General features: G+C 47.3%; 3 long non-coding RNA genes across 3 annotated transcripts; all 3 read right to left on the reverse strand.

Moving 5' to 3' along the window:
• Nucleotides 1-20689: 20689 nt before the first annotated feature.
• Nucleotides 20690-22278, reverse strand: LOC131517397 (uncharacterized). The gene is made up of 2 exons (XR_009264576.1): nt 21044-22278; nt 20690-20809 (listed from the first exon to the last, which is right to left on the reverse strand). It is a non-coding gene; the product is annotated as an uncharacterized LOC131517397 (long non-coding RNA).
• Nucleotides 22279-22318: 40 nt separating this feature from the next.
• Nucleotides 22319-30712, reverse strand: LOC131517398 (uncharacterized). Its single transcript, XR_009264577.1, has 3 exons — nt 29188-30712; nt 27002-27095; nt 22319-22925 (listed from the first exon to the last, which is right to left on the reverse strand). It is a non-coding gene; the product is annotated as an uncharacterized LOC131517398 (long non-coding RNA).
• A 17243-nt stretch (nt 30713-47955) lies between these two features.
• LOC131517399 (uncharacterized) lies at nt 47956-51900 on the reverse strand. The gene is made up of 3 exons (XR_009264578.1): nt 51547-51900; nt 51005-51214; nt 47956-49964 (listed from the first exon to the last, which is right to left on the reverse strand). It is a non-coding gene; the product is annotated as an uncharacterized LOC131517399 (long non-coding RNA).
• Between the last annotated feature and the right edge of the window lie 19780 nt (nt 51901-71680).

A 71680-nucleotide genomic window follows, 5' to 3' on the forward strand; every position in this document is an offset into this window, starting at 1 on the left:
TACCACCGCCTCCCCTCCCATTCAACTCTCTGCTTATTTCTGTCCAAATCCTTTTCATCCTCAAAATATACTTGAGGCTACACCCCCATGAAAGTTTCCCAATACCTTCTATTCATCGTTCCCTTGCTTTCTTACTTGTGTTAGTTATCACCTGGACCCCATATTTGGTGAAATGAATTATATTCATGGTAGTACTTTATATCATATGACATTATTATTCTTTCCTTGTTATATAAAGATCATAGGACTAGAAAATGTCTTAAAGACCACCTAGTCCAACCTTTGTTTTGTTTTGTTTTGTGTTTTCTGTTTTGTGTTTTAAGTTAAAACCAAGGGAGAGAAAGGTTTTATAACATAGCCAGGCTGAATCTGCTGGAATTACACTCGACCCTCTTGAACCAATCTGGGACTTGCCCACAATTCCCTGCTGCCTCTCTACATGAAAGTCTGTGTCACCTGTAGGATGGGGCAGTCATGAAAGACAATCACAGGATATACTCATCTACTGACAAATGGTGCCTCCCTGTTGACTGGCAGGACAGAGTCCAGAGCTCCAGCCCACCTCTGTATTCAAGTTCTTTTCTATCCACTTTACTAACCACCTGGAAAGGAGTGATTGTCAGAGGTCACCCAGATTCTCTCAGGCCAGCCCCAATTCCCTGCTGTCTCCCCTTTTCTCCAGACAGAACCAGCCTAATTCCTGCTCCACCATGGCCGGGGGCCAGCTCCTCCTGCTACCAATCCCCATAATCCCTTGCATTTTCATTTTTGGAAGCCCAGCTTCGCATCTTCTGACTTTCCCAGGGGCTGAGTAAGCAGCCAGGCAGTAACTGAGTGGAGGGTCTAGGTTGGAGCCCCACTTTCACAGAGGGTGGGAGCAAGCAGAAAACAGATCGGGGACAGAAGAGAGCAGGGAGTGGCTAGGGACAGGGTGACCTGCCCAAAACAAGGCCCCTAAACTCCAAGTAAATTCCCCGAGTCAAAATCCGCCAGAATAGGGCAGAGTAAACATTTTTCTTTTCTCCCTCCTGCTCTGGTTGCCCTGCTCCCTGCAAGGAAGAAAACTAGAATAATGAGCCACGTTGGAGACTGTCACCCGAGCAGCTCCGGAAGGACGTGGGCAGACGCCTGGCTGGGCGGCTGACTTTCTCTGTTTCTGGTTGAGATTTTATAAATATTCTGGGAGTTTGATCTGAGGCTGGTGGTAGGGAGGCGAGGGGAGCAGCAGAGGGGGTAGATAACTCAACCCATGGGGGTTCTTGGACCTCTCCCAGGCCTGCTTTTCATTAGCGTTGCCAAGGCAACTGCTCGTCCGCTGCAGACCCCATCACGCCTTGCAAGGCATCCATAGCACATTAGGCGTTTCCTTTAATGGTGAATCTGCTGCAATCAGTCCTCCTCCCAACCCCCATCCCTCAGACCCATCACCTCCTAGCCCGGAGAAGAGAAGATAATTAAGAGGGAGAAAAGCTATGATCCCCACTCTCTAAGGCTGGTGTGGAGGGACAGAGCCACAGTTGTCCCATTCCAAGGGCTGCCATTTGCATAGGACAGTTGGAGTTTGGGTGGTAACAAGCCCCTGGTAACCAGACCGCTGCAGCAGCCACTTCCAGCCCCTCCTCTGCTTGCCCCGGCTGACCCGACCTTTCCCCTCCACACACACCTTTATTCTTGACCAACACAAACATTTGCAGAGTTCTCAAGGAACGACCTCACCAGTCATCATGCTGAAAAGTTCCAGATGCCCGCTGGTGCACAAGCCCATATGTGTCTTTGGTTTTCACCAAGGTGTCCAGTGGATTCTAAAAGGGTGGTGTCAGGGGAGGTGGAAGCAGGCCAGAGGAGACAAGAAGACCCATGTTTGCAAGGCTGTGAGAGTGGGCAAGTGGACCGGAAGGGGTGACGGTTTTCCCTTGGAGAAAGGAAAGCCAGGTTGCGTGCCTGGGCGACCAGGTAGAGAATATGCACCCAGAGCCTATAACCCCACTGCTGCAGACACACCTCTCCTCTTCACTGACTACATGGAACTCCAGTGATCTGTTTAAAAATCGGCTCCCTCTGGCTGTGAGCTCCATGGGGCCACAGCTAGGGAATCTGGGTCTCCGTTCCCTGCAGCGTCAGCCAGGCACCTGCCCTAGGAGGCCCTCAGTAATGTCTGTCGAAAAACCAGAAAGAAGGAGTGTTGTGGGGGGGGGGGGGGGGGGGCCAAAGGGGCTGGGTTTCCTGGGTTATCTTTCGAGCCTGTCTTTGTGCTCCCGAGCAAACCTGAGCCAGAGCCTCTCCCAGCCCCTCCTTTCTGTGGAATGCAGGTCACCCCAGCCTTCCTGAAAGATCTGTACTCAGAACCCTTGAGCCAGCCCGGAGGTAGCTGCAACAAAAAAGCCAGAGAAGACCCCTCCCCCAACTACAAATGGAGCAGAACCAGGATCCCCAGTCATCTGGGCTCAGACAAAAACAGCTTCTGCCTTCTTGGTTTTTCTGCCTTTTCCCACCATGATTGGCCCTGGAGGAGCAAACCTGAGTTCCTCCACTGGTTTGAACAGGAAATTCCTGTCAGCTCGTGGGAGAGGCCAACCAAGGGGAGATTTCATCACATAGATTCTCCCCTCCCCACCCCCACCCTGAGATACAGAATCGTATCAAAGTCTTATCCCAGCCCTCTCGGGAACCCCGTCCCGACATCCGCTCCTGTGCCTCACTGAGGCAGTGCAGGCAGCCTTCCTTCCCCGCAGCTGGGGTGAGGTTCTTCTGCTCGGCCCGGTAATGGGGACGAGTGAAATGATTAACAGTAATTAGGTGCATAGCTTTAGCTGACTGGGTTGCACGGGTGGTTTTTCCATCTGCTCTAGTGGCGAAGCCCCATCGAGGCAGAGAAGTGGCCGCCCCAATGGCATGGATAGCGTGGGTTGAGAAAGGCCTTGGGGCATAGATCCTTGTTCCTCAAATGCGGTCCTGAGGCCTGCACATGGCCATCACCACGCGGAGGCTGACCTCAGACCTCTTCTTTAGCGGGGAATACGTTTGAACAAGACAACCAGGTAACTGGAGGCACACAGGAGGGCGAGAGGCACACTGGAGGGAAGAATATCCCTGTGCTTGCGTCTCTGACCTCGTGGATTTTAATTCCAGCTCTGTCACTCAGTAAGAGTGTGACGCTGGGCACACTGAGCACCCTCTCTGAGCTTTGGTTTCCTCACCTGTAAACCAGAGGCACCAGTAGGCTCCGACCTAGGAAATGTTAGCACAGGGTTGATTGCTCAGGGGACATTAATATCATTTGCTTCCCCAAATCAGCTACCCCAGAGATGAGGCTTCAGCCGGCTGTCTTGCTATTTCACTTATGTATCTTCCGGGAGGACTTATGGACCCCTGACCGTGAACCCCCAAACCAACAGCTGTAGCCTTTCATCTCCAGTTCCTCCCACCTCCCCCCACCCCATGTGAAAGGAGGACGGTGAGCTGCTCTCCGCCGCGGGATGAGGTGGGTGAAGGAACTGAGCGAATGCAGACAGGCAGGGCCAGGTCGTCAGGAGGGACTTGGAGGCAGAGGAGACGCACACAGCATCTGACTTCGGGAATGGCGTCTTACACATGGCACTTTGTTTCCCACAAGCAAGTAGAAGAGAACCTGGATTTCATTTCTTTTACCATCTCTGCATTTCCTTGAGAGACGATGGGGCTCTGTCCTTGTGGGGGAGCAGCCCTGACCGACTTCCCTTTGTTCTGTGTTGATGTGTTCTCCGGCCACAGTTCCCTCTGCTTCTCCAGGCTAAGGTGACAGAGCGCTGGGACGCACAAGCCACAGGGGCCTGTTGGGGCCGTGAGGTCTCCACCAAGCCTGGGCTCATTTTGCACAGCTGCTTTCCCAGCTGTACTTGGCCGATGCTACTTTTCAAATTCGTTTTGGTGGACTATGAGAGGGTGTTCCTTGAAATGTGCTCACTGGTTACCTGGTCGGCTGGGCGACTCATCTAACCTCGCTAAGCCTCAGTTTCCTCCTAGGATGGCAATTCTGAAGACAAGATACAAGTCTGTACCCATCCCAGGGACCCAGGGATGACGGGGTGGCTAGAGGATTAAGTGAGATGATGCTTATAGGGAACGTGGTACAGAGAGAGCTATATGGTCACTACATGTTAGCTGTCGTTCTTGTAGTTGTTGGAAGAGGTGAGACTTAGCTGGCCTAGGCGGAAAATCACAAATAAGAAAGTGGCCTCCTCATTTGCAAACAGCAAGCACAGCCTCCCCGTTCCTGTGCAGGTCACCAACTGCCCCTCTCCTCCCCCACCTTCATTTTTTCTTTTTTAGCTGTGGGAGTTGACACATGTAGCTCACTAGGTTACCCCAGTGAGTTTAAAGCTTTAAATAAATACATGCTCAAAACTGCTCCTGACCTGGGTATGCCTCTCTCTCCCCTCCCTCTTTCTTCCTCTCCTGGTGGAAGCCAGGCCCAGGCAGAGCCCTGGAGAAGGTATCTCCTCTGCGAGTATGCTGGTCCCAGGGGCCCTGCGTGGGGCGGACGAGGATCGTCCGGAGCCAGCACAGACTCTCCTCTTCCTGGGTTTGTAAGAAGCCTGACCAGGCCCGAGTCTTATGACTTCAACAGATGTTTCTGCTTAAGCAGCCCTGGCATCTTTATGGCCTGTTTTTTCCATTCTTGCTTCTCTTCCTCTGTCCCAGCAGCCCTGAACGCAATTTGGACTTCATTTTCTTTCTAATGGTTACAGGGATAGAAAGGACTTTTTTCCCCCCTTTTTCTTTAGCTCTTCAAATCACACACACACACACACACACACACACACACACACACTCACTCCAGATGCATTCAGATCTGTGCTCATGGTGTATATTTGTTAATGGCACTAACAGTTATTTCACTTCGTCCCATTTCAAAGCCTCCTTCCCTGCTTCCTCCCTCACCTCACGTTCATCTCCTGCTTGTTCCCACACAGGTCACCCCAGGACAACTGATTGGTGTGTCCTCCCAGATGCTGATTCTGAAAGCTCATGCCAGCCTCGGTCTCAGGCCCATTTCTCCAGTGGGCCTCGCTGTGTGTGTCAGGCTCTGTGGGCTGGGGAAGGTTTGGGCTAGGTGATAGAGTGAGAGTTAAGGCTCCCATGGCTATGTATCTCTTCAAACTGCCTCGGCCAGCCAGTCCATGAAGACCCAGGTGGGGCCAAGTTGACAGTTATTACAAAATGAAACCAGTCTTCCGCGGGTAGGTCACAAGCTTGAAACCAGCCTGGCCACTCCTCACATCAACACCTGTAATCCCACCCAGCCGGCCTGAATAGCGGGGTATTCACGTTCATCTGCCTTCAGGGTTTGGGGTCACCTGTCTCAGAGTCTGGTTCCCACAGCAAAGAAAGCCCGAGACCTCAGGTCCTCATTTCAGGGCCTGTCGATGTCAAAGGCACCTGGGGTCCAGGTCCCCTTATTGCCTCCCAAGACTGAGAAATGGGCCTAGATTTCTCCTCTGTGGTCCCACTGGGTATATAGACAGACCCACTTGGAGTCCTTAGTGTTAGCACCACCTGCTGCCTTACCTGACATCAGCCTTTGATGGGCCATCCAATCCTAATTTCTCCGGGTCTCTGCAACATTTCTACCTAAGAGGTTAGTGATACACTTATACACTCACCTCTCAGGGTATGGTCATAACTGAGCTGACCATCGACTACTACAGACTACTGTGAGCCATTCTGATACTGACCATGGGGGAAGGTGGAGGCTTCAGAATGTCCCACGTCCAACATTCTCAACACAGAGGGGCTTTTCCAGAGGAACAGTAGGAGGATGGCTGAGCTAAACCCCATCAAGTCCTTATTAGATGACTGCCCCCACTTGACAAGGGCCGGGCAGCCACTGCCCCCACCTCTACCCATCATAGTAGTGTTGCCAAAAACATCTCATCTGTGACCCTTCTTCCTCTTTCCTATTAAGTTAAACTCTGGTTCTTGTTTGTGTTTAGAAGTTGAGTCACAGCACTGTCCTTTCAGCGGGTTAGAGGAGGCTGCCTGGAGAGTCAACAATGGAATCAACTTAGGCTCCAATAGCAGGATGACACATGAGAGGGTGGTGGGGAATGGAGGTAAGAAGAAGACATGAAAGCAGGAGGGGGACAATGACAGTCCTGCACACCAAGGTCTGCTGGGGAAGCTGTGTGTACTGAACAGCAGCCACGCTCCTCTAGCTGGGTCTCTCAACCCTGACCCTGGGGATGTGGAAGTAATTGGCCAGCCACTCAGACGCCCAACACAGTTCTCCCGTCACTAGTGGATCCCCCTGGAGAAATGGTGCCCTGGGAAACTGCCTGCCGCCCTAGGACTGACTATGTGGAGCTGGGCACAGACACAGGCAGCAAGTGACTTGCAGATGGTCCAAGGGAAGCTTACTCTCCCTGTCTTCTGAAGGTCTCATTTCCTGAGAGACCTGGCCAAGCCCTTCCTTCCAAATGGCTGGGATGTTGTGTCCCCTCAGTACCAGGAGTGAGGAAACAGATGCTTTCCAGGACTTCAAGAACCAACCAAAAACCAGTGAGATAAGATAGTTTTATTGTCCCAGTGCACACTTTTAAAAAGGAGTCATGACTTGGAGGGTTTTTCAGCAGTTTTGATGATCTGTTTATAGTTTTTTGTGTTTGCTTAATTTATATTTAACATGAAGACTAAGTTTATGTGACTAAATATCCATCATGCAAGAACATTGAAGTGCAATAAAGACGTAGCCCTGCTTTCCTGGGCTGACAGGGGAATGGCAAAATCCTAGAGGCCTTAATGGCACCGTAATTGCGAGGGCAAGGTGTAGTGGGGTGTGTGTCCATGCGTGCGCGCACGTGTGTGTGTGTGTGTGTGTGTGTGTGTGTGTGGTGTGGTGTGTTCAAGGAAAGGGAGAGAGAAGTGAAGAGGTGTTTCTTGAATATCAAAGGGAGGAACCTATTTAACCAAGGAAGTAAAAGACTTACACTCTCAAAGCTATAAACCATTGATGAAAGAAATTGAAGACAACACAAACAAAAAGAAAGATATTCTATGCTCATGGATCAGAAGAACAAATATTGTTGAAGTGTCTATACTATCCTAAGCAATCCACAGATTTAATGCAATCCCCATCAAAATACCAACAGCATTTTTCGCAGAACTAGAACGAACAATCCTAAAATGTGTATGAAACCACAAAAGAGTCCAAGTAGCCAAAACAATCTTGAGAAAGAAGAACAAAACTGGAAGTATCACAATGCCCAAATTTTAGATATACTACATACAAAGCTATAGTAATTAAAACAGAATGGTACCAGCACAAAAACAGAATATAAACTAACGGAATAGAGGAGATAGCCCGGAAATAAACTCATGATTATATGGTCAATTAATCTTCCACAAAGGAGGCAAGAATATGCAATGGGGAAATGTCAGTCTCTTCAACAAATAGTGCTGGGAAAACTGGACAGCTACATGCAAAAGAATGAAAATAGACAACTTTCTTACACCATACACAAAAATATATTCAAAATGCATTGAAGACCTAAATGTGAGAACTGAAACCAACCAACCAAACAAATGAACAAACAAATCCTCCTAGAAGAGAGCACAAGCAGCAATGTCTCTGACATTGGCTGTAGCAGCTTCTTTTTGGATATGTCTCCTGAGGCAAGGGGGGAAAAGCAAAAATAAACTTTTGGGACTACATCAAAATAAAAAGCTTCTACACAGCAAAAGAAATAATCAACAAAATTATATAGCAACCTAACAGAATGTGAAAAGATATTTGCAAGTGACATACCTGATAATGGGTTAGTATCCAAAATATATAAAGAACCTATACAACTCAACACCAAAAAACCCACAAATAATCCAATTAAAAATGGGCAGAAGATATGAATAGATATTTCTCCAAAGAAGACATACAGATGGTCAACAGACACATGAATAGATGCCCAACATTATTCATCATCACGGAAATGCAAATCAAAACTACAATCTGATATCACTTGTCAGAATGGCTAAAATCAAAAACACAAAAACAACAAGTATTGGCAAGTGGAACAATAGGAACCCTCATGCGCTGTTGGTGGGAATGCACACTGGTGCAGACATTCTGGAAAACAGTATGGACTTTCTTCAAAAAATTAAAAACAGGATTATCACATGATCCTGTAATTCCACTACTGGGTATTTATCCAAAGAATACAAAAACACTAATTTGAAAAGATAAATGCACTTCTATGTTTATTGCAGTATTATTTACAATTGTTAAATTGTGGAAACAGCCCACATGTCCATCAACAGATGAATGGATAAAAAAAGGTGTGGTATATACACACAATAGAACATTACTCAGCCACAAAAAAGAATGAAATCTTGTCATTTGTAGCAACATGGGTGGAGACAGAGGGTATAATGCTAAGTGAAATAGTCAAAGACAAATACCACATGATTTCAGTCATATGCGGAATTTAAGAAACAAAACAAATGAACAACGGGAAAAAGAGACAAACCAAGAAACAGCCTCTTAACAAACTGGTGGTTACCAGAGGTGAGGAGAGAGGCATATGAGTGAAACGAGTGAAGAGAATTAAGACTATATTTATCTTGATGAGCACTGAGTGATGTATAGAATTATGGAATCATATTTTTTTTATAAAAAGAGAGGAATCTGTCATAAGAAGACTGAGTGACCCAAAATGCTTTAAACATGCATCTGAGTTGTAAAATATCACAATAGTATAATTAATCATTTTTTGACTACCATTTAGTGATATCTTTTCTGTGCCAAGCACTTAACGTATATTATCTCATTTAATTCTTTAAAAAACCCTGTAAGGTACAAGTATTGTCATGTAATTTTTAAGTGTGAAAACAAGCATTGAAAAATTAGGTCAAATACCAAAGATCATAAGTCTCATAAGTGGCAAATATAGGATTTGAATCCCAGCTTCTGACCCAGAGCCCAAAGTCTGCACCAGAATGGTCTCCACCTGTATATAGTACGGACAATAACGACTGCCCACACTTATAGTGCACTTGCCACATGCCAGACGTTGTTCTAAGTGCTTTACTTAGATTCACTGAATTCATTCTCACAAAACTCTATTTATGATGCTGTCATTGTATAGATGAGGAAACTGAGGCACAGAGCATTTGACATTGATTTCTCTTAGCAAATGTAAATGGAACACCTTTTGTGTGTTAGGCACTGTGCTAGGAGCTCTGTGTGGGACCCAGAGTTGAGAAAGACATCAATCTCATTGTCTGGCAATGACCATCAGCGTGGGCTTAGGGTGGGATTCCAGAACTTGACAATGAGGCATGGTAAGAATAGGGTATCTTAAGATATCTTAGAGAAATGAGCATACCAAGAGGCTTCTACATCAAGAGTACAAACACAGGAGCAAGACAGAATCCTGTTGTCAGACTGAGGCCCACGGTCAGATCTAGGACAGCAGCAGGACAGATAGAAACAGAGCTATTTTATTTCCATCTGCAATGTGGTCTTAAGAGCAGAGCTCCAAAACCAAGCTGCCAGGTTCATATCCTCACTCTGCCACTCTCGATCTGTGTGACCTTGGGCAAGTTAATGAACCGTTCTGGGCTCAGGATCCCCATCTGGAAAATGGGGATAACAGTGCCCATCCCACAGAACTATTATGAGAACTCCTCATAACTACTATTAATGAATAACTATATGAGATGCCCTTAGAGCAGGGCCTCCACATAGCCAGCTCTCTGGGTTGGCTCTCAAGCTCTCATCAGCTTAGGATCACATGGGGATCCTTGAAGCTGAGGTGGACAGAGGTTGCAGATAGGACCAAGTTGTCCGATTGGTAGGGAGAAGAAAACTGTGGAAGGAACCAGTGAGGGGCCTGTCCCTGTATAGGCTTCTAGGAGAGGGAGAGATGAAATTTGATGAGACAGAGAGAATTTGCATCCTTGGTATAAAAGTTTGGCAAATGGTCATTGGGCTCTATCTCCTTAATTACCAAAGGCCAAGATGCAGGTGCCTGGTACCTCAGCTGGTTGGAGGTGGAGAATTCTCTGGGCTGGCATTTATATGGTGCCACGGTGTCCAATCATCAGCAGGAAGACAGGCTTCTGCTGCCTTTGCCTGGCCCCTCAATGACCCAGGCCAGGAATATTGGTCTATTCCCAGCATCCCCTCTATAAACTTCCCCCACATCATTGTGCAGCCTAGAAGGAAGACCAGGGTGGCTGAGGGAGGTAGTGGAAGGCAACCATGTTCTGTTGCAAGAAATCTTTCCTAGAAGTTCATCCTGCTTTCCTAGAAGAGGAGATGGCTGAGCTCATCAGCCAGAGCTGGAGCAGCCCAGAAAGAATCCTTTCCAACCTCCAGAAGACCCCTCAGCTTGGGAAAGGGATGGCTTACTGGGGTGCTGTTTGTGGCCATGGGACTGTCAGACTGGGCAGGGGTGTCTGGTGATGTATTAGAGAAGCTGAGAAGGGAGGTAAGACAAACATGTTCACCTGATGGGAATCTTGTGATCTCCCAGCTCCCCACCCCCACTCTCTTTTGAAAGCTCACTCCAAGACTTTTTACAGACATTGAAGACCAGTTTCCTCTCCCAGAAACACCATTAAACTGAGTGAATGTGCGAGTGAGTGTGAGCACGTGTACTGCAATTTTGTCCCTACCGATTTTTAATTTCTCACACTTTGCACATTTCAGCCATCATGTGTGTTCCCATGCCATTCCCCTTCAACTCCTTCTCTCCCTCTACCAGCCTCTTCTGGAAGCCTCAGGCCTCAGAGATGGCAAGAGGGTCTAGACTTTGCTTTAAAATGAGAAATAGTGATGGCATGGGAGGTGATTCTGCTGATCTGCCTCACCCAGACCAATCTCCCAGACACGAATCACCTGTCCTTTCCACCTTGCAGCCTATTTCCTCTGGGGCTTCCTGCAGGGCTGAAGTGCCAGTCATATGGAAACAGGAGGCATCTAAGGCACACACCCCAGGTGGCAGCTTGAGTTTCCTGAACTGAGAACCAGTGGCCTAGATTTTGCCCCAAATACTCAACTGGGAGTTTGCTTTAGTGGCCAAGTCTTTCCTCCTCTATCCAAGCCAACCACAGTGTTTCGGTTAACCCCTTGGCTTGCTGGGAGCCTTGTCTTGTGCCTTTATGCTATTCCCCTCACGACTACCTGCTTTAATGAAGCAGAACAGCGACACCGGAAATAACTAAACATGGAGTATGATTCACAAGATGTGTGATTCACCCCAGAATGCATGCTCCCAGCTGCCTCTCCTGATTTACAAGCTTGCTCATTACAAGCTTCCTCTGCCATTACACGAAGCTTGTCTTCCTTGTCAAAAGATGACCAGAGTCAAAGGGGAGCGAAACAAGGGACCGTGTTTTGTCTGGAATAATGCACTTATGAATAAATGAGTTGAACACAACTGTCTTTTTACACTGGTGGGTGTTTCTGTGGAATTAAGAGAACTTCCAGGGCTTAATCTGTTTGAGTAAATCAAGTTTGTCCATGTGTTCTGGGCAAGGGTCATGAAGTCAACTATGATATAGTTTCTTTGGCCCACAAAATGACCAATGGCTTTTGGGAAAGACTACGTGAGTTATGACCAGGACAGTGGAGCAGCCTGAGTTAGTGTCCCAGCATGTACATTAAATTACCTAAAATAGCAAAAAATAGACACAACCTAAATGTTCACCAGTAGCGTATTAGTTACACAAACATCTGTATAATGGAATAGTAGGCAGTCTTTAGAATTATGTGCTAGAAGAAAGCTTAATCTCATGGGAAAATATTCACAACATATCATTAAAGGGGAAAAAGCAAATTATAAAGCAGCATGGACAGAACATAGCAGTCTTGTAAGAAAAAAGTATTGGGTATATTTCTTAACTGGAAGAATATATATAAAAATGTTAACTGTGGGGCGCCTGGGTGGCTCAGTCAGTTAGACGTTGACTCCAGCTCAGGTCATGATCCCGAGGTTCGTGAATTCAAGCCCCTCAGAGCCCACTTCAGATCCTCTGACCCCTTTCACTCTCCCCCTTCCCTTTCCCTGCTTGCTCTCTTTCTGTGTCAAAAACAAACTTTTTTTTTTTTTTTAACATTACCTGTGTTGTCTCTGGATAAGATTTGGCTTGACTTTTTTTTTTTCTCTATTTTTTTCAAATTTTCTTCTATGAACAAATATTATTCCAAAATCTGGGGAAAAAATATTTTAAAAAAAGATTATCCGAGAGGCCAGAAAATGAGTTTCCAGTTTCTTATCCCATGTCCGTTCTCCATTTTATTTTGGAGATTCAAATTTCTCAGCCCTTCCCACAACAGATACCTATGAAGCAAAACACACAGAGTAGCTGATGTCCTAAGCAACATCACCAAGGTGAATTACTCACTGACCATAACAGCTTTAGAAAGGCCTTGTTTCCACCAGACACTGGGAATTAATGGTACAAAAACCATTTTTTGTTTCTAATCAGGAACAAACGTCTCCAAGAGATCTGAAATAAGTATATGGGGGCTCACAGAGGACGATTACAAACCTCAGCAGCTGCTCCGTGGATTTTCAAACATGAGGGTGATTCATCCCTTCTCCTGGGCCTTTTTACAGTACCTTATCCCTTAGAATTTTGAAAATCTGCCATTGTGAGAAGGGGAGGCCCGGGGAGAACCGTGACCCTTGTCCCTATACGGAAGGACGGGGAAAGGAGTTGGAGAGAACAAAACTATGGGACTGACACAGCTGGGTGTTGTTTGCCTGGCTCACAGGACAGGACAGTGTCACGCATAGAGGGGTGACTGAGGTGGACAAAGGGAGCGATAACTGATGTCATGGAAAGAAACAGACCACTGTAAAATCTGCTGCCGAATAGAGACAGGCCTTGGTGCACATCATGTCTGCCACAGACTTTTAAAAACCTATGCAGTTTTAGCTGTGCCTTATCACTACCTCCTTTCCAAGCAAAATAGTCAAGATTGTCCCCTTCTCCTCACAGGATATGGCAGTACGAGTGTGCCAGCTGTCCCGAGGTCACCATTCCTGTCAGTGGCAGATCTTGGTAACACACCTAGAAGGTAGCAGGAAGCGCCACTGTGCTCCTGGTCCGCCATTCCAGCTGGTCATCCCTGCCACCTCGGTGAGGGGGGAGCACGTTACCTAATTCCGGTGTATGGTCAGATGACGGCTTTTCTCAGTCAGCCTGTCCTTGGAAAATCCATTCCTCTCTTGTATTGGAAAATTCCTCTTGTGCCTGTCATTGCACATATCAGAAGACCAAGGTTTCCATTTCTCAGAAGTAATTAACTAGCTACTGTCTGAGACCAAGCTTGTTCCTGGAATTTTTTTACTCATCCTTTTAAAGCCATAATCCAGTCCCAGGAGAGAAGGTCTGAAGCAGGGCCCTGAGTTCTGAAGCAGGCCCCAAAGCAGAGAAACAAGCAGAGGCTGGGCTGGGCTGTGCACTGAGTGTAAGGTGCACATCCAGTACCTATGATCACCTCAGCCCCACCTTGATTTCATTTTGTGTCCTTTACTCTTGATTGCCTGGGGACATCTTAGGATGGTAGAATAATGAAGAGCCAGCTGAGGAGCACTCACCCTGTGAAATAAGGCTCCCACCACTCCAGCCCTTGCCAAGACTCTGAAGAAGAAAAAGAGGGAGAAGAAGAAGAAGAAGAAGAAGAAGAAGAAGAAGAAGAAGAAGAAGAAGAAGAAGAAGAAGAAGAAGAAGAAGAAGAAGAAGAAGGAGGAGGAGGAGAAGGAGAGAGAGAGAGACAGAAAGAAAAGAGGAGAGGAGAGGAGGAAAGGAGAGGAGAGGAGAGGAAAAGAAAAGAAAAGAGAAAAGAAAAGAAAAGAAAAGAAAGAAAAAGAAAAAAGAAAAGAAAAGAAAGGAAAAGGGATAGCCTGACCCTCCTGGAAGGAAATCTATGCTACTCTATCCTTGCCAGATCACAAGATGGGGAGATGTTCGCTTTTCACATGACTGATGCAGAAATGTAAAGAATTCTATTTCAGGGGATGAAAACTCAACAGATTAAACTAAAGATCCTACTGTTTCAGTTCCCAGGATTGACTGAAGCAGTAAAGCTTGAAAAAATAGACTAGGGTCCCCTTTGCCCTCAAACCCCATGGTGGGCTCCATCTGACTCTGAATCTAAGTTTTCAAGTGAAAGTAGCTTCAGGGATGAGAAATCTACTAATGCACAAAGTGATGCTTTCAGTAGGAAATCCTTAGGCCCTACCATGTTATTATCAAAAATGATGGGATGCCTGGATGCCTGAGTCGGTTAAATGTCTGACTCTTTATCTCAGCTCAGTCTTGATCTCAGGGTCATGAGCTCAAGCCCCACATCGGACTCTGTGAAAAAATGACGAGGGTGAAGCTTTCTGTTGATACCATTGTCAGACTATGCAAAACACACCAACTCAAACTTCATTCATTCATTCATTCATTCACATGTCCATTTAACAAATATCTATTGAACACACCTTGTATGTACATGAATCGAATACTATACATTATCTACCATCCCCCCCAAGAGTTCATAGCTCTAGATAAGGGCACTCAGGGAAACTGAGAAATTATAATAGGTTATAATTAAAGCCTAAAGCAAGGTAAGAAAAATGAACCATGGTGCACAAAGAAAAGTGTTGTAAGTTCTACTCACAGCTTCTGGAAGCTCTTCACAGTATAGAAGAAATGTAAGTTGGGGGTTACCTGGGTGGCTCAGTCAGTTAAGCATCCAACTCTTGGTTTTGGCTCAGGTCATGATCTCACAATTCATGGGATCAAGCCCCATGTCAGGCTCTGCGCTGACAGAGTGGAGCCTGCTTGGGATTCTCTCTCTCCCTCCCTCCCTTTCTGCCCCACCTTCTCAAAATAAATAAATAAAAATTTTAAAAAAAAGAAGAAAAAGATTTGTAAGTTGGGGTTAACAGTGAGTAGGAGTTTTCCAGGAGATTAGACTGATGTTTTCATTGTGGACGTGAGTGTACCTCACTATGCATCTGACCTCCAGAAAGTCAGGACACAGTGGGTGACAATCTTCTGTAGAACATGTGCCACATCACCCATCAGGAGCCATAGCTGTGCTTTCTTCAGCAATGAATCTGGGGACTAGTGGCCCAACATAGGCCTTAACATTTGATACAACCAGAAGACATCTCAGAACAGAGTCCTGAGCATGTTCATCCAGAGATGGCTCTTTATTAGGAAACTGAGTGTCCAGCTGTACTTAAGCATGTATGCAAAAATGCCTGGACAAAGATTGGAGAGGGTTTGCACTTTAGGGGGGTCAAACTTGTCATGGGTTTCAGTCCTTTGGTTATGCCCCTTGCTCCCTCTCCCTGCCATATGGGCCTCCCTCTTCCCAGAGTGTCTGATGATATCTACTCATGGTTTAAGACTCAGCTCAAATGCCATCTTCTTTAAGAAGACTTTCCCAAAATTTCTGGTTTGAATGGCCATTGCCTTTCTTACCCCACCTTGGTACATGTTACATCTTACCTGTATCAGAAGTCACTGTATTCATTTATTTACATGTCTACTACCTGGGGGCAGGAGGTGAGTCTTTCTCATCTATGTAACCCCAGTTCCCAAGTGCCTGGTGAACTTTTATTGAATGGATACAGGCTGCACTTATATGCTTAGCATGCCCTGGAGTCTTCTAACAGAGCAGAAGATATTCTATTGCAAAGTCCTTCTTGATAAAATCATGGTGTCTAATAACCCTGTTTCACAGATAAAGAAACTAATGTGTAAAGGGAGGCAAGTCCAGAATGTACTTGAATCCAGGAGTGTAAATCCCAACCAAGACTGTCCTGAGACCAAAATTCCTCGGAGCCCCTGGGCCACCCCAAGTCGGATGCAATTCTAAACAAGCCAGAGCCTCACCGAACAGCTCCACAGTGCTGGGCTCCACTGTGTTCTGGAAGGTTCTTCTGAATTGTGCTTCCAGAAGGTCGGGACAGGGAGAAGCCGCAAAGGCCCGGCGCAGTATCAGGTTCCCCCTTTTCTGTCAGCAGGCATGGAAGAGGCTTTAAGAAAATGGAGTAGTATTATTTGTTTGTTTTTACAGTGACTCATCTGTCGTAACTGGGTTAAAGTCCACTTAAAGAAAAGGAGAACAAAAGACCTCCTGTTAGTGCTGGAAGTTTGCCTCTTGAGAGATCACTGAGAGGAACTGGGAAGAAAAAAAAAAAAAACCCAGCAGGACAGAGGAAGCTGCAGGCCTTCAGGAACACAGCAGCACTTTGGAAAGGCAAACACGGTGACTTTCATCTCCATCGCCCTATCTGAGCTGGCCGCTCCCCTTGCTGTTGCTTTGTGACCCACTGCAGTGCTAGCCATCAGACACAGACCAGTGCCCTGTTCCCACACTCTTAGAACATGAGGAGGTTGCCAGGAGCTATGGCATTACGGGCAAATCTCCATATTCAACCAACTCGAGTCTGGGGAGGAGGAGGAGGATGGCGGTGTCAGTGGTGATATTAACGTAAAAAACCTACTAAGTGCCAGGCACCATCCTAACATTATGTATCACAACGCACTTCAAAAACCCCCAGGAGGCTCCCATGCTGCCTCCCCAGCTGCCGCGGGAGATGCCAAAAGGCAGAAATCTGGTCGTGTACTCTTTGGGAAACCCATTGGCGTCAGTGCAGGTACAGGAACCACCGGGCTGGTGGGCTTCAGGTGGGGTGGGACCAGGTTTCCAAGTGGCATCTTCCAGAGTGCAAACTCAGACCATCCGAACCCAAGATGCAAGGACTTACACCCTTGCGCTCTTCAAATTAAAACAACAACAACAACAAGCTGGAGAAAGACAAGACTCTATAGTTCTCTGCCGTCCAATCAGCCGCACCTGTGGTACACTTGCATCCGTGTCCTTTATCTGCTAGTTCTTTGAAAATATTATTCTCACCTCTGGCCACCCAGACATGAGGCAGGTCCGTACCATGACTGCCCATTCTAGTTTTGGTTCCTCCTCCCCTTAATTGTAAAAAGCTGGAATTTCTCAGCTCCAAGGCTGTGAAAGACAGATGGGGACATGAAGGAGAAGATAAAAATCCCCTGAAAGTTCCAGGTCCCTCCTCCATCATAAGTGTTTCGTATCACTCTCTTTCTTCCCAGGGACCTTCCTGTCCCTCAGAGACTAGGGCCCCAGACCTCTGCCCTGCAGGATGATAAGACTTTCTGGGCCTTCCAATTCAAATAGTCAACCCTAATCATTCCATTTCCTGAACAAGACTTATTTTAGGTAATTTATGTTCAAACACCAAGAATTCCTCAACAGAAACCGCCGGATGAAAGTGTTATTGTGCTAATCTGTCCTCTCTTTGCTCATGGATAACCACATTCCACCAAATGCCGCAGACGGGTGTGGGAAGCCACTTACTTGCCGTGGTAGAGGTGCCATAATTAAGCTGCTCCGATGCAGGGTCGGTCCTCTGCTTTTCTGTATGCTGCTCTGTGACTTTGAGGGGATTATTTGCGCTAACAAGCAAGGCCTCCACAAACAATGGGTTGAGAGGACGACTCAAAAGAAGCCGACCCAGTGCTCTCTGGGATGCTTCTCCCTTTGACTGGCCTCACGAGGATCAGGCCCCTGATGGAATCACTGGAGATTTAGGGCTTGATTAAACCCTGGCTTTGGGCCAACATGCTGGTGGCCCCTTGATTTTCCCAGGTCCACCCAAGTGGCATAAACACCAGAGTAAGAATATGAACCGCTTAGCTGATCCCACAAGAGTCACTGCTCATTAGCTAGGAGTCTTAGTATCACCAGCTCACAGGGTTCAACAGGCATCAGCATGCCCGATCCTGGAAGGACAGCCTGGCTTTAGGTTAATTGTCCCTACATCTGCACTCTCTGGAGCTACAGCTGGGGGGCTTTGTAGACCAACTTCACCACTGGGATCTTTGGGATTCCCATCCTTTCTTGGCCCAGGAAAGCCCAAGCTCTCCACCAGAGGCAACTAAATCATCTTAGTGGGCTGTCCCTGATTATTATTGGCAGTTAGCGATCATTTTGCTTCTGAACAAATGGTTGGATCTTGCACAGCCCAAAGCATAAAGATTGGCCATGTTCACCTACTGGAGGGCACTGGAGAATTTCTCATGTGAGGGTACCCATGAAACACAAACAGAGCAACTGCATCCTTTCTTGAGTTTGGCGATTTTGTTGTTGCTTCGACTCAGCATTTGCTTGTGACCCTTAAGGACTCAGAAGACAGAGTAAGCTGCTTAGGTCCCCATATGGCTCAGGACAGAGCAAACAATATTCATTCCCCGAGCCCCCAGCTAGCAGGATTATCCTGAGGCTACCCCCAAAAGCATGAACCCCGTAGTTGGTCTGTCTCCTAGCCAAGTCTCACCAGGAACCTGCATGTCCTGGCAAGATGTGGGTGACTTAGGAATGGCCTAACAACAGAAGGGGGAGAGCCAGGTATGACACCTCCCACCCTGACCAGCTGTGTGATCTTGGTTCTCATCTCTGCCGTAGTATCCATGCCCATGAACATGATGACGATCCTGCCACCAACTTTTCCCCTGTAGGAGGCTGCAAGAGTGAATTCATTAATGTTTATTGAGCACCGGGATTTCTTTGGAGAGTGGCCTTTATAAATATAAGGCATGATTAAAGGATGTCAGTTTGCTAACTCTCAGAGGAAGTACTTAATGGGATCAGGGCTAAATATCTTGATGATTGAGTTTCATTCTTTATTCAAATATGCACAGGGCTCCATTCACTCAATTCTGCCGTCCACTCATGTTATTATCCTGCTTTATTTTCTCATTTCCATATATAATAGTACAACAGCTGTTCCCCTCATACCATGCTTACCCACTGCCTCCTTCCCTCACCCCAGCTTCTGACACCTCCCCTGAGGTTACCAAGGCCACCTGATTGTCAAGCTCATTGGCTTTGTCTCATTCCTCATTCTCCTTGTCCTTTCTGAGCATGGCGCTGGTCACTACCCGCTCCTCACCCTCGAAAGTCTTATTCTGTGGTTTCCTCAACCCCCGCAGGTCCAAACTGATGTCACCATTGTCTTCAAATCAGTTCCCTGCCCTGCCCTCCAAACCTCCCTCTCCGTGGACAACCCCCAGTGCAGGCCCTTACTGTCCTAGCCTGCCCGGTTCCTAAAAAAACCTATCCCTGCCCTCTACACTCGAGGCAGGTGTGACACATGTATGTCTCTGAACTGTTCCACAGGCCTCTCTGCACCACCTAGGCCTCTGGCTGTTCTTTTCCCAAGCCCACCTCAGTCTCCTGCGCCCTGCCGGTGGGTGAGCTGCTCCAGATCCAGACACCATAGGACCCGCTCTCCTGCTCTCCCACCTTCCTGCCTGCTTCCCAGACCAGCAGGCACTCTTGCTCCCAGCAGGCCATCTGAACTGACTGAAAATCTAGCAGCCCTTCTTCTTTCTAGGGGCACCATGACAGACTTGTCCCCTCCAACAGCCCCTGGTGGACCCAGCCAAACAGACACACGTCAACACTTCCATAGACACACAAACGCTGATATACACAGGTGTGCAAAGAGATGTGGGTACACGCACAGGCACACCCAGACACACGCACAGGCACATACACAAGCACACACAGACATAGAGGCTCATATATACAGATACATACATACTCATGTAGACATACACAAATACTCAGATATAGACACAGACACAAATACTCACATAGACATACAAACACATACTGACAGCCAGAAGCACCCAAACAGATGTGTACATAGACACACATACTCACATAGGCATGCACGTTAATACACAAAGTCACAAGCATACACACACAGAGACACACAGATGGATTTTTGCTGCCCTCCCAGCATCCTGACAGGCTGAACTGATCTCCCTCACCCCTGCTGAGTAGCCAGTTCTTACTCCTGCCCTTCTTCATTCTCATCTGTATTAGTCAGGGTTCTCCGAGAAACAGAACCAATAGAATATATATATGTCTGTCTGTCTCTCTTTCTACACACACACACACACACACACACACACACACACAGAGAAATTTTAAGAAACTGGCTCATGCAATTGGCTGGTAAGTCTGAAATCTGCAGCTTGAGTCCGAAGGCAGTCTGGAGGCAGAATTCCCTTTGCCTCAGGGGACTCCAATCTTTTCTCTCAAGGCCTCCAATGGATTGGATGAGGGCCATCACATTATGGAGGGTCATCTGCTCTATGCAAAGTGTACTGATTGCAATGTTAATCTTATCTAAAACAAAAAAATAAAGAAAACCTTCAGAGCAACACCTAGACTGATACTTCATCAAGTATCTGGTATCGTGGCCTAACCAAGTTGACACACAAAGTTAGCCACCACCTGGCGGCAAGCCAGTGCTCATGTAAGTCTCCCAAAACGTCACCCTTATCACAATGGCTCCCTGCTCTAAAACTTAAACATCTTCACTCCTGGATCAGAGTAGGCACGCGGTAAATATTTGTTCAGTAATTAAATAACGAATAGCCTTTGTGACAGGCTCTACACAGAGCTCAACACAGGAGACTGTTTTGAGGGCCCAACAGTGAGCTCTGCTAGGAGCTGAGGATGCAAATATCAAAAGCCACTCTACACATTCCTTGTCTTTTCCGTCTGCCTTCTTGAGGCCAGGAGCCGTGCTGCTGATGTCTCTAATCCTGTCACAGTGCGCAACGGAGTCCTTTATACAAAGCAGGCCCTCAGTTGTGGATAAATTAACTTGATTCTTTTTACTGATCCCTATATCAAATTTACCTGAAATAGGACACATTGTAGAGCCCCATTTTTAAAAGTATGATTCGTAGCGTCCAAGCCCGTTTCTACCTTTATTTTTTTTTTTCAACGTTTTTTTTTTTTAATTTATTTTTGGGACAGAGAGAGACAGAGCATGAACGGGGGAGGGGCAGAGAGAGAGGGAGACACAGAATCGGAAACAGGCTCCAGGCTCCGAGCCATCAGCCCAGAGCCTGACGTGGGGCTCGAACTCACGGACCGCGAGATCGTGACCTGGCTGAAGTCGGACACTTAACCGACTGCGCCACCCAGGCACCCCTCTACCTTTATTTTTAAGATGCAGATGTGAAGAGGTATTTTCATACTCAGGAAGGATATATATACCACAGAACATTGACAGTGGTCTCTAGGGGTGGGCTTGTGGGTGGCTTCTGTTTGATTTTTTATACTTTTCTGTGTCTTCCCCATTGTCCTCTGTGACCATGTGTTATTTTTATAACCATAAAAAAACTGCGTGTTTTTTTCTTTCATCTTTTCATTTATGAGTATGCAGAGATTCAGGGTCCCGCTCTGTGCGCTTTCTTGAGGCTCTTGGCATACCCCTTGGCTTTCCTTTGAAGAGAAGGCGTTCTGGGACACCCTTGTAAAAATCTGTGAGGTCATAAAGGTAAAGTTAACTGCAAACGGTTGTTCTGTTTTAATTATGTCCAAGTGTCGGGTAACATGGAACTTTCAAGGAAAGCGTTCAGGGAGTTAACGATTACGGCTGTTGTTAAACTGTTGTTAAGACAGAGAGCCGGTGCTGGGAAGCTGGGCACAGCGTCTTGCCTCCAGCCACTCCTCCAGTGCCCGGCCCTGCCACCGCTCCTGGGCCGCCTGTCGCCTGTCAGCCTGCTGTCAGGCTGCGTCCCAGCCAGACGAACAACACCCAGCCATGATGGAAGCGACTGTTCCTTGAACTTTGCTTCAGTCCCGCCTGCCGGGGTCTCCGGAGGAAGTGTTCACCTCTAGCCCAAATGAAATGGAGCTTCAGAAAAGCCTCAACAGAGGCCCCGAACTTTGTATTTCTCAGACTGCCAGAGCCACCAGCTGCTGAGTGCCACGGAACTCCCAAAACCATGAAGGGGAAACCAAAGAGCTGGAGGAACGCAGACATCGTGTGGCCCGGAGAGTCTGTCTCCAGGGTGACCCGGACATGCGGCAGGTGGGCCCGGGGAGTGACAGGGGCCGCTTGCAGGAAGGTGGGGCGAACCAGAACAAGGAGGCCACGCCCACTCGGAGGCTGAAATTCCAAGAAACTCGCCCTGCGCAAGGCCAAATTTGTGAAATCCTCTCGTCCTGGAAAGGATCCCACACAAATTTCTGGGGTTTCCAGTGTGATATTTGATAAGTGCCAATGGGCTGAAAATATTCCCAAGATTTTTGGGCTTTGTACAGTTAGTGGTGGCTGCCGAAGGCCGTCTCACCGCCTGCAGTGTCCCGCCAGTGGCTGCGGTGGCCAGGCAAGGGCTGGCATTTGTGCCTGACCGCTTTGGCCCTCCCGTGGGGCGTGCCCTGGGCTCCGGTTCCACGTCCTCACAGGCAGCGTCCCCTGCAGGCAAAGAGATAGCAGCGGCCCCCCCAAATGCCCTGGTGGCAGCACTGTAGGCCCCAGCCAGGCTGCCCTCCTTGCTCCCTTTCAGCCACCGAATGCCAGAGCTGGAGGAAATCTTTGTGCTCATCCACCCAACCTCCTCAGTGACTAGCAGGTACCTTCTCAGACGCGAGCTCCCTGAGGGCAGAGCGGGGCTGGCTCTGGTCTTCGTACCTTTGTGTTCCCAGAGCCTGGCACTGCGTAGGGCTCCCCAAGTAGGAGGTGAATGAGTGGGCGAATGAACGAACCAACTCTCTTCTTGTTGTCTTACCTGCACAGAGTGACACTTTGGACAGGTCACATTTTCCTCTGTCCCCTCGGCTTTTTGGTAGAATGAGCCCACTGCTGTCGGTTCCCCTCCCAGCTCACAGAATCCCCAGAGCCAAGCCCACCACGGCCTTCTGGTGAGTGTCTCAGGAGGAGCACCCACAGAAAGGAGGAGCACCCACAGAAAGGATTACCAACCTCAGCCTTCGTATCTGTTTCCCAGGGCTGCTGTAACAGGACCACAAACTTGGTGAAGCTTGGCTTACAACAGGAATGTATTCCCCCACAGTTCTGGAGGCTGGAAGTCTGAAATCAAGGTGTTGGCAAGGTTGTCTCTTGCTGAGGGCTCTGAGGGAGAATCTGTTCCAGGCCTCTCTCCAGATTCTGGTGGTTGCCTGCTATCCTTAGCACTCCCTGACATATCGCTTCTCGGCCTTTTGGCTAAGATCAAGTGCAGCACTCCCTGACATCTGGCTGCATGATCGCTCCGATCCCTGTCTCCCTCTTCATGTGCCACTCTCCCTGTGTCTCTCCTCTTCTTGTAAGGAACTGTATCTCAAGACTCAGCCTCTCCACTGCACTGGCCTGGGCCAACTGCCAATCTGCTGTGTCACCTTGGAGACGTGTCTTTACTTCTCTGTGCAGTTTTCCTGCTTAAACTTTGGAAGGAATTAAGGGTTTACCCTACTCCAGTATGACCTCATCTTCACAAATTACATCTGCCGCGACCCTACTTTAACAGGACACGTTCTGAGCTCCAAGAAGGACATGGATTTTAGGGGGCTACCATCCAACCCAGAACAGCCTTCCTGCTCCCACCCCAACAAAGTTCTATCTTATTCTCCACCTCCATCACTGCCTCTTCCTTTAGTTGGGGGTGTGGGCTTCGGGAATGTGGTTTCACCTGCTCACTAGTCTAAGCAGCAGTTGGGAGGCCAAGGGTAGGGAGCTGTCTGTCACTGTTTCCCTCCATGGACGTGGACACCCTGGGGTTCCCTGAACTGCCAAGTCTGAACTATAAGTCAGTAGACCCAGTCCACGCCGCATATTAGCGTCACCCGGGAAGCTCTTCACACACACGGAGCACTCCCAGGATGCCAGTTCACTTGGTCAGAGTGGCACCTGACGTGCCTATTTTTTGAAAGCTCATCAGGTGACTCTAATGTGAAGCCCGGATAAGAACAACTGTGTCAGATGCTGTGTGGAAACAGCTCTCTCTTTAGGAAAGGGGATGCAGCCACACTCACACACACACACACACACACACACACACACACACACCAGGAATATGAGCTTCTGCAGTTCACTGCCTGCTGGACCCTGAATACCCATTAGAAAATTCCCCCACCTACATCACAGGCTGCACGAGAGAACAAACACATACTTGGAGGACCTGAAACGGACAGCAGCAAGCACAAAATGTCCTTACGTTTCCTGTTTTACTTCGAAAGTTGGAATTTTGCTTTCCCTTCTATAATATAGCCATCTTCTTTTACAATTTAAAAAAAGGAGATTTTTTTTCTCCCAAAATATCCAAGTGTAGAAATGAGGCTCCAGAAAGATGTGCCATGTTTAAGCTGTGGCTTTGTAGACTCTTCAACACCTTATTAGGTCCCCCTGAGGTTCCTGACTTTGATAAGCCCAGACAGAGTGTGAGAGGGAGCAATCAAGCTGCTCAAACTTTGGAACAAATTGCATCTTACGGAGGACAGCCTGTGCCCAGAGAGATTAGGTAACTCACCCAAGATCACACAGTTTGTCATCAGTGGGAACTGTATCTCAAGATCCAACTTTGCCACTGCACCGACTTAGGTCAACTGCAGATTTGCTGTGTGACCTTGGATAGGGGTCTTTACCTCTCTGTGTCGGTTTTCCTGCCCATAAAATGCTGATGATATCTGTTCCAACTCAGAGGATGTGTGTGGAAGCACTTAAAAATTGTATGGAAAGGCAAGGCGCTGTAATCGTGGTGGTTACAGCCTAACACTTCTAGGGGAGGCACGGTGACGCCCCCAGGAGGGGCCGCTGCAGGGTCATGCTGACAGGCCACTGTCTGAGGGAAGAGCAGTGCGGTGCACTCTGCCCCTTTGAGCTGAGAGGTCCAGGTGAGCCCCCTAACGTTCCAGTCCAGGGAAGGCGGGGTCCTTGGGAGCTTATGCCCCTCACCTCAGTTTGCTCTCCCCTGCTCCAAGCTCTGATCTGCCTGGCCCCAGCCAGGGTAACAGGCCAAGAAGGCATTTCCCCCCCAAAACAACCTTCTTGTCCCAATCCTGAGAATGTCATTTCAAAAGCGTAAGTCATGGAAAACTAAGTGGCAAACAACAGCACTGCCAGCCTCTTCTTTCTCCTCTCACGAGGCTGCAGAGACCTTTCCCCACAACCTGTCTCCTCGGGAGGAAGTGGGTGGCCAGCCTGCTCCGGACCCCTCCCTGGCTGTCCCAGTCCTGAGGAGGCTGCTCGGCCCAAGCCTGCCCTTTTCTGTTTACACTGGGAGAGGAGCTTCTGCGGAGCTTAAGTGCAGTTCTGGCCCTTTTGTTTGTTTTCAAGTCAAGTTACAACTTTGCTCCTGGATTTATTGCAAATTCCACGTATCTTCTTCTGTCCAGGGTCTCTGCACAAATCCTCGAGAGCTTCCCTCCTCCTCTGTGGACAAATAACCAGAGGCCCAGGGAAGGGGCAAGGAACACAGGGATGGGTGGGTAGAACGACAGATAGGCACAGAGGAGGCACACCAGGAAGGGCCAGAGGCTGTCCCCCAGTGCCTCAGGGGGACAGAGTGCGTCTGGCAACGCAGAAGCAGCCATAGGTCACCCAGGGAGGACAGAGCCAAAGGAAGGCCAGCCACCCAACGTCCTGCCCCCTTGCTGCAAAGACCTCCATGGGGAGGAAGAACCGGGCTGAAAGGCAAAGAAACCCCAGGCCTTAGCGGAGGGAATAAAGAAAGGAAGTTCTGATTTGGAGGGAAGGAGCCCACGTGGTTTCTGGCAGGCGTTGGTCCGAGTTCCAAGGGGCCTAAAAAAGGACACCACGAGGAGCTGTGTGACAAGGGCTGCGGGTCTGAGGGTTAGGCCCATCGAGGCCCACCCCAGGCATGGCGGGGCCGGCGGGGAAGGCCCAGGACATGGCTGGGCACCAGCACAGCATCTGAGAGTTCCCGTCCCCGCTCTTTCCTCCCCAAACACCATGGTCCCCATAAACCACTGATGAAGAGCAAACAACTACAAGCTGAAGCCCACCAGGGAGAGAAAGAGAATCAAACCGAACCGAACAAACTGATAGTGGGGTGTCCAGCCATGCTGTTGGCTGGTCCTCCTTCCCGGCTGGAGCCCCCACCCACCCCACTCTGGCTTGTGCCAGGAGCACTCACTGGCTTCAAGCCCTGTGTTGCAGTGTGGGAGAGGTGAGGGGTGGTCCCAGGGGCCGGCAAAGCGGGACTGCTGGAATCCCAGCTCCCAGTGACTTGACCCAGAGTTGGGTTTTAACCTCCCCTGACCTGGGGCAGCAGCGGCAGGTAGCTGGGATGACCACAGGGTGCCCTCAAGTCCTCACTGAAGGACTCACTTTTCCCATCACCCCTCCATGTCATGGTCCAAAGGCATGAGACTCAGCCCTCAGCAGTCCAGCCCGGGGCCGCATTCAAGGAGCCTCAGGAAGTGGGGGATGAGTGACTGAGAACAGGCCAGGCCCCCTCTGCCTTGAGGAGCCGTTCTGGCTTCCTGAAACAGGTGCTGTTGCTAACCCATAGAACGAATGGAAGGACCTTCCACAGCCAGGCCTGGGTTCCACCCTCCTGGAGCTGTTGGGCCCTGGTGCTTCCTGTCACTCATCACTCTGCCACAAGACCAGCCTCCCTCTCCTCAGGCCTCTGCCCTCTGCATGCACGCCCTCATCTTTCCAGCCTCCAGCCTGTTCCATCTCAGTCTCTCTCATCTGCCTGGCCCCCTTAGCCACCTCCCACGCTCACTTCCCAGACCTCGCCACCAGTGGCTCTGGAACATCAGCTTCTCCTCTCACCTCTTCCTTTCTGCCACTGTCCTCTCCTACCCTTTCTTGTGCCCACCCCCTGCCCATGTCCCTTTAAGAGCTTCCTTTTCCACCCAAGCTTTCATCTGCACCACTCTCCTCTCTGGCCAGCAAGTCAGCCAAACCACTGTCCCTGAGGCCTTTCCCCCTCCTTGGACTCCCCAGACCCCACTTCCACCTTCCACCCACAGAGTCTCTCACTGCTCACCAGACCAAGAAGATCCAGGCATCTCTTCAGGGGCTTCCTTGCACCTCTTTCCCCCATCTCACGGTTCCTTCACATCACCCTCTCATCTTCCCTTCCCTCGGTCTGTGTGCAGCTGACACCCCATCTTCCTCTGCAAAACTAACTTACTTACCAGGCCCAAAGCGGCCTCATCGGCTCCTGTCTCTTCCATGCCATGCCATCCTCTGTCCTCGTTCCTGGATCAGAAGTTGCATTAATGGGATTCCCTGTGATGCGAATGCACATTCACGTTTGAGGAGCATGGCACCAAAGCATGGCCACATCTTCCTTATCCTAAAATGGCTTCCCCTGGGCCCACTGTCTTTAAGTTCACCATCATTTTCTTTTGTTCCATGTATTACAAACTTCTTTATGGGGTCCCTGACACCTTCTGCTTCTATTTTCTCTCCTCGGGTTTTGGCAACTGGCCGCTGCTTGGGGCCATTTTCATAGGCCTCACTCCCAACCATGGCCCCGGGAACCACCTCCATGACCCTCTCCTCACATGGCTCAGCCCCCACTGACTACTCAGATTCTCTTCTTGGGCTCTCCTGACAACCTTCTTCCAGGTTTCCATTTCTCTTCCAGGTTTCCCTCTCTCTTCCTCAGTTTGGCCATCTCTGTTTATGAATCTCCACCCTCCCCATTGCCCAGGTTCAAAATCCTCAGAATTGTTTTCATCTCCCCTTCCTCTCTTTGCACATCTCATCAGCCTCCAGAAACCTGCAGAATCTTCTTTTGCACTATTTTTTACATCCCTCCCCATCCCAATGTTGCTATCTAAATTCAAACCCTTGTCATCTCTCCCCCAGGACCTTTCTCCTCTGCCCTCGGGCCTCCTCTCTCGTGTCTACCTGCCAGTGGACACAGAGCCCGTCAGAGTGGCCTGTCTCCCTCTCAAGAGCCCATGTGGACTTGGTGCTGCTCCTGGCCCTTCAGCCAGGGAGATGCCCTCCTGTTCTAGCCCAGTCCTTGTTACTGCCATCATCAGTCACAGATATCGACTGAGGACCTGCTGTGTGATGTTTTCCTGTGCCTGGATCGTAGTCCCTTATTTTCCACTCCCAAAACTTGCCACCTGCACTCACCCAGTTTTCCTCTTTTTGTTCACTTGCTTTATCTGCTCCCGTACCCACCTGTCAGCACCTCATCTAAACATACTCAAGGCCTAGTCCCCAGCCCACCTTTCCAAGAAACCTGTAAGATTCCAAAGGTAGAATCGATTTCTGCCCTTCCCCATTCGCCCTTAGAATAGTGTTTGTCTTTTTATTACAACTGCATCCCAGTGTGTGTGTGTTGGCGGGGGGGGGGGGGGGGGGGGTGCTCCCTGGTTGGGTGGTCCTGCAGGCCAAGAACAGCCCTCGCGCAACTTAAAACTACACGTTGGATTTCACAGAGGATAAAACTGTGGCCAGAGTGGTCCGGGTCTTTGATGCCGGTTGACGACAGCATCACATCCCAGCCCCGGCCTCCTGGTTCCTGGCGCAGTTCTAGGGAGATCCAGAAAGCCAGGCTCGTCCCCCATCGTCTGACAGCACATGCCCTCCACGGACGTACTCAACTATCCTCAACTCTTCTCTTCCTCCCAGACTGGCTGGAATAAAATCAGAACAGAGAGACCTTAGATGAGCAGCCAGGGGTCACACCCAGCCCATTTTCCCACCACCATCCCCAAGCCCTCACTGAATAGCCAGCAGTGAGTCCAGTCCTGTTTTCTGAACCTCCAGGGAAATTGCTTCCTCACCATTTTTAGCAGAGGACGCCATCATTCCCAACATCTCCAGTGAAAAATATCTCTCTTTGCTCTTCTCTAAATGTTCCTCCCACCCCTCCAACTCTCAACGCCCACGATAAATCTCCTTTTTCTCAGCCGGGTCTTCTGCAGAGGTGGGAAGGGCTTCTCCCGCACTCCCTAGAGCACTATTGTTATTGCAGGAAGATTTCGGAAGTTTGCTGGGGCTTGTAACTCCTATAAGGAAATCCACCACATACAAGTAAACAAATCAGTGTGTTCTGCAAAAGTCAAATAGGACACCACCCCTCTGTATGACTGTCCACGCTGGGTGGTCACATAGGTCATTCTGTGAGAATTTGGAGAAAGACAAGCTTTTTCACTTAGCAAAGGCTTACGTAGGTCTTTGTGCTTGGGCACCCGCGGCACAGAATGCACTCAGCCTCTACCACCAGATTTGTCCTGGGACATCCCAGTGCCTTTTGGATTCATTTTCAGCTCTCCTTGCTTCCGGTCTAGTTGTGGCCTTACCTGAAATCCAGTGAAGGATTCTCTTTTTCAGTTTCAGAAGGAATTGGTTCACTTACCTTCACAAAAGCCAGTGGAAGGATCATGCGTGTGACTCAGATCCTTTTGGTAAATTTCAAAGAACTGGCTGAGCAAATGCAATTGCAATGCCGACCCGGGATGGCATAGATTGTGCTCTTGCTGCTGATAGCAGCAAGGGACATTTTGAAAGTCCTCTACCCCGCATTCTATACGACCTGGAGCAGAAAAATGGTCATTCCTTGGGAGGAGCTTATGTTCTCTTTCAAGGATGAGCTGAGCAAGCTGACCCAGGCAAGAGCTCTCACAGTTGAATGCTTTTGCTTGCGTGGGAAGTACAGCTGTCTCGTTGGGGCCCAGGAGACAGACTGACGAGGGGAGAATTCCTGTGTTTGGGACTGGGCTTGAAAAGTCTCCGGTTTGTAACACCCAGCTTGCAGGAGAGCAGAAAGAATTTCCAGCTGTCGTCGGGGTGAGAGCCCCCCTGATTCTAACCAGGGCTGTTTCTGGGCTCTGGACTCTCCTGTCACTCCTCCTGAGCCGGTCACCCCATCAACACCCAGTCCCGTGGGCCAGCTCTGGAATCAGATGACCTATTACCATCGAGAAAATGGCAAAAGGTCAAATATGGTATGATTCTGCTTATATGAAGAACCTAGTGTAATCAAATTCAAAGACCCAGAAAGTAGAGCCGTGGTTGACAGGGGCAGGGTGGAGAGCAACAGGGAGCTTGTGTTTAACGGACATGTTTCAGTTTGGGAAGATGAACAAGTTCTGGAGACAAATGGTGAACACTGTGAATGTATTTAATGTCACAGGACTGGACACTTAAAACTGGTTGAAATAATACATTTTTTTGTTATATATATTTTACCACAATTTTAAAAAGGGAAAAAACACAAGTGGGGACTGAGCCCAGATCATAACACTGCTGAGAAAAGACAGCCAGGTGATTCAGTTCTCAGCCCTAAAGAGAAGGGTGTGTGTGTGTGTGTGTGTGTGTGTGTCTGTGTGTGTGTGCACACACATGTGCGTGCACACATGCTGTGGGTGTCTGTGACCCTATGGGAGTGAAAGTGGATCCACAAATGGCATGGTGAGGGAGGTGAACATATTAGACCAAGCCATTTCATCTCTGGGTGCTCCTTGCGACTAATTTGGGGGTCGTTCTTCATAATGCAGACCAATCAAAGATTCTCAGTGGAAACTGTTGTTTAAATGCCAAAGGGCCTGTGTAATATCCTTGGAGGGCTGGATGGGAGGCCTTTTCGTCATGACTTGTTCAAAAACGCATCTGGCTTTTTCCAAGAAAGACTAGATTTTTTGGAGTCCGAGAAATTAGGTCTAGAGCTCAGGGCCTGCCACTGTGTGGTCAGTCATGATGCACGTTTAAATTCAAATGCCTAAGATCCAAAGAGTGGGGAAAGGGAAAATACTCTCTGTAAACTGTCAAGTGTCTCACAGTCGTCTTTTATCCTTACAGTTGAGCCTGGCTATGGAAACATAACATATCCAAGATAACAATGGATTTTTAAAGAATTCATGTGGCAGGAAAGTTAGCATAGATCCTAAAATAACAAATTCAACCCGCATGACCTGTATAGGATTCTTCAGGCTTTGGAGGCAGCCCAGTAGCAATCACAGCTGTGAATAAAATCAAAAATCCTAGGGGCCAGACTTTCTGAGAAAATAAATTCTGTAGCCTTTGGCAGAAGGGGCTGGCCCAAGTTAAACCAGATATTGCTGTGAAAATGGCGTATTAAGCCTTTATCAGTTACCAACACCAAGGCGTAAAGTCATTTCCAGCAGATCCCTATTTTTTTCATTTGCATACTATAAAATACACCATTTAAAGTGCCTAACTTGGTGCGCCTGGGTGGCTCCGTCGGTTAAGCGTCCGACTTCAGCCCAGGTCACGATCTCGCGGTCCGTGAGTTCGAGCCCCGCGTTGGGCTCCGGACTGACAGCTCAGAGCCTGGAGCCTGCTTCTGATTCTGTGTCTCCCTCTCTCTCTGCCCCTCCCCCGTTCATGCTCTGTCTCTCTCTGTCTCAAAAATAAATAAACGCTAAAGATTTATTAAAAATAAATAAATAAATAAATAAAGTGCCTAACTCAGTGCAGGTTTTTTAGTGTGTTCACAAGGTCATGTAACCATCAATTACTATCTAATTCAGAATATTTTTTATCACCCCAGAAAGAAATGCCATGATCAGTCACTCCTTGTTTCTCCCTCCTCCCAGCCCCAAACAACCACTAATCTACTGTCTGCCTGGACATTTGGTGTAAGTGGAATGATGCAATATGTGACCTTTTGAGCCTGGCTTCTTTCACTTAGTATAATGTTTGCAGGGTTCATCTATGTTGTAGCATGTATCAGAATTTCCTTCCTTTGTATGACTGGATAATGTTCCATTGCACAGAGATACCACAGTTTGTTTATCCATTCATTGGTTGCACATTTTGATTATTTCTCCTTTTTGGCTAATACAAATAGTGCTGATATAAACATTCATGTATGTGTAGTGAACATGTATTTTCAATTCTCTCGGGTCCTTGTCCGAGAGTGGGATTGCTGGGTCACATGGTAACTCTATATTTAACTTTTTGAGGAATTGGCTAATTGTTTTCCAAAGCAGTTGTACCATTTTACCTTCCCACTGGTAATATGCAAGGGTTCCAATCTCTTCACGTTCTTGCAATACTTGTTATCGTCTGTCTTTTTTATTACAGCCATTCTAGTAGGTGTGGAGTGGTATCTCATTGTGATTTTGATTTGCATTTTCCTACTGACTAAAAATGTTGTGCATCTCTTCATGTGCTTATTGGCTATTTGTATATCTTCTTTGATGATATGTCTATTCAAGTCCTTTGACTATTTTTATTTTTTTATTATTTTTTTAAAGTTTATTTGAGAGAGAGAGAGAGAGCATGTGCATGAGCTGGTGAGGGGCAAAAAGAAAGGGAGAGAGAATCTTAAGCAGGCTCTGCTGATCGCATGGCCCTGACTCAGGGCTCCAACCCACGAACAGTGAGATCATGACCTGAGCTGAAATCAAGAGTTGCACGGCTAACTGACTAAGCCACCCAGGTGCCCTATCCTTTCCTTACGTTCCAAATTTATAATGTTTGCCTTTTTTATTATTGCATTGTAAGAGTTCTTTATATATTCTGGGTATAAATCTCTTATCATATATGTGATTTATAAATATTTTTCCCATTCCATAGGATGTCTTTTCACTTTCTTGATAGCATCTTTTGGCACAAATGTGTTTAATTTTTATGAAATCCAATTTATTTTTAATTTTGTTGCTTGTGTTTTTGGTATCATATCCAAGAAACCATTACCTAGTCCAAGGTCATAAAGATTTATACCTGGATTTTCTTCTAAGAATTTTATATATTTAACTCTTTGATCCATTTTGAGTTAATTTTTGTATATGGTGTGAGGTAGAGATCCAACTTTATTCTTTTGCATGCAAATATCCATTTGTCTCAGCACCATAAGTTGAAAAGACTATTCTATTCCTATTGAATTGTCTTGATAGCTATGTCAAAAACAGATCTTTCTTCTTTTCTAATATAAGCATTTAAAGCTTTAAAATTCCATCCAAATGCTAAGTGAAAGGAACCAGACACAAAAGGCCACGTGGTGTAAGATTACTCGTACAAAATCTCCGGAATAGGCAAACCCATAGAAACAGAATGTAGATTAATGATTTCCAGGGGATAGGGGGAGGAAGGTGTTAGGACTGACTGCTAATAGGTATGGGGCTTCTTTGAAGGGTGATAGTAATGTTCTGAAGTTAGATAGGAGTGATTGTTAATGTATTACATAGTGAATATAGTATAAAACACTAAACTGCACACTTTAAAATGATGAATTATATGTTATCTGAATTATATTTCAATTTTTAAAATGTTAAGCAGGCTGCATGGGTAAGAAGCAAAATTAACAACTATTACTTTATTGCAATTGCAATTTAACAGTAGTTTCTGAGGGACCATAAGAAGATAATCCAAATTATGGTAATGGTTGCATGACCCTATAAATTTTCTTACAATCATTGAATTGTACACTTAAAATAGGTGAATTTTATAATATGGAATTTACACTTCAATAAATATGTTTTTAATAAAATCTTTAAAAACTTCATTCAAATTCTGCCTTAGCTAAATCCTATAAATTTTGATATATTATGCCTTCATTTTTATTCAATATAAAATCTTTTAAAATTATTTTTGCATTGTCTTCTTTGACCCACGGACTATTTGAAATGTGATATTAAACTTCTAAATATGTAGGCCTTTTCTAAACATCTTCCGATGGTTTTTATTCTAATTTATTTATTTTGTATTAAGTTTTATATTTTAAAAGTTAGTTTAGTCATTTGTGTGTGTGTGTGTGTGTGTGTGTGTGTGTGTGCATGTATGTATCCAAACTGTAGTCTGTTTTGATGAATATTCCATGGGATTTGAAAAGAAATATGTATTCTGCTATTGTGGAGTGGAGTGTTCTAAAAATATCAGATCATGTGAGTGAATAGTAGTGTTCATGTCTTCTTTTTTTTCTTTTTTGCCTATTCCATCAGTTCCTGAAAGAGGAGTGATGAAGTATCTAAGTGTAATTGTGGATTTGTCTATTTCTTCTGTCAATTTGGTCAGTTTTTGCTTCATGTATTATGAAGCTTTGTGGATGAACACACATTTAGGATTGTTATATCTTCCTAAAAAAACTTTTTATCATTATGAAATTATCCCCCTTTATCTCTGATAGCATTCCTTGTCCTCAAGTCTTCTTTCTCTACTAGTATAGCCTAGCTTTCTTATGTATTGCATGATATGTCTTTTTTCATTCTTTTTCTTTTAAACTATTTGTTTTCACATTTAAAATAAGTTTCATTTAAAATGTTTTTTTATCCAGTTTCATGATCTCTGCCTTTTAATTTGGGGTATTTGGGCCATTTGCATTTAATGACAAGTACATGCAATGTACTTACAATATGTTTGGCTTAGGTATAGCATTTAATATTTGTTTTCTATTTGTTCCATCTGTTCTTTGTTCTCTTTCTTATCTTTCACTGCCTTCTTTTGGTTTGAGGGTTCTTATGATTTCATTTTTTCTACAATGACTTATTAGCTACAATCTCATGCCCTATGTGCTATTGTTGTTATACATTTTATTTCTACATATGGCAAATACTCCACAGTACTCTGTTATCATTTTTGCTCCAATATGTTAAAGAGATGCTTTTAATGGAAAATAAGTGTTTTATATTTACCCTCTTGTTTACCATCTCTAGCATTCTTCATTCTTTTGTGTAGATCCAAGTTTTATTTTCCTCCTGCCCAAAGAACTTCCTTTAACATTTCTCTAAGATGTTATGTGTCTCAAAAAGTATCTTGCCTTCATGTGTTTTTATTTTTTTTTAATGTTTTATTTTATTTTTGAGAGAGAGACAGAGAGAGAGACAGAGAGAGACAGAGTGTAAGCTGGGGAAGGGGCAGAGAGAGGGAGACACAGAATCCAGAGCAGGCTCCAGGCTCTGAGCTGTCAGCACGGAGCCTGACATGGGGCTCAAACTCATGAGCTGTAAGATCATGACCTGAGCGAAGTTGGATGCTCAACCGACTGAGCCACCTAGGTGCCCCTTGCCTTCATTTTTAAAGGATATTTTCACTGGATACCGAATTCCAGATTGATTGGGTTTTTGTTTTTTTTTTTTTTTTAGCACATTAAAGATATCATGCCATTGTCTTCTGGCTTGCATAGTTTGGATCAGAAGTCTGCAGGGTTTTTTTCATCTTTGTTCCTCCATAAAATATATCTATCTCAGCCTGCTTTTAAGATTTTCTCTTTATCAATAAGTTTTAGCAATTTGATTTTCTTTGTCATTATGCTTTGTTTATCCTGCTTGGGCTTATTGTGATTCTGGGGAATATAAGTGCTTATAATTTTTATCAAACTTGAAAAGTTTTTGGCCCATTGTTTTATCAAAAATGTGTTCTCTCCCTTTTCTCCCTTTGAATTACACATGTGTTAGACCACTTGATATTGTCCTACAGGTTACTGAGACTCTTGTCACATTTTTCTGTTTTGTTTTGTTTTGTCTTTTTCCTCTCTGTGCTTCATTCTGGCTAGTTTCTATTGCTGTTTTCTTTTTTTTTTTTAATTTTTTTTTTTCAACGTTTTTTATTTATTTTTGGGACAGAGAGAGACAGAGCATGAACGGGGGAGGGGCAGAGAGAGAGGGAGACACAGAATCGGAAACAGGCTCCAGGCTCCGAGCCATCAGCCCAGAGCCTGACGCGGGGCTCGAACTCACGGACCGCGAGATCGTGACCTGGCTGAAGTCGGACGCTTAACCGACTGCGCCACCCAGGCGCCCCTCTATTGCTGTTTTCAATTCACTTATTTTTCGTCTGTAGTGTCCAGTTTGCTTTAAATTCCATCCACTGACTTTTCATTTCAGATATTATATTTTTTCATTGCTGGAAGTTCCATTTGATATACGTTTTATATATATATATATATATATATATATATATATGTATATATATATCTTTCATTCTTTCCTCATTCCATTCATGATTTTCTTTAAATCCTTAAGCATATTTTATATATTTATAAGAGCTCTTTTAATGTTACTGCCTGTTCAGTCTATCAATTCTGTCATTTTAAAGTCTGTTTCTATTGACTGATGTTTTTCTTTTTTTTTTTTTTTTTTTTTTTAAATTTTTTTTTTTTAACGTTTATTTATTTTTGAGACAGAGAGAGACAGAGCATGAACGGGGGAGGGGCAGAGAGAGAGGGAGACACAGAATCGGAAACAGGCTCCAGGCTCTGAGCCATCTGCCCAGAGCCCGACACGGGGCTCGAACTCACGGACCGCGAGATCGTGACCTGAGCCGAAGTCGGACGCTTAACCGACTGAGCCACCCAGGTGCCCCTGACTGATGTTTTTCTTAATTATGGGTCACATTTTCCTGCTACCTGGTGAGCCTAGTGATTTTTGATGGAATGTTGGATATTTTAAAAGTTACATTATTGATTGTCTTGTTTTGTTATCATTCTGTAAAGAATGTTGGGCTTTAATCTGGAAGGCAGTTAGGTTGTTTATGGATAAGATCAATCCTTTAGAGACATATTTTAAATTTTTTAGGGTGGGTCCGAAGTTTCTTTTTCTCTAAGGACAGTTTAGACCTACCAGTTGTCGTGACTCTTACAAGGTGTCTACTAAATGCCCTGACTGGTCAAACTGGTTGATATTTGAACATTTATTAGTCCCATGTGAACTCTGAATTATACAGCTGATATCTCCTGATCATTCTTTGCCCAATATTATGGAACTTCACTCTGGGTGTACATCTTAGTATTAAGCAAATACTCAAGAGGACCCTTATGCAGATATCTGGGGTTTTTTCCACATAGGCCCCCCTTTTTTAGAACTCTACCCCGCATCTTCCATCTTCCATCCAAAGTCTCACTGACCTTCAAGTTCTGTCTTTTAGTGCAGCAAGACCACCATTCTCTGCTTGGAATTCCTTCTCCTGCTCTATAGTCCAGAATGTGTTTCCAATCAGAACCTAAGGTGATCACTGGGCTCATATCATTTATTTCCTTCATTTCAGGGATCACAGCCTTGGACTGCCTGTTGTACAGTATCTAAAGTCATCAATGTATCTATTTTTGTTTACTTTACTAGTTGTTGATGGTGGGAAAGTAAATCTGGATCCTGTTCTGCTGTCATGGCCAAAAGCAGAAATCCTAAGAACTAATTTTGATAAAGAAATAGTGGTGAGAGAGGGCAGTCCCATCAGTTAGACACTGATGAATTGGCTGGGCATCCCAGGGAATGCAGGAAGACCCTAGCATCTACAAGGCATGCAGGAACAAGTATGACAATAAAGAAAGGGAAAAAATGTGGAGCCTTTAAAAAAAAATCTCATTTGTGTTCCCAGGTGGCTGGATAGCTTCCATTTGCTCCTCCAGATCTACTCACCACTGTTAACCCTGCCCTGTACCTTCGAGGATTGATCTGTCTATATTACATCAATAGGGCTCCTTTGATCTCTGGTTTCTAGTTGTGCTCAGGCAAAGAGAGTTACCAGCAGGAAACTGGAGGGCAGGAAGATTATTTATTCCCCTAATTCCTTCCCTGCCAAATCACTGTGGATTAGTTTTGTCACTCCACCAGAGATCATAGGTTCTGTCAGGCAGCCCTCTTATAGGTTCTAGTAGCTATCCATTTCTCTTGACTCTTCAGACTTAGAGATGATAATGCCTCCTCAATGTTATTAAACCTTGAGTCTCACAATATCTTTTTTAGTTCCCTTAAACCCTGACCAAACTTTGCTAAATAATCTTTTCATTAAATTCTTCTCTGTGTTTTTCCTACCAGGACCCTGATACTACAGAATTATTGACACTGTCCCTAACTAAATAATGTACTGCCCACTAATTGTATGACCTTAGGCAGACCAGTTTCTGACTCTAACTTCAGTTTGTCCTTGGCCTACCCTTGACTATTTGGGGACTTAAAAATCAGAAATTCAAATTCAGCAGACTACCCCACAGCAGCAACCCTAGGGTAACTAGTGCCCCCTCCCCACGCCTTACTTGTTGTTGTTGTTGTTGTTGTTGTTGTTGTTGTTATCTCCTACTCCCACACTGAATTCTTGGTTCAGCTGCTCAGCTTCATAGGGTAATCCAAGTCCGTGCCTCCAGATCTTAGCAACAGATACAACTTGCTGAGAACTAAGGAAGCAGTAGACCAAATGAAGACAACTTACAGGGGGACGACCATCATTTTGGGATCAAGACCAAGTTCATACAAGCTATTCAGCATTTGGCCCTGGTTTCTTTCCTCTCCTGATGTGTGCTCCCTGATGAAGTCATGTTTATTTATTAACTAGAAAGACAGACATATAGCACGAGTAAAGAAAAATGCCTTTTTTTAATCAGGAATTAAAAGAATAAAGAGGGAAAAGTCATGAGTTTTAAAAAGTTAGTATTATATAAACGTATCCCTGAGGTCAAGAAATCAAGTTAGATAGAGCTGGCCACTACAAATTCCCCCAGGCTGAAGAAGATATAGAAATGGAAGCCAAAGAATGGTGGAAGGAACTCACAAGCAACAAGAACCAAAGAGTTGGTGGCTATCTATCCTGATGGACGTCAGGCCATAGTGAAGACCATAAAAGTGAACATATAACCTTTGGGTCCAGCATCCCCATCTCCCTGTCCTGAGAGAGGGAAGATGAAATGGTCTTCCACCTCTCTGTGAAAACCCATTAAACCTACTTGCCTTCCTGGGGAGGTTATTTCTGCATAGTCCACCTTTTGTGTCTCCCCCTTGATCAAAGGAACACTTAAGGCCCCTTTGAGACTTCTAACATGACAAGCCTATTCACTCTCCACGGTTGATGCTTTTCCTAGAGTTTCACTTGACCCTTGCCCTAAATATAATGTATGTTTCCTCTGCCCACGTTGGAACTCAGTGCCAAAGCCTCTGAGGCCACTACTCCTGGGTCAGCTCCTCTCTTTCTCTCTCTCTCTAGGGCTCCTTCCAAGATTTTGAGTAAGGTTTACACTTCTCTGGGAACCAGACCTCCTCACTCTTAAGCTCTTACAGAGGCTTGAACATAACACTGCATCTTCTTTAGAGAAAAGGCCAGTGTTTTCCTGTTATTTTGTTGACATTAAAGGCAACCCAGATTTACCTGAGAATGCACCCAGGCAGGTTGTTAGACTGGATCTACTCAGGAGTTCTGACATTCCCAAGTGAGTCAGCAGGTCCCTACAATAGCAGAACCCTAAGAATGGAACCCTTACCCTACAGCCTTTACTTGATGCCCTTCTGACCTGCCCCCACGACTGCTAGCTGTTATAACCTGACTCACAGTATCCCTTTGTGCAGCTCCGGTTTCTGATAAGGACCTTCCATGGAAGAAGCTTTGCTCACCTCTGTGCCAGCCACCCACACCATTGGTTCAAGGCTTGGAGGGTGTAACCCTTTGACCCCTAACCCTTGACCCTGACTCTCATTCCCACTGGGCTTTCCCTGGGAGTAGGCCTATACTTAACACTTTTACTGAAGGGAAAGAAGAAACAATCTACTCAATGATTTGCTATTGTTAGAGTAATTAATACTCCAAAGCCCTGGGTAGGAGTGACTGAAAACTTTGAGGCTCTTTAACTCTTCCTATTCTCAAATTAATCTGAAGTTTATATTCCCCACTTTTGGCCTCTGCCTGTCCATCCACAGCCAAATTCACTTGGTCTTAGAAGGGATTTAGCAAAAGTAGACATGATGCCTTGCCGTTGACCAGTGACAGCTCTGGAGTTTCCATAAAGTAGGACTCAGAGATGGAAAACCGGGTGATACAGAGACTATTTGCATAGTAAACACTATCTTTCTCTTAGGTCAATGTTGATTTAAGACAGAGATGGGGCAGAGAGAAGGCCCCCCTCTATGATCACTTGGCATCAATATCATACTTGAGGGTCCCTGTATAAAATGGTCCATCCCATCACTGGATTTTCTCACTTCTTGTTTTATTTCTTCCCTTTCACTCAATCCCTGACAAATCCTATCCCCCTGGTCTTTGCCCTTTTCATTCATTCCTCCATCTGTCCGTCTACCCATCCATGATGGAAGCTCCTTCCCAATGGGAAGCAAAAGCCCCTTCCAGAGAGAGGCCCTATTTTTTTCATCAAGGCCTTTGGGCTCACCCCACTTTGGCTTCAAATCCCAAGTGATACCAGAGGCTGCCAATGGGGTCACTGCACTCACAGACACCTTTCTCCTCATTCCCTCCCTCTTAAATTCCTTTTATGTTTTCTCTCCTTCTTTCCTCTCCTTTTTTGTCCTCTACTCCCCATGCTTTAAGCCTACCCAATGCAGTCACCATGGATATTTTGTAGCCATTAAAACTAAAGAGGGGCAGCTGAGCCCAATTTTAGAAGTGTTGGTAACTCCCTACTTACAGGTCCCACTTCACCCAGCTACCCCCAGTGTGCCTGGGCAGAGCTAAGCTGACCTTTTCCTCCCTAGCCACCAGGATGAGGATTTTAAGGCCTTGGTGGGGAGCCTAGGGCACCCAGCCTTCATGCAAAGGGACCTGAGCTGATTATAGCCCATCCTAAGGGAGAAAAAATAAGCTCCCAACATGGAAAAAACTGCCTTGCCTCCTGTTGCTATTGACTACAGAACAACAGAACCAGGATTTAATGGCCAAGCAAGACTAAAACAGTACTATCAGCAACCAGAGCCCAGCCAATCTCCTTCCAGCGCTGACCTTGGGTCTGTGCACAGTGACAATGAGTGTAACCAGACACAGAGCTCTCAGGTGTAGGGGGCAGGCCAACAGCCAGGGCACCACTCCCTTCTCCCCTGTCTCCTCTTGCCTCTGACAGACCCACTGGGGGATCAGTTTCTCCATCTGGAGTACCTGTGCTAGGAGTGGAGGGTGGTCAGTATCAGGCCCACAGGGGGCTCCTCTTTGGAGCTGCATTCTCAGCTCACATCAGTATTTCTTTCCTGAACAAGGATCAGGTCTGGAGCCTGGGCACCTGCAATATTTTCTGCAAGCATGCTTCTAACTTGGCCCACACCTCTGTGCTCTGGTGTACTGTCCATCTAGAGCCCCATCTACCCTGGAACTGCTGGCTTGAAGCTAGAGGGACTTTGGTAATCATCTGGTCCTGAGCCTCTCAGGAGCAGGGGAATTCCTGCTTGGGATTCAACCCTCCACAGGAGCTCGGTTTCCTAAACACAGGAGTATCACAGCAGAGGGAGACATTCTGATCTAGTACACACAAGGTGGGGAACAAATGGACTCAGTCAACCCATATTTTGGGGGCCGCATTGCGCCAGAATTTGGTACAGACGTGTTTTGATTAATGTAGATGTGGTCCCTTTGCTCCTGAAGCTGTCTAGTGGTGAAAATAGAAATGGGTCAAGTAATTAAAGTGCAATGCTCTTTACCAAAAAGGGATATACATAGGGGTCCCAAGCCTAGGGAGCGTGTAGTCAGGGAAGCCTTCCCAAGGAAATGGCATTTAAAGAGAAAGCAAGAGAGTCTTTTTTCTCATTTGCCTCTTCACCCAGAGGTGCACAGAGCTGGCACTTGGTAGACATGCAATCAATGTTTGTTGGATTAAATAAACTAGGAAAGGAATAAATATCTCCACATTTCCTGAGAGCCCTTGATTACTAACAGGATTTGGTGCTGGGTCTATGAATGTATCCATTTACAAAAAATCGAACTAAAAGTCATGAGTCCTCGTGAGTCTATTCATGTTATGGATGTGCTGCGTGCTCTTCATTCCATTTTAGAGGTGAGTTTGCTGGGTCACAACTAGGGAAGATGATACCCCTGAGAGCCCACAGGGAGTCTTCCGGACTCACCCCCTCCCCTGCAGATCACACCATGGAGAACTCCATAAATGGACTCATTAAAGCAGGGAAGGCCAGCCTCTTGACAGGTGATTGGATTTAGATATGAAAGCAGAGATGGGCTAACCTCCTGTGCCCAGATGTCCTAACCACAGACCAAAGCTCAAGAGAAGCAGGGGGAGACTAGAGCCATGACCCTATTCACTCTTTCTCAGAAGAGGGTAAAGGGTTCTTGGAAATTACCATAAAGCATCCAAATGAGCAAATCCAAGGCCTTTTGCTGTCGGGTTTCCCAGCAGGATTATGGGCAGACTGACCAGCTGTTCCATCCCCCAGAAGTGTCTTAACTTCAAAGACTGGGTTCTCTGTCCCTGGCAAAGTGCCCCTGCTACAAATGCCCTGAAAGTCTCCCAGACTTCAAAACATGCCCACGTTAAGGTGTCGCTCTTGGGCCTCCAGGAACCTGCCTAACATACGGCAATGAGCACCCTGTCCCGTCCCCCTCCAGCAAACACCTCTCCGTGAAGAGAAGCTGGAGCTAGTAACCGTACTCGTATGGGTGGAGGCAGGGCCACCATGTGCAGTCACGTAGGCTGTGCACTGCACAAGAGGGTGAGGGAGGGAGGGCTAAGATCCAGCCCTTACTCTGCTTTCCATGCTGTGCCCCCTGGCATGGCTGCATCCACACAGAGGAAGGGGTGCCTTTTTCTTATTTGCACATACATGCCATGTGAGCTAGCAGTGACCCTGGGTGGAGAGCCCAAAGAATTACATCTGAGAAAGAAAACAGTCTAGCCTTCCCTTGCCACCACCTAAATAGTCCAGCCAGGTGTTCCTCAAGTGATCAGATATGCTAATTGGACAGACTTCTTAGAAGGTAACGGAATATGATGGATAAACCAGTAGGCCCAGTAAGGCTTTATGTTTTATTTTTCTATGTCCTGAGTTCAGATGACACTGAAAATTGACCTATTGAGATGTACTAAGGAAGGATCAAATGACTTATTTCTGCTAAACTACTTTAAGGAGAATAAAGATTTACAGTAAGTATATCCCCTCTGTGTTGGAAATGCCAGGGGTTTTGGAATCTTTCCCAGACACTGGGCTCTAGCTTCACTTACTGTGAGCCTGTTGGTCAGGAAGCAGGCCCCGAAAGATGAGGTAAAGTGGGCATTTTTCAGAAAAAGGACCCTCCCCCAGGAGGGCCTGGCTTCTTGTCAGAGAACATACTCCTTACTCAGAATGATTAGCTGACAGTGTCGTCTGAATGGTGGCATAACACGGGTGTGCTGCCTGGGAAAACAACTGGGGTTCAAGCAAATGCTTGGTGGGTGCAGAAGAACGGGCCATGGTCCCTCATGGATTTCTTTCCATCGCAGGAACATGTGGCAAAGGTACCTCATACCTGTGGGCAGGGACAGCCGCCCTGTCTCAGAAATGCTTTCCCAGCACGATACCCTGTGGTATCTGCCCATCTGGCCAGTCTTCCTGGAGGTCAGGAAACAAGCTGTGGGCATGGATCTAAGTGCTTGCCCTGCCAGCAGTATCTCACCAAATCCCCGTACAACCTTGAGATGAAGCACTGTTACTGTTCTTTTTATTTTTAAGCGTATTTATTTATTTTGAGAAAGAGACGGCGCGAGGAGGGAGGGGCAGAGAGAGAGAGAGGGAGAGAGAGAATCCCAAGCAGGCTCCATGTTGCCAGTGCAGAGCCCCATGTGGTGCTTGAACCCATGAAACCATAAGATCACGACTTGAGCAGACACCAAGAGTACGGCACTTAACCAACCGAGCCACCCAGGCACCCCGTCACTGTTACTATTCTTTTTTTTTTTTTTTTAATTTTTTTTTTCAACGTTTTTTATTTATTTTTGGGACAGACAGAGACAGAGCATGAACGGGGGAGGGGCAGAGAGAGAGGGAGACACAGAATCGGAAACAGGCTCCAGGCTCCGAGCCATCAGCCCAGAGCCTGACGCCGGGCTCGAACTCACGGACCGCGAGATCGTGACCTGGCTGAAGTCGGACGCTTAACCGACTGCGCCACCCAGGCGCCCCTACTATTCTTATTTATACTGACGCTGAAGGGGTGCCAAGAGGTTAAGCAACTTGCCCAAGATCACACAAACAATAAATCCTGGTGAAGTCAGAACTTGAATCCAGATCATGTGCTTTTAGTGCTCACACCCACTACCACCTTGCAGCACAGAGCTTTCCAGGTCTTCTTTTTTTTCCTTAATGTTTTTTCTAATTTGGGGGAGACAGCGTGGGCACAAGTTGGGAAGGGACAGAGGATCCGAAGCAGGCTCTGCACTGACAGCAACAAGCCCGATGCGGAGGTCAAACTCACGAACCGTGAGATCGTGACCCGTGCCGAAGTTGGACACTCAACTGACTGAGCCACCCAGGTGCCTTGATTTCTGGGTCTTTAAATGAAGTCAGAAGGCTAAGCTAGCACGAGGAAGGAAGACCACAGCTGCCCTGATTCTCACTGCCAGCCAAGCTCTACCCACACAGGGGGCCTGTATCTGAGACACGCCTCCCCCAGAAGATGTTTTACCTGGAAGCAGGGACTGCCTCCTACCGCATGCCGGGTGCCTGGAACCAAGCTTGGCTCACAGGTGAATGTTTCTGGAAGGGATGAAGGAAACAGGCTCTGAGTGTGCTCTGGGTTTAGCAGGACCCCTGAGCAGGTACTAGGTTCTACACGAGCCGAGCTGCAACTCCGCCACTGACCTCGGCGTGGCTTAAATACACGTGTCCAATGACAGACAGTTGGGGGAGGCCTTGAACATGTGGAAGCGTCCTCCGTACGATGGGCTCTCAGCTGTCCTGGGGGCTCGCACTCTGGGGGGGTCTTCCCCCGCCCACACCGTTACAAAACCCCTCTGGTTCCCAGAGCTGTCATGTGGGTCCTCTCCCTGATTCTAAAGTCTCCAGAGGCACAAATCCAATCAGGAGAATTGCAACGTCCCCCTTGGCCCTGATCTCCTTCCGTTGAGTGGGTCACAGTATTGGTGGGGTTCAGACTCCCCCCATGGTGGGGCTGGCTCCTAGGTGGGCCCAGGCGGCAGGGACAGAAGATGTCAGGTATTAAATGTCAAAGATCAGAAACCAGGCCACTTAAGCACCTTGAGATACTATTCCAGCAGTTATTCGCCACGTTTATCCACTAGAGCAGCTTGATGAATCTGTCAGTACCAGGGAGGGTAGGAATCAGATAAGGCAGGCCCTCCCCTCAGGGTGTCCACCATCACATGGAGGAGCCGAGTACCCAGATCACGTGACAATGAGCAGCAGCATGTGTTTTGCGTGCAGTGTGCCCGGCATGGCTCAGAAAGAGCAGGTGGTATTGGGGAGACCCTGGGGAGACAGAAAGAGAAATAGAACCCTTCGAAGCGACCTCCCTATCAGGAGTTCCTCTCCACTCTTTTTACTCCCCACCCAGCATCTCATTGCTGTTCAACTACCTACTGCTACATAAGGGAACGCCTTGAAACATAGTGCCTTAAAACAATTTACTGTGATCTCTTACACCTCCGCTGACTGGGCTCAGCTAGCTGGTTCTCATTCAGGATCTCTTGAAGTTCCAGTCAAATAGGTAGCTAGGGCTAGAGTCATCCCAAGGTTCTACTGAGCTGCACAGACAAGTGGATATCACTCATTCCTAAGGCCGGCAGTGATGTGAATCTTGGCAGAGAGCTCAGCCTGCATTATGGATGAAAGCACCTATTGGTAGCTTCTTTGTGTGACTTAGACTTCTTACCGGATGGCGGCTGGTTTTTACAGCAAGTGTCCCAGGACTAATATCCCAGACAGATATCACAAAGCTTCTCATAACCAAGCCTTGGAAGTTCCAGGATGTCACGTACCCACCATGTTCTCTTGGTCAAGCCAAGTCACCGTGGCTATCCCAGATTCAAGAGGTGAGAAGCAGCACACAGATATCAGGAGGGAAAGACGGGGGACTACCGATTTGGAGACTGTCTACCACAACTTCCTTTATTTGAGCTTGGAGATGGAGAGGAGATGAGCTATGGGCTGGGGAAGCCAAAAGGAAAGCTACTTTGTCCCTGTGTCTAGAAGAAGGGACTTCTTTCTCCAAGTCCCCCTCACACTATTCTCTTTTTAATTTACATCCCAAGGTACATCCTTAGACTATGTCGTAGGCCCAGAATTCTGGGCCAGAATGTAGAAGAGAGTGGAAAAAACCCACATAAATCGTTCTCATTTGAGAATGAGTTTGCTACATGACAGTTGCTGAAAAATTGCTTATCTGCCCTTGCTGCAGTAGGGACATTAAGGGATAGGCTCTGGTGCCTATGACACCCCAGCAGGGGTTGCCATGGAGACCTGGAAGTCAAGGATGGTAAGGGAACTGCTTGCCAAGATGACCTCTTTGCCGAGACAGAAATCTCTTTGCTGTCTTGTGACCACCTGGTAATGGTGCTATGGAGGAAAGAGCAAGAGCCATAAATTCCTCAGATGCAGGTACACAGGCAGAGCAGAGTAAGCTGATTCAGAGTCCTAGCACAAGTGATGAGATGTCCCTTTGATCCCGTCCACTCCCCCTAACTTGCTTTGTTAGGGCTATCCATCTAACCTTGCTGGACTTGAGCCCAGGAGCTTTGTTTGGAAGGCTGTAGAATCACCTGGTGGTTTGAGACTGCCCTTCCCATTCATCTGGATAATTCAAGCATAATAACTCACTTCTAAGTCTGCAGTTAACTTCCCCCAGCCCCTGCCTGTCACTCCTCATTACATACCAGGGGGAGGTGATCATTACTGGTACAAAGCAGGATGGAGTACTTTGCACATCCTATCCCCAAGTCACTCCCAGTCTACACTACTGGAGACACCTCTTCAATCTTCTCCCCCAACACAACAAAATGTGCTCAATAACTCCTTCCTTCCTCCCTTCCTTCCTCTCTTCCTTCCTTCCTCTCCCTCTTTGTATAAGAAACTCTAGTGCATAGATTAGATTAATTATATTCTTTGGTTCATGACCCAGTCTCATCTTTGTACCATGCACACTCTAGCTCTATTTATTTTTAATAAATAAATAAACACCGTCCAGCCCACCACCCCAAACAAAAGTCAGAACCTTGACAATAACCAACGTTATCTTCCAAATCCCCAGTGACTGTAAACAGGAAAACGAAGCAGCCCGTCGCCCAGCATACACAAGACCAAAGACGCTAGTCCTTTAAAAAGCTTTCACTGGCGTCCAAAGAAGGCGTCTTTTGGAAATGCCTCGATTTTTACATGGCCCAAGTGTCCCATTCAATCCCGCTCATTTAAAATCTTTGTTCCCAAGTGGTATATCATTTTATTTTAATGATCTGTGCTTCCTATAGAAACATGGAAAATGACTATTTCTTTTTTCAATTAAACTTGTAGCGGCCAGCAGATGAAAGACAGCGTCTCCGTCCCCTGCCCCGGGTAGCGGGCCGGCAAGGGGTTAACGCAGGCCGGCGAACCGGGGTGGAAAACTCTCGGTAACCCGAGCGCTGCCGCTCCGCCGCGCGCATGCGCCGAGCAGCCCTAGCGCTGCAGCCGCCGGCTCCCTGCTCGAGGCCGCCTCGGTGCACAAAGGCCTGCTTTGTTCCCTCGGCTCTGTTTTAAATATCTGACGACTGTTCTCCCCCCGCCCCCCCCCGCCCCCCATTCCTTGCGCCAAATCCCTCGGCCTGGCTGCAGGAGCGGCACAAGGGCGCATTGTGGGGCCGAGCGAGGGGCGAAGGGGGCTGGGGGCGGCCGGCCCGTTGGGGACGCTCTTGTTTCGCCAAGTTGACTCAGCCATTCGGGTCACCGGAGCTGGGTCTTGGGGGCGGGTGCGGAGGATGGGGGGGGGGGGCGGGGGGAGCGGTCTCAGCAGTAAAAATCGGAAAATGGGGGCCCTGGGAGTGAACAGAGGCGTTTCCAAAGCTGAGGCTTCAGCGGAGCACCAGTCCCACTGGCAGCCAGCGGGGCTCGAACCTATGAACTCAGAAGCTTGGTTTCAGTCTCCATGCTTTCAGAAAGTGCCGGTCGCTCAGACACTTTGAAAAGGGTGGCATTCCAGCGCAAACCAACCCGAAGAAGAGGGAGGAGAGAGGGGTGTGGAGTCCTTCCTTCCCACAAGTTTGTGGCCCCAAGGGGCGCTGCAGAAAGGACATCACCCCGGGGCTTTCTGCACCCACAGATTGCTGGGTGCCAGGTTTTAGGAACGGGCCCTCAGGGAAATCACACCTTCCCTGGTTTGGCCCCTCCCTCTCAAGGGTAGGTAGGTGAGGACTGGGATGAGGTTCAAACAAAAGTAGACTTTCAGCTCAGCTCGCCAGAGAACTGGCCCTGCCCCCCCCCCCCCCCCCCCCCGCCCTCCCTCCCCTTGTCCTGCTGGCGTCCCCTGCAGACTACCGGGTAGTTTTCCTTCCCAGCTCAGGTGTTGTTTACCTGCACTTGCAGAACAGGAGTTCCTGCACTGGGAAGGTTTGCAAAGTAAAAATCACAACACCCCCCCCCCCACCCCCTTTCCCATTTTCTTGTTTAAGGGTAAAGGGACACTGCCTTTCAGACGAGGTCTTGGAAACTTCAAGCAAAACACAGAACGTGGGCCTTAGCCACTCTATAAAGTGTGCTTGGACTTCAGCTTAATCAAAAGGAGGTTTTCTTATTTGAACTTGTGACCAAAGCCCCCATCCCCCTCAGAATCTTGAAGGGTGGTGGTGAGCGACCCTTCCATCCAGGGCACTTGAAAGAGGAGGAAATGGCTTGGGAGGATTTGATTCAGAAGCAAAGGATTTTGCAGTCTTGTTGTGGTTGTTCTAGGCCTGACTGGGAGCCCCCAGATCTGACCTCATGGTTTGTTATAAATCTCAGGGTTGACTTACGTTGCTTTGGTCACGTTTCTAGCTGTGAAGACCATAAATATTTCCTGAAGTGTATTTTTTTAACTCCTGCTTTGATTCACATTTCACGTGTTGTCTCAATTCACCAATACTGTGAGTATTCCAGCTGAGAGCTCATATAGACCCCCCCCTTCTTGTTTTGCAGGTGAAGGAACCTGTCCAGAACCACTCAGGAAGGCAGGGCTGAGGTGGGCCTGGAGGCCAGGTCTCTTGTGCCCACGACTGGAGTCTTTCCCTTCTAACAGAGCTTGTTGGGCATGGAATAAAGACAAAGTTTTCACCTACCGCTTCCTCACAAATCCTTCCCACATAAAGGATTCTGATCCAAGAGCGAGAAACTTTGAGGAAAGGTTCTTGGTATTTCCACAGCTGAGGAGAGACGATGAATCTCTTCTCCGTATATCCCTCAGAACTGCTGAGTGTGCTGGGGCTACACGAGCCGCAAGCTTAGAGACACGAGTCACGTCCGGCTGCCAGGGTTGCTAAGCGGCAGCGAAATCCTGGGTGTCTGTTTCCAGGCGCTCCTCTGTCTTCTTAGGAATGTCTTCAAGCAACACTAAGTGTCCTTTCACCACTCTGTCGGCCGGTAAGCCCCCTATCTCTGGAGATGATAACAGCCCCCAGGCCCCCTGCCTGCAGATCGGCCTGCAGCCGAGTTGTTTGCGAAAGTGTTACCCAGAATTGACTTCCCTCTGTGATGAGTGTGCAGATTAGGAAAACAGGATGGTGGTCCCTAAACCCCCTTCCCTTCACGCACACACCTGCAGACTCAGAGACGTTGGAAGGTATACTGGCGCAGGTCTGTGAGACAACACAACCCGCCTGGAGAAAAGCCGTCACCAACAGCCCCTTTGCATGGTAGCGCCTGGGCCTCTTGGCTGGAGGTGGCAGGATTTATACCCCGCCGAGCTTCAGAGGGGGACCTTCACCTTGTACCTTTCACTTTGGTGCACGCTTTTTTATACGCTCTACGTTGGTCTACGCCACCACCACCACCCCGACCCCTGGCTCCACCCGCGGGTTTTGAGCTCTCCCAGGTTGGCAGGTGAGCTGACATTTGAAGCGATCGCATGGAAATGCTGCCTGGTGGCCCAGAGTTTGGTCTCAGCAGCATCCCCTTTTAGCTGTTCAGCAGTGTTTGCACAAGTATTTGAATATTGTATTGCATTTTGACCTTGTTATTTTATAAGAATGAGTGGAAAATGGAAAAATGAAGCGCCGATGCTGGCGATAAGGGCAGGTCTCATAAACACAATTGAGACAAAGATGGAAATCATTAGGCGTGCCGAAAGTGGGGGAATATGTAGCCTCGATCAAACGCGCCCTGGATTCAAGCCAGTGGCCTGTGTGTTCAGTTGTGAAGGAAAAGAATAAATTAGGGAGCATATATGAAATTCTGGTCCTAATATGGTCAAAGACCGTATTTAAAGGTGAGGTGTGATTAGGGATTTGCCACGTTCCTTCCTTTCCAAAGCTGCATTGATTTCATGACGGCTTCTCAGAGCAAGGGTGAGGGTGATGCTGTGAGCCTAGAAATCAAGAAATCAAGAAAATAACAGTGATAATATTGTTCAGCCTCCTGGGAACAGAACCCTCCCTTATAACTTTCAAGTCCGCTCTTTGCCTCTCGCGTGTCAGACCAGCGGGTTTTCAGGAAAGCGTTAGGTAAGAAAGGAGAGGGTGTCCCATAGACACATATCCGTGGGGGTCACCCCAGCACCAAAGCCAAGGACAAGGCCTTTAATCAAGGTGCTGAAAGGGACAGAACTTAGCTTGACAAGGCCCTCGTGCCAGGAGGTTTTCACAGTCCACGTGTGCCCAGCTGACAGAAAACCATGAGCGTCAGAGCAAAGAAAGTGGGGCCTTGTCTTCTTTGGGCACCAGCTCCCTTCATAGCCACTGTTCCAACTGTCTCTGGGGGTGGGGAGAGGGCACGCTTTCCCTCTCAGCCTCTGCATAGTCTGTGCCCTCTGTCTGGATTAGCTGTCCTTCCTCTCAGACTGCCTGGCCAGCTTCTGGCTCGTTCTTGAAGACTCAGCTCCGGCTTCTGCGTCACCAGGCCCACGCTTCCGTACCGCCACCGCGCATTCTCTGGCCACCCTCTAGCCTTGCTCTTTCCATATCATGGAACCACCACTGGCTTGCCTGCAAGACCTTTGAGGGCAAGGAGGTTTCTTGTGTGTCTTCACGTCTTAGGCGTGCATGCTTGGCGGCCCTCAGTGACTGCTAAGTGACTAAGGGACGCAGGGAGTGGGAGACCCTCAGGAAGAACTCTGCAGCACAAGACTGTCTCTCAGAGCTTGTGGGCGTGACCTAGCACGGCCATTTTGAACTTCTTAGACACACAAAAAGACCTTTATTCTCCAGGAGCCAAGCATTTGTCTCTAGAATCTTCTTCGTCTGCTCCCAAGGTGCCCTCATCTGGAGGCCTGCTTGCCCACATTAGTGTCTTCTGTCCTCGGCCTGCAGCGCCACCCTGCTCACCCCCCGGACCGTTCTCTACAAATACTTTTGCTAAGTAAATCCACCGACTTTTCCTTCAACCATGGGATTCTTGTTGAATTCTTACCACTTTCCTCAGGCAAAAACAACCCAGAAGTGCTGTCTGATCCAAAGCATTTCCCAGGGAGGGCAGCCAAGTGAGTGCAAGAACCTCTCGGCCGTCTGGGACTGTGATGTGATGTCTGAACAGCCTCTGTAGAAACACTCCAGCCTTTTCCAGGGATGCCATCCAGGCGGGGGACACTCCACGTCAGCCCCTCTCGGTCGTCTGCGGGTCCTGGGGGTAGATGCGGGAGCAATCAGGGGACTTAGCCTGATGGGGCCTTGACTGTCATCCCTGGGTCGGCTGTGAACAAGAAGGGGGTCCGAGCTCCCGTTTGCACCCCTCCACCCACCGACTTTTTCTCGGCCTAACACACCCCGCCGTGCTGCCCTTGGCTGTGACGATGCGAAGCCAGGATCTGAACAGCCTGAGGGGGCCCGGCTCAGAGAAGCCCACCACGGGCCCTCCTCCTACTCCCATCCAGCACGATGCCCCACAGGCCCCTTTCTGAGGGAGTCACCACCACCGCCGCCAAACAGCTCTCAGCACCAGCGAGGTCCACTTACTCTCCGGGTCCTTTGGAGCTGCAGCTCTCTGGGGCGATGCCCAGAGTCCACTTGATAGAAAGCTGATTCTTTTCCCGTGGGGCAGACAGCTCTGATCGGAACACGTCCGTCAAGGGGTGCCTTGGCAGAGCGACAATGCCAGGCTCGGATGCATCTTTGCTGTGTGATTTCCCAAAATTCAGGCAGCAAAACATGCCTTCCCCCTGCGCACCCGTCCGCCCCACCAGCATTTGCATCCCCGACGATACATAAAAGGAGCCAGTAGCCGGCCCCCAAGGAGGACAAGGCTGTGATTCAACGAGCCTCCAGTGACATCCCCACCGTGAGAGTGCAGCTGGGGCAGCTTATGAACAGTGCTGACTCCCAGGGGGAAGTGGGCCCATTCCTCTAACCCACAAGCGTCTATTGTTCGCTTTCTTGTTTTTCTCCAAATGTTTAGATGTGCTCAGAGCACAGAAAAGCCCAAAACCAGGCCATCGGCCAGGGCCAGCCTGAAGCAGGAAAGCCTATGCCTGGAACCCTGTGGGACCCCTGCTGCCCATGCTGTTCCCACCTCTCCCTAAGATGTAGGGGGTAGGAGGTGACAGGGTGACCTTTTCCCGGCCAGCACTATTTGGACAACAGTGGGCTTGGGTGGCACCCCCAAGCAAGGTGTGACAATCCGGGCTCACTTGGTGGCAGCCGGGCACTGCTGCCCAGGCTCATTGCGTTGGGGCTGTCCAAAATCTGGGCAGGAGGCTGTCCCCTGATGCTTGTCACTGACCAAGGCTGATGGGGTCTGATGGGAATAATCATGTACTGGGCCCCTGTCTGCCTCAAGAACTTGGGCCCTAAGGTTCAGCCTCTTGCATTTGACTCTTGGCTCCGGCTCTGAAGAGCCGCGCAACCTTGGGCAAGTGACTCAGCCTCTCTGAGCCAAGGTTTCCTTCTCAAAATGACACCTCCCTTGTAGAGCTGTTGTGAATTTCGCAAGGTCATCAAGGGTAGGCACTGGCACAAAATGAGCCCTCAGTAAGTATTGGTTATTTTTTGTACTATTCTTATTCATCAGTGATCTCTATCACACCATTCTGAAGCCACCCTCTCTCCTTTGAGCACCCAGTCTGCACCTAAACCTTTGACAGTCTCCAGTTGTGGGTCTGAGAACAGCTGTGCAAGACAGGCAGTGCCAGAGGAATGAAGGATGAAGTGCCTTGTGACATAGGGGAGGAGAGAACGTGCTCAAAAGCCTGTAGCCTCCCCCTCCTCCTCCTCTCAGCCCCAGATCCCTTTCTCTAGGGCTCATATTACCTGCCCTCCCCCACAGCTGGCGATTCTCTGCCCCACCATGTGGCCCTGAGTCCCAGCACCCCCCAGCGCCGCCAGGAAAGCCCCTCTCCCCTGTGTACCCAACTCGGCTCCACCAATGGCCAGTGGGGGCGGCAGGAGGAACAGAGGTAGAACCTCTGGAAACTCTGTTAGACAAGGGGGTGAGGGATTCAGATCCCAAACACCAAGCTCAGCAGGCCTGAGTGCTAAGTGCACTTTAGAAAGGCTTTGTTGTGAAGGGGGTGGATGGAGCGTGGAGGGGCAGAGAAACCAGGAAAGGCATAAGAGGGTCCTGAGTTCCAGTCCTCCTCCTCCAGACCATCCACATCCCTGTTTGGAGCTCTGGGACTTCTGCCCCCTCAAAAAACACCACCGAGATGACCCCCTCCCTACACACCACTTTTGGATTCATTAATCCTTTCAAGAATAAGGCCCTGGGAGCCTCCTGACAGAGCCATATGGTTTCCTTATCTTCCTAATCTCCCAGCACTCACCTTCCATTTGGAATGTTTATCCCAAGATAAGGATCAGATTCCACTTAGGGTGATTGAATGGGGGCCTCCTCCGGGTATTTTCCCCCACATTTTTAAATGAATGGATGACCCAATCCAATAATAAACGCTCCAGACCAGGTTCTGAGAATGGATGCGGCCCTTCCCACACTCTCAGCCCCGTCTGGGCAACCCCAACCTCCGCCTACAAACATCCCCCTCTTCCTCCTGAGCAGCTCCAGGTTACCTGCTCTAGGCAACGAGTTGTGTGTGTGATTCCCGTCGAAAAAGCGTTATTGCCATAAACGGTGTTCTAAAAAGCAGGGATCTGATACTAGACCAGCGCTTTTCAATACAAGGGTAATACAGGCCACAAAGGCGAGCCCATACGCAATTTTATATTTTGTCATAGCCACATTAAAAAGGTAAAAATGGGGGCGCCTGGCTGGCTCAGTCAGTGGAGCATGCGACTCTCGATCTCAGTTGTAAGTCTGAGCCCCATGGTGGGTGTAGAGATGACTTAGCAATAAAATCCTTTAAAAAAAAAAAAAAAAAAGGAAAAATAAACAGGTGAAATTAATTTTAAAAATACATTTCATTTGTAAGTATTATTACTTATACAATATTTAGCTAGTATTATATAATGATACATTTTATTTGGCCCCCAAATATCTTTTCAACATGTAATCAATATAAAAATTATTTGTGGGGTGCTTGAGTGGCTCAGTCGGTTAAGCAGCCAACTTCACCTCAGGTCATGATCTCACAGTGTGTGAGTTTGAGCCCCGCGTCGGGCTCTGTGCTGGCAGCTCAGACCCTGGAACCTGCTTCCGATTCTGTGTCTCCCTCTCTCTCTGCCCCTCCCCTACTTGCTCTCTGTCTCTCTCTGTCTCTCAAAAATAATAAACATTAAAAAAATTTTTTTAAATATGTGTGTATATATATATACGTGTATATATATATATATATATATATACACACACACACGTGTATATATATAAATTATTTGTGAAGTGGGCACCTGGGTTGCTCAGTCAGTTAAATGTCAGACTTCCGCTCAGGTCACGATCTCGCGGTTTGTGGGTTCAAGCCCCACAGAGGGCTCTGTGCTGACAGCTCAGAGCCTGGAGCCTGCTTCAGATCCTGTGTCTCCCTCTCTCTCTGGCCCTCTCCCCCTCACACTCTGTCTCTCTGTCTCTCAAAAATAAAAGTAAACATTAAAAATAAATGTAAAAAAACCTATTTGTGAGGTTTCTCATGATGGTCTTTTTTGTACTTAGTCTTTAAAGTCTGGTGTGTGCCTTACACTTGCAGCGTGTATCAGTTCAGACCAGCCACATCCCAGTTGTGTGTAGGCTACTGAGGCTGCGGCTGACGTATTACACGGGGAGGCTCTAGCTAGACCATGCTAGGAAACCTGGGGCAAGGACAGTTGTTATGGGCAGCATGACTGTCACTAGTGAGCTGGCTGCCCAAAGAGCCTCTGCGAAAAGATGAGCCATCCATAACTTTGTTCCCAGTCTCAATGGAGACCCAGACTTCATCTTCCTACCCCTCCCAGCCTTCCCCCTCCCAGGAAGGAAAACACACATATAGACGACAATTTTGCTAAAAACGTGATTGATGCTAATTGAACATGAGTCATTTCACTTGTTAATAAAATCATTTATTGAAGCCTCCGTTACCGGGTGCTTTTCCTACAGGCTGTTTCAAAATGAAGGTGGTGCTGATTGGCTCTGCCGCCCTTTGAAGTGGGGGAGGCCTGGCAGGAGTAGACAGAGCCGGATTTGGGTCACCGATGCCAGTGGATGCTCCCTGATTCCAGGAAAGGGGAGACACGATTCAGACGTCAATGGGACGCTCACTCGGGCACAGCTCCCACTTGTCATTCAGACACCGTATTCAGGTGACCGCGTGTGTTCTGGACGGGGCAATGCAAGAGGACTGGGCCTGTGTCTAGTGATTTGTGTGTGTGTGCTTGGCTCCTACTGCCCACGGTGAGTCTTCAATGAGTCAATAATGCGGCAGGTCTCCTGCTGCAGCAGAGTTATGCCCAGTGCCTCCTCTGCTCTTACGATCAAGGTAAACACGATCCAAACAAAGAGAAGGATGGGAGGGGAGCCTCTGGCAAAGCAGAGGATGTTGGAGAGGCCAGCCCTGAGCCCCAAATGGAAGAAAGGTGGGGAGCAGGTCCCAGGCCTCCTCGGGGAGACCCTTCCCAACCACCCTGTGTCAGATTTGCTCTCTGGCCCCCTCTCTGCTTTAGTTTTCTTCCCAGTACTTACAGTTCTTGACATGCTGCTCTATTTTTCTTTGCCGACTGCTGTCCTCAGTTTTGCTTCTTGCTTCACTCCAGTGCCTAGAAGAGTACCTGTCACTCTTAATGAACATTTGTTGACTGAATACACAGGACAAGGAGCTTGTGCCAGGAAAACTGGGCAGGCCCGAGAGAGCCGTGATCTCAGGAATAGCAAGAGGCTGGGAACGAGCCTGTAGGAAAGGCAGCGAGAGAAATGGGGGTGGGGGCCGAGGGGGAAACGAAGAAGTGGAGAGAGGTGGCGGTCTGTGTGTGCGATCCCCCCAGTAATGGGAGACAGGGAAAAATTTGGAAAAGTGGAGGAATGTGATTGCAGCACAAAGGCAGCAAGATTATTTTGTCAGCAACATTTGGATCCCATTGGTGATGAGAGACATGTGGGCCCGGCAAGGAGACAATTGTGGTAGTCAAGACAGGATGTGAATAAGACATAAAGAAGTGTTTCATCAGTGGGGATGGAAAAGAACCAGGGCTGCGGTAGCCAAGTCAAGGAGTGGGAAGGGTCGGCCCCAGTGTTCCCGTGTGCTGCCTCCCAGGCACCCTGAGCATGCTACACACGTGTGCTCACATGCGCCCAGGCTGCCCGCCAGGAGCATCCATTCGGAGGCCCCCCTCACACATTCTAGCTAACTGCAAACCCCACTTTCTGCTTCAGTCTCTGGTCTTTGTCTTCTGTTCTGCTTCTTCCTATGGCCACAAAGGCAGCAGCCCTGTGGGCAAGGAGAAGGGCAGGGCCGTTAAACTCTGGAGGAGGCAGTATCTCCTCCATTAACAAGGTTTCCTTCTGGCTAATTTGGGAGGGAAGAGGGCTTGAAGAAGGTCAAAAGATCCCCAGGAGAGAAAGGAGAGAAAGGCCCCAGCAAAAGAAGGCCTGGAAGAGGAGAGAAATCCTCCTTTGAACATGGCCGGGGAGGGCAACTGTTCCCTGACATCTACCACACGTCCACACATGTGTGGGCCACGTGAAGAGTCTGAATTTGAGACGGGGGCCCAGAGGAGGCGAACAGCTTCTCGTTAGGAGAGGGTAGGGACGTGCTTGGGGATCCAGCTGAAACAGGACTTTATTTTTAAAGAGCCTTAGATTGATGTCTCTGCTAGCCTAAATATAACTGAGCAGACGACTTCTTCCCGGCTGGGCCAGGCCTCCGAGTGAGCTCCAAGACGCTGTGTTTAAAAAGAAAGAAAGAGAGCGTGGGGGGAATCCACAGATGCCAAAGGTCACACAGCTAGTCTGTGAGCGTGTTGGGAAGAGGAAGATGGATGAGCTGGCTGTGTACACTCTGCTACCCCCGCCTCACTCCCAAAGAAGAAAGATGGAGGCTTCTTGGAGGAGGGGGAGGGGCTCTGACTGGCCAACCCGGGCTTGTGCTCAGGGAGCCCACAGTCCAGTGGGAGGGAGCACCCAGGCCTGTAGAGCAGTGTAGTGACTGAAGGCCCCGGGTGACAAGCAGAGGGCAGTGGGCGTTCCTCATTCCATATGGCTGGACAACCCATCTTGGAGAAAGAAGAATTCTAAATGAGGGATTTTGACAAAGATGGAGAGAAAACATGAGAGTGGGCAGGATATATTTGGCAGCTCTGAGCATTCAGATTTCACAAGAATGTGAGAATGTGACAGGGAGCAAGTGGCCCGAGGTCTCTATGCCTCTTCTAGAAGTTCATTCTTGAGTCTGTAGATAAGGGGGAGCCATTGAAGAGTTGGGGGCAATGTGGGGGCACCTGGGTGGCTCAGTGGGGTAAACGCCTAACTCTGCCTCAGGTCATGATCCGACAGTTCGTGGGTTCAAGCCCCACGTCAGGCTCTCTGCTCAGAGCCTGGAGCCTGCTTCAGATTCTGTATTTCTCTCTCTCTCCGCCCCTCACCTGCTCAAACTCTGTCTCTGTCTCTCAAAATAAATAAATGTTTAAAACAAAAAAAAGTAGGCATGTTATCATGCCTACTGTGAGAAATAAGCCTACCGGCCCAATCAAAGGCGGGACTCAGAGACTCAGAGCACAGTGAAGCGAGGCTTTAATCAACGTTCTTGCAAGAGCAGGTGTCTGACAGACAGGCAGACATCCGCTGTAATTGGGGCAGTTACAGCAGACAATTTATTTCCTAGCGTGCAAGTCCCTCCCCTGGTTCCTCATTGGCTGAGTACTACAGAGGTTACAGCCTTACCTGGAAGTTGCCTATGCCCATGTAAGGCCAAAAAGTAGTCTGATTGGAACAAATGTGCAATCCCTGAGGTGATGCAGAGAACTGCAGTCCCTCCTCCCTTTGTCCTTTGGCACATGCTCATTGCAAAGCCCACAAAAATAAGTGTGTGGAACAGAGAGGAGAAGAAGAACCAGGAAGTGAAGTGTCTAAGGATTTGGGACTCCACTGGGGTGGGGGTGGGGAATCATACATATTTCCAGGAGGTTGTAAACCTATTATTAACTGGATAGCACAAATATGGTATTTCTGAAAATGAATCATCTCCCTTACTTCTCACACCTACCACGTATTACGCGTGTGCTATGCGGCAGCCCTGGGCTAAAGGCTTTATGTGCACTGTCTTTATCATTTATACCCATCTAATAAATGAGGGAATTGAGACTGAGTAATTGGCCAAAGGCCACACACCTAGCAAGGGGTAGAGCCAGGATTCTAACACTAAGCTAGAGGCCTTAACCATTTCACCAACTGAGAAATATCGAGGGGATGATTCCTGCCTCCCTCCCCTGGGATGGGCCACTGAGGCCAGAAGAGTCCATGTCTGGGTGGAAGACAAGGAGTTCAGTTTGGAAAATGGCGAGTGTGAGGCTGCTCAGAAGCCACCGGATGGAAGCATCCAGCAGAGGTCAGCTGGATGTCTATGGCCCCCATGGCCATGAAAGACAGCCACTTTCATTGTCAACTCTGCTTTGGGTGCTACAGAGAGAAGGGGAGTCCAAAGAAGGATGAGAGCAGCAAGGGAATAAAGAGCAAGCCAGATCCCTGTAAAATAAGTAAGTACTTTAGTCAAGCCAGTCTATTTTCTCATTTGAAGAGGGGGAAGAAAAGAAATGGTCACAGATGGACAGTAGAATCATTCTCCTTCCCTGCCCTTCAGAGGCACACCTCAGAGACACTGCCAGTTCAGTTCCAGACCACTGCAATAAAGCAAATATCTCAATAACTCAAGTCAGTTTTTTTTGGTTTCCCAGTGCATATAAAACTTACGCTTATACTATACTGTAGCCTATTAGATGAGCAATAGAATTATGTCTTCAAAAAAGTATATACCTTAACTAAAAAATACTTAATTGCTGGGGTGCCTGGGTGGCTCAGTTGGTGAAGCGTCCAACTTCATCTCAGGTCATGATCTCATGGTTCTTGGGTTCGAGCCCCACGTCAGGCTCTGCACTGACAGTGCAGAGCCTGCTTGGGATTCTCTCTCTCTCTCTCTCTCTCTCTGCCTCTCCCCTGTTTGTGCTCTCTCTCTCTCTCAAAAATAAATAAATACACATTAAAAAAATACTTTATTGCTAAAAAATGCTAACCATCATCTGAGCTTCCAGTGAGTCCTTGCTGGTGGAGGGTCTTGCCTCTATGCTGATGGCTGCTAACTGTTGGGGTGGCTGTGGCAGTTTCTTAAAATAAGACAGCGATGAGGTTTGCCACGTCAGTTGGCTCTTCCTCTCACAAACGATTTCTCTGTGGCATGCGATGCTGTTGATGGCGTTTCGCTCCTTCCAAAATTGGAGGCAATCTTCGCAAAATCTGCAACTGCCTTATCAACTAAATTTATGTCCTATTCTAAATCCTCTGTGGTCAGCGCAACAAGCATCACGACATCTTCACCACTTTCTTTGCTCATCTGTTGGCAGCAACTCCCACCTGTTCAAATTTTATCCTGAGATGGGCAACAATTCAGTCCCATCTTCAGGCTCTGCTTCTAACTCTCGCTCTCCTGCTATTTCCACCGCAACTGCAGTGACTTCCTCCACTGAAGTCTTGCAACTTCAGTTTGCAGAAAACGCAGTTTCTGCAAAGCCCAATAAAGTGAAGCGCAATAAAATGAGGTATGCCGGTGTCACTTCCTTTTATCCTACCCCTCTGAGGAATTGGGCAGACGTGCTCTGAACACATGACTCACGTAAAATACTATTAAGACCAAACACATGCCGGGAATGAAACCGGACCAGCCCTTGTGTCTTCCTCTTTTCTGGAAGGTCTGGGAGGGTCACCCGCCCCTCCTCAAAGGCCCTGCCTCAAACACACAGCCCCCAGCCCCACCCCCTGCAGAGACACAGTTCCCAGAGGAGAGGAACTGAGATGGAGGGTGGGCAGGGCCTCTCTGGATGAGAGAAGGTAGCGGAATCTGTAAGCCAGCGTCTCTCAGCTTCCATTTTGGACTTTGCTTCTCCCAGAGTTGGTCCCCAGCCTTTCCCCAGGGCTGCCTACTCTTTGTTATGGGGACGCTCTGCCACCTATCTGCCTCCGGGTCCCACCATACTGCCCCTATCTGTTCCCTCCTCCGTCCCATGGTCCCCCTTCTCCCTTCCTTTTCCTCGGTCTTGCTGTGGGCTTGTCCTGGGTGCCATGGCATCCTGATTCATGCAGCAGCATTTACCTGTTCATGTAATTCATGCAATGAGCACCTATTGGATGCTCAGACATGAAGGTTGCCCCTAAGGTCTTTGGGACAGGAGAGGGTTTTGCAGGGTCATGTGTCTGCCCCCTTCTGGTGCCAGGCCGTGGCCCAGGACCCTTGCTGTAGGGCATGTGGCTACAGGACCTGCCTCTTTTTGCCACTTCTCTGCCCCCTGAGGGACATCTGGAATCCTTCTCTGTGAGACCGCCTTAGGGCCATCTACAGACCCCACTCCTGAGGGCCTGCCCTGGAAGCAGGGCCCAGGTTTCCCCACGACCTTTTGAAGTCTACAGACCACTCGGAAAGTTGTCCTCCTTCCAGAATCACTGTCCAAAGAGGAGGGATAGGTTAGAAGTGTCACCTCCAGGACATTTTCCATCTCACCTCAGGGACCATTCCTACGTGTGGCATTAAACATCAGTAGTGTAGGTTTTGATCAGACCCTGAGTTGTTTTTGTTTCATTTTATTTTCTTAATGGAAGAAAAAAAAAGGGTTTATGTTCTCATGCTGGGAAGTTTAGGGAAAACAGAACTATACAGAGAAGAGAATAAAAATAACCCATAATGTCAGTGCTTAGGGAGAGCCACTGTTGACATTTTGCATTACTCTCCTGAGCATATTGTTTTATGTACTTGAGATCATAGCCTTGGCCTCATATGTTTTGTTGTTAATTTTTTTATTGTGGTAAAATACACTAAAATTTACCATTTAAACCATTTAAAAAATTTTTTTAACATTTATTTCTGAGAAAGAGAGAGAGAGAGAGAGTGCGTGCATGAGCAGGGGAGGGACAAAGAGAGGGGGAGACACAGAATCCAAAGCAAGCTCCAGGCTCTGAGCTGTCAGCACAGAGCCCAACGCGGGGCTCGAACTCACAGACTGCGAGATCATGACCTGAGTGGAAGTCTGACACTTAACCAACTGAGCCACCCAGAAGCCCCACCATCTAAACCATTTTTAAGGGTGCGGTTGAGTGACATTAAGCGCATTCCTACTGTTGTGCAGCCGTCACCACTGTCCATCTCCCGAGCTCTTGTCATCTGGCCAGACTGAAACTCTGTACCCTTTAAACACTAACTCCCCAGCCCCCAGCCCCCCACCAGCCCCTGGCAGCCACCATTCCGCTTTCTGTCTCTATGACTTTATCTACTCTCAGTGTCTCATATAAGTGGTCTCATATACTTGTATTTTTGTGACTGGCTTATTTCATAATGTTCTCACGGTTCTCATGTTGTAGCATCTGTCAGAACTTCCTTCCTGTTTAAGCCTGAATAATATTCCACTGTAGGTAGAGCCACATTTCACTTATCTATTCATCCATCAGTAGTCACTTGAGTTGCTCTCATGTTTTAGCTATTATGAATAATGCTGCTGTAAACATGGGTGTACAAATAATCTCTCTGAGACCCTGCTTCAAATTCTTGGGGGTATATACCCAGGAGTAAAATGGCTGGATCACATGGTAATTCTATTTTTAATTTTTTGAGGAGCTGCTATACTGTTTCCTACGTTGGCTGTACTGATTCACATTCCCTCCAACCATGCACAAGAGTTCAATTCCTTCTCCAGATCCTCCCCAACATTTGTTATTTTCTGGGTTTTTTTTTTAAATAATATATTCTATAGTTTTTATTTATCACAAACAGATGGATATTTTATTTTAGACAGAGCGAGTGAGGGAGCAAGTGGGGGAGAGAGAGAAATAATCTAAGCAGGCTCTACACTTAGCACAGAGCCTGACATGGCCCTCAGTCGCATGACCCCTGAGATTATGACCTGACCAAAACCAAGAGTTGGACGCTCAACTGACTGAGCCATCCAGGTGCCCCTGGGCTTTTCTGAGAGTAGCATCCTAATGGGTGTGAGGTCCCTGCTTGTTCTTTAAGCTTACCTTCTGTTGTAAGTATTATCACTAAAAACTTCAGACACAGACCCCTCTCTCGTTCTCTTACTATTAGAAATTTGGGATTTTTTTCTTTCAGTATTTTTGCTGTTACAAATAAAATTGCAACAAAAGTTTGTGCATAAATTCTTGCTGCACTCTATATTATTTCCATAAGCAAGGATTAACAGGTAAAGTACAGGATGCCCAGTGAAATCTGAATTTCAGATAAACAATGAATAATTTTATAGTACAAGTTGCCCAAAATATTGCTGGGAACAAACTTTCCTTAAAAAGTATTTGTTGTATGCCTGAAATTCACATTTAACTGGTTTTCCTATGTTTTTTTTTTATTTGCTAAATCTAGCAACCTTACCATAGGAAGAATTCCCAGCAGTTGGATTAATAGAGCAAAGTTGATGAACATTTTCAAGATTCTGAATTCCTATGGTCAAAGGTCTTTTCAGAAAAACACTGCCAGTTTCCTCTCCCCCCAGAGTAAATGAAAATGCTGGTTTCCTTACAAAAGTGGCAGCTTTGAGTTCTTTCACTAAAAAATAAACAATACTTCACTTCTTTGATAGGTAGAAAATAACCATTCCAAAAGTTTCGATTATCAATGAAACTGACCCTTCAGTGCCAAGGGCCGGTCTTTAACATTTCCCTTACGTTAACTATGTGCTCCTGACTTCGCTTATCTTTTTGTTTTTCTCGTCAAATTACATGAACTCTTCAAGGAAGATAACCTCCTGTGTTATTTTGCTGCAAATATTTCTCTTAGCTTGTTTGCCTTTTAGTTAAGTTTCTATTATTTTCCAAAATAAAGGCATGTAAACATTCTATATAGACAAATTTCTAGCTGCTTTCTTGCTCTCGGTCCACAGTCCCTCCTCATCTAGAGACTAGGCGTATCCAAGTATATTTCCTTCTAGAAATCTGTATGGGTTCTTTTTATTGGTTTTTACATTTAACTCTTTAAATCATCTGGAACTTATTTGGAAACGATATACACTGAGCTTCTAAATTAACTTTTCTCTCAAATCTTTGTTTCAGTTCTATTTGGTGAATAAAATCCTTCCCTTCCCAGTGATTTGTGGTGCCTCTTAGTTTCATACATAAAGCAAATTCCATTTTTCTTAAAAGTGACCTTATTTATGTCATTTAATCATTCACGCATCCAACAAATATTTAGTAAGCATCTTCTGTAGGTTAGATGTATTTTTAAGATTTCTTCTGACATTAAAATTCTAACTCTAAAGGAAATTCTATCTATCCTCAGATCATTGGAGGATTATAAGTAAAACAAGTTATTGACATATTATGACATAATGTTATATGTCATATATTATGTTATTATATTATGTCAATTATAATATGTTATAATATGTCATAATATGTCAATAACTTGCTTTCCTTAATATGTCAATAACTTTATTTATAGGTATTTACTTATGTGTCTTACAGTCATCTATTTTACTGTAGCTTAATTTTCTTCATCTCCTTTCTAAGACTTTTACCTCTTATTGCCATACCGTGTGTTACTGCATCAAAAGAAACTTCAAAATGTTTGCTATAGAATAAAACTATGTAGTAAAAGTTATAGCTGACATCCTTATTGTCTCTCTACATTTAATGAGAAAACATTTAACGTGCCATTAAGAATAACTTTGGCTTTTTGTTTGAGATAAAAAAGTATTTTCATGATAACAATTGTCTCTTCTTATTTTTCTAAGACATTTTTAAAAAAGGGAAAATCAGGAGTGATTAATTAATTTTATTAAATGTATTTTATAAGGGTACCTGGCTGGCTTAGTTGGTAGAACGTGTGACTCTTGATCTCAGGGTTGTAGGTTCGAGCCCCGTGCTGAGTGTAGAGATTACTTGAATGAACGAATGAATGAATGAACATATTTTGTAACACCAATAAGGTTTTTGTACCATTTTTTTCTTTATGAGTTTTCCATTTTGAAGTACAAGTACTCCTCATCCAGTGGGATTGCATGAAGCAGAATTAGAGTGAATTTACACAATCCCCATCACATTATATCATATAGTATTTTGGTGAACAGCAACTCTGAACTTGAACTGTATATTAAAGTCTGATTGCACGTGCCTATTAACAAAAAAATTTGCAGACCCCTGAATATATGTGTGTTGTGTTTTACAATGTATGTATTATAGTAAAAAAAAATTTTTTTTTAAACATTCTAATCTTTTTCACTTACCCTAATAAATCAGCTTGCACATACCCTACTCTGGAGACCAGTCATATAAAAGATGAGTATTAACGAGATATTTGTGGGTTCATTCTAGCCTGGGCATATACAGAGTTCTGTGGAACATCTGCACGTTCATTTCTATCAGTCACCAAGACTTACAAATAAGAAGAATATAAATAAGAATATATCAATTAGAATATACACACTTCAAAATGTCCTCTGAAGCTTAAAGAAGAATTTTTAAACTATTGGGATCAAGCTCAAAAATGGCAAAACCACACATGGATGAATACACACACACACACACACACACACACACACACAATGAGGGAAAAGCAAGTTATTCAACTCTGTCTGACCTTGGGCAAATTGCATTGCCTCTTTGGGACTCAGTTTCCTCATTACTAAAATGACAGGGTTGGTCTAGATGACTGCCAAGTCCCTTCCTGCACTGACATTTTGTAACAGTGATGACCCTGGGGGAGTATTGGGTTAGGGAGAAGCAGATCTGTGTTTCAGCCAGCAGGACAGCTCTGTCATTAGGAAGTCAAGCAGAGTGAGTCCCAGGGCGGATGGCCAGGAGCACAGGGTATGCTAAAATCGATTCAGGCCATCCCCAGAACAACTGTGACACCAGTCAAAGCAGTGGAATATGAAAGACTTGGAAATCTTTAGGAGAGATGAGAGAAAGACAACATAAGGATCAAAGACTTGGAAAATGGGTCCTCTGGGGAAAAGTTAAAGGTGGAATTCCGGTTTGAGAAGCACGTACATTAAGATGGGTCTAGCGTCAAGCTCCTGGCATTCAAGCAAGTATTTCAAGAGATTGCAAGAGTCTTAGACGAAGATCTTTTTGTTGCTGAGACCACCTCGAGCTAGATCATAGAAATCCACAGCCAGAAACACAAGTGTGACCAGATTCATGGGAACAGACAGGCTGCGAGGAACTCACACCTCTCTCTCTTAGTGGCTTTGTGTTCTGTGTGTTCTCAGAAACTGTGCTTCCCATTCTTACACCTACTTTCTACCCCACCATGGTGAGGCCAGCTTCCAGATGAACATCATGGCCCCCACTCCACCAGCTACGCCTTCAGCTCCAGCGTCCATTGCCCATTGGCCCAGTCTTTCCATTTTCAATCCTAGATGCTCCTGAAAGGACTTATTTATCCCAGCTCATCTTTTTGAGCCAGGCCACCCCAGTCATCAGTCGTCATTAGTGAGTCACCAGTAAGTGGTCACCCCTGGGCTAGGTGCCCACCCCTGGTCCAATCATGCCAGGAGGGGTGATGAGGCATGTGCTCCAGAACATGGCTGTTTACGGCAGATTTCCTCAGATCTGCATGTGGAAAGACTGGCCATGATGAACATCTTCAGCAAAAAGACCAACTGTCTTTTAATCGGAATACTGATGGGCGCCTGGGTGGCTCAGTCGGCTGAGCGGCCGACTTCGGCTCAGGTCACGATCTCGCGGTCCGTGGGTTCGAGCCCCGCGTCGGGCTCTGTGCTGACCGCTCGGAGCCTGGAGCCAGTTTCAGATTCTGTGTCTGCCTCTCTCTCTGACCCTCCCCCGTTCATGCTCTGTCTCTCTCTGTCCCAAAAATAAAAATAAACGTTAATCTGAATACTGCTATAAGAGCAAATAAGGCGGATCCTGAGCTCCTATGCAGGAGTCAGCAATAGCATTTCTCAGGCCACTCGCTGAAAGAATGTAAGACTCCCCCTCCTTGAAGCCTGCTGACAGTGCTGCCTGGAGGCGGTGGCCTGGCTGCAGGACCTCTGAGAGTCACCTCTTGGCCTGTTGGCCTATGAGAATATAAAGCCACTTTCCTTGCCGGGGCTTAATGTCTCTCAAGAATGTCCCATCTTCGCTGATGAGAAGTCAGCTATTTGAGGACTTTACAAAGCACCAAATCTAATTAACCACAGAAAGAGTTCTGCTGCTTAACCAGAAGATGCCAGAAACAGCCCAAGGATCTTTAGGCCCTCCCAGGCTGGCTTGGTCAGTTTTCATCCATTTTCAATATGCAGCTTCTTCTTGTTTCCCTGAATCAACACACAACCCAATACCTTTGAGTCATGATCCCATTCTTTGATGCTGTATGTGGCTTTTCCACTCAGCACCCTACTCAGAAGTCCCCATCGTCTTCCAGGACATAGAAAATGAGACATTAATGAATAAGTGGCCAGGGTCATTGTTTACAGTCTCTTTCTTGCACTGGATTTAATCACTCTACCAACCTCAAATATAGGCAGGCAAAAAACCCACTTACCTCAAACTCAAGGGCCTTGAGAACATAGAGTGCAAATCAGAGTTAGACTTCATCTACCCACAATACAACTCCCCAAACACCTCACTGTCTAAAATCATCCCAGAACCTGGAGATAAGCCAAGTGACGTCTAAGCAGCCAAAATTATCTTCATAGCCTCATATTGGTTTATTTAAAGTAGCATATAATTCAAAGCAACTGTCCCCAGAGAGCTCGATGAACTATTAGCCCCTACAAGAGACTGGATGAATCCAACTGGAAGAGAAAAGGCTAGTTCCTCATTGATAATATATTTAATTTTCTCTTTACACAGAATTTTAATGAGTTTGTATATCTGGTGTCTTAACCCAGAACAGACTAAAAGAAGTTGGGTCATGAGGTCACTAAAGCTAAAGTGGCATGCTCCCTGATAAAAAGGAGACCGAGGAACCCCAAAAGCCCAACAATAGAAACCCACTTGGAATAGAAACAAATGACCACTGACCACACATATCTCAAAGGTTTGGGCACTACTGGAATAACAGCACAGTGACGAAAGCTTATAAAAATGACCCTAGGCAGAACAAAAATGTTAAATTCAAATCGGAATATTCTAGTTTAAAAACTGGGAAGTATGTAACTTGTTTTTCAAGAAATATTTCCATCCAAAATGATGAATTTTTTGTGTGTGTTTATTTATTTATTTTTTTTTTTATAATGTTTTTATTTATTTTTGCGACAGAGAGAGACAGAGCATGAGCAGGGGAGGGGCAGAGAGAGAGGGAGACACAGAATCGGAAGCAGGCTCCAGGCTCTGAGCTGTCAGCACAGAGCCCGATGTGGGGCTCGAACCCACAGACTGTGAGATCATGACCTGAGCTGAAGTCGGACGCTTAACCGACTGAGCCACCCAGGTGCCCCATGTGTGTGTTTATTTATTTTTGAGCGCGAGAGAGACAGAGAGCGAGCGGGGGAGGGGCAGAGAGAGAGGGAGACACAGAATCCAAAACAGGCTCCGGGCTCCAAGCTGTCAGCACAGAGCCTGACGCATGGTTTGAACCCACGAACCGTGGGATCATGACCTGAGCCGAAGTCCGATGCCTAACCGACTGAGCCACCCAGGCACCCCAAAAAGGATTAAATTTTTAAATGTGATGTTTCAAAGGGCAAGCTGTTAGCTAGCTGGAAAGCTCCACTGCCCACAGTGAAGATTTTCTTTTTGGTTAACTGACGTCTCACTATAGCTCCATTTGAACCCTCTAGACTTTTCCTTAAAGAACATTAGGGCACCTAGGCAGCCGGGGAAACGCTGTTACTTTGACTTACATGCTATTTGGAATAAACCAATACGGGCTTAAGAAGGTTTTACTGTATTTGGTCTGCAGGCTTTGCTTGGTACCATCTCTTTAAAAGGCTGCCTGCCTTTGAACTAATCCTCTATTTATAATCCAGCTGGAGAAAGGGCTCAGCAGTATATACAAATTCCTAGGATTTACAGAGTGCTGCTCACGTATTCCCGAGCCCCCTTGCAGAGCCCCCGCCTCCGGCCTCGCTTCTCCAGAAAGCACCCTGCATCATCAAGGACACATCTTGGTGCCGTGGCAGATAGGCTGCCTGGCATGCCCAGGAATGCACCCAAGTTCCTGGTGGGGAGCACAGGGCCCGGCTGGGGACGGGGGCATGAGCCGGACGAGGCCCAGTAAACACCATCGCTCACTCTTGACGGCCTGCACTGTTCAGATGCCCTTTTCTAAGGGCCAAGGGCTGAGGCTCTCCTCTATCAAGCCGTTCTTTTCTTATAACTCATTCCCTCCCCCAAACGACGCCAACTTCACATTCTCCTTTTTTCCCCCTCACACAAATTATTGCAAGTCATGGCAGTCTAAATATAGCCCCCGGTCTGTTTTCCAGATGCGGAGGCCTCGACATTTTCCTGATGTCTCTCCAGCTGCCTCTTTGCTCTTGCTCTCCTTTTTCCGGCTTTCTCACCTTTTTTTTCCCCCCTCCCCGATGTTCCTCCCTCTGCCTCCCAGGCTCCTCTTGTCTTTCCCGCCTTCCCAGTTCAAAGGAAAATTCTAGAAGCAAGACCTGAAGCCTGGACAGCCCTGTCCCCAGCTCTCCATCAGTACTCGTGGTGGAATAGGGATATTATCTAAGGAAGAGGGTCCTCCAGGATTCTCAACAATGAGCTTCCATGAGTTCTTGTCACCCCTTCACTTACTTGCTTTGTCCAGAAGCCATTTAATCTCCATCCTATCTCCACCCACCTCGCATTGGCTCCTTTACCTTGTGCCCTGGGATGCCAAAGAGTGGCTGGTCACTCTCTCCATTTAGCAACCTCCTGTGCTATTGGAAGATGCCCACTGGGACACACCTCAGCCGTCACTCCTTTGAGGTTAAATATCAATTCCTTCTGCCTTTCTTCATCAAGACTAAGTGCCCAGAGCTTTAATCATTTTCATGGATTACTTCTGTACTGTCTCCCAGTTGGCCATAACTCATGTAAGATGTGGAGCTGGGCCTTGAGTTCTCTGCCTTAATAAGGTTTGACTCTTGCTGCGTGAGTGTGCTGGAGGGATTCAGCTGACACTTCACCATCACAGGCCACTGGCTAATGAAAAATGACATGCCACGGTGAAGATGTGTGTCCGTGCCTATCTGGAGATCCACTCTGATGGTGGAATGCCAGTCCTTTTCTGCCCTGGAAGCAAATTTTGATTCAAGAACATATTTTATCCTGTCCTTTTCAATATAACTTGCTCACTATTCGTCAACTTTCTTAAGTTCTAAGTTAGTGGTTTCAAGGCGACCCACATGCCACAGATAGAGGGTATATGAAACAACTAGCCTGTCTATTTACTTATCTATTCTCAAAACAGCTATTGGACACCTCTTTAGGCCAAGGCCTGGAGATAAAAAGATACAGATAAGAAGTCACCTCAAGCGATACACATTCTAGTGTGCAGTGTCTCAACCTGTTAACATTTGGGACAAGAAAGTCTTTGTTGGAGGCAGAATCACCCCAGGGTTGAGAACCACTGGTCTGATGGGTTGGACAAATATATAAATGATGGTTATAGTTCAAAGATGATTATAGTTCAAGAAGCTGTGAATGCAGGGCTGTGCACGGAGTTACAGGGCATTTGAGCTGTGTTCTGAAGGATGGACACAAATTTTCTGGGCAGAGACAGTGTTAGAGAAAGAATATTGTAGGCAGATGGAATAGTGTGTGCAAAGGCCCGGGGGTATCACTGAACAGTTAATGTACCTGGCGTGGCGGCTGCCTGGGGAGGAACAACAGGAGATGAGGACAAATTGGGGTTTGGTCCCAGTTTATAAAGGGCCTTGTGTGACTAAGATGCTTGCACTTGATCCCGAGGAAAAGGGGAAATGAGATTTTTAAGCTAGGGAGTATGACGAAGGCATGAGATGCATGATAGGGGAGAGATTACGACAGTTACTCAGGAGGAGGTGATGTGAGCTTGGGCTAAGGCAGTGGTGATTGGGAGGGGAAGGAAGAGCAGGATTTGGGAACTCATTCTGAGACAGAATAGGAAGGACTCAGAACGAGTAGACAAGGAACAAAGAGAGGGAATAAAGTTGGAGGTGACCCCGGTGCTTCAGAGTGGATGGGATCCCTAGCTATCAGTCTTGGAAGTGAGCCTTTTTCTGTCCTGGAAACACTCCCAAGTTTGCACTGTGCCCACCTCTCATGGGAAGCTGGGGCTTTTGGGGGTACATTTACACTGGGGAGTGTTGACATTAATCCTTCTTCCTCACCTGCCTTTACACCAGGTTCATGGAGGCATCTAGTGGCAAGAACCCCACCATTAGGAATTGGGTCAAAGAACTGAGCATCTAGTTTGGTCACCACCAAGCCTGGCAGTGGCACCAGGCCTCCGGGCCTCATCTTGTCCATTTGCGATCGGAGGAGAACGCCCCTACCCCCCTCCCCGCCCCAGGATATGGTGAGTATGAATAGGGCGGTTTCTGTGGGTGGTTCAGACCCCCGTAGGTACTTGGCACTTAATGCCTGCAGTTGGCCCGGATCGTGAGTGGTTGTAATCAGGCCTGATGGAGGGGCCCCCCGACTCCACTGCGGCCTTGAGCAGCTGCCAACCCTGTGACCGGGTTTTGAGACTTGCCTGCAAATTCTTTTTTTTCAGAGTGTCTGGTTCCTGCAAACAGGCCTCTCCAAACCTTCTCAGGCTCCAAGAAGCCCCTTCTATCCTTCATCCCACTCTCCTCCATGGTGCCCCAGCTCAGTGGGAGACCGTGAGACAATACTGCTCCATTTGGCTTCATGCAAACCCTCTCCTCCAGCTCCCCACTCAGCCTTCCCAATTCCGTAGGAGTGAAAGCAAAGAGCAGGAGGCTGAGTTAGAGGCAGCTTAGACAGAGGCTGGCCCAGCTGGCCAGTCGTGATGGTCTTGGGCCTGCTATGGAACCCCTCTCCTCAGTGTTCCCCTGGGCGCCAGGGTGGGTGGATGGCGTCCGAAGGCAATGGTGGGTGTGAGTATGTGTGCATTTGAGTGTGTGTGTGTGTGTGTGTGTGTGTGAGCTCCCGGGAGCCCCAGCGCCGATGGTGATCTCTCCACGCGGGAACAAGGGACTGCATTGTTAGCCTGCCTATCTCTTGGTTTCTGATTCACCCCAGGCCACTGCAGCCTGAGCAGGTTTGCAGCTGCTCAGGGATATACTTTCCAGCACATTTAGGACTTGGAACCGCCCCAGGTTTCGGGAACACATGGTGAGGGGTGGGGGGGAGCGAGGGGGCTCAAATAGACTCAGAAAGGCGGGGAGCGAGCTACTTCTTTCTTTCTTCAAGACGAATCTCCATTTTCATCATCTGATAGCAGGAACAGCATCTGAGGACGGCGGATGAATTGCAAACCTGTGCAGGTCGGGGGAGAGGGCAGGAGAGTGGGGGGAGATGGGCAGATTTATTTCATCCTGGCTGAGGCCTTCTTGTGCAGCCCTGTCCCCTCTGACACGCAACTCCTGCTAGGTTACACGGTCTCCACCCAGCCCGGGGGCCTGCGGGGGAGCACACGGCTCTAGCACACGC

Source organism: Neofelis nebulosa, chromosome 7, assembly GCF_028018385.1.
Source record: "Neofelis nebulosa isolate mNeoNeb1 chromosome 7, mNeoNeb1.pri, whole genome shotgun sequence".
Lineage (NCBI taxonomy): Eukaryota > Metazoa > Chordata > Mammalia > Carnivora > Felidae > Neofelis > Neofelis nebulosa.